The sequence below is a fragment of the Diospyros lotus genome, chromosome 1 (assembly GCF_014633365.1).
Source record: "Diospyros lotus cultivar Yz01 chromosome 1, ASM1463336v1, whole genome shotgun sequence".
NCBI classification, from domain to species: domain Eukaryota; kingdom Viridiplantae; phylum Streptophyta; class Magnoliopsida; order Ericales; family Ebenaceae; genus Diospyros; species Diospyros lotus.
In genome coordinates this window covers 10616517-10688605 of record NC_068338.1, presented here as the reverse complement: position 1 = coordinate 10688605, position 72089 = coordinate 10616517, and the positions used below count along the sequence as shown (strand labels likewise).

General features: G+C 37.8%; 1 protein-coding gene across 2 annotated transcripts; it reads left to right on the top strand.

The window, feature by feature from the left end:
* Window positions 1–17126: 17126 nt before the first annotated feature.
* Window positions 17127–64147, top strand: LOC127805547 (2-oxoisovalerate dehydrogenase subunit beta 1, mitochondrial). 2 transcript variants are annotated; one of them, XM_052342305.1, is made up of 14 exons: window positions 33075–33217; window positions 33560–33707; window positions 42726–42837; window positions 43211–43246; window positions 43400–43459; window positions 43568–43625; window positions 43705–43802; window positions 54884–54973; window positions 55061–55129; window positions 55199–55285; window positions 55456–55551; window positions 55636–55713; window positions 63458–63544; window positions 63884–64147. In XM_052342305.1, the coding sequence occupies exons 2-14, from the start codon at window positions 33562–33564 to the stop codon at window positions 63917–63919; spliced, it is 1053 nt and encodes a 350-aa protein (XP_052198265.1). In that variant the 5' UTR covers window positions 33075–33217; window positions 33560–33561; the 3' UTR covers window positions 63920–64147. The 2 variants fall into 2 exon arrangements, with proteins under 2 accessions (XP_052198263.1, XP_052198265.1); XM_052342303.1 differs by lacking the exons at window positions 33075–33217; window positions 33560–33707 and adding an exon at window positions 17127–17431.
* The last annotated feature ends 7942 nt before the right edge of the window (window positions 64148–72089 follow it).

Here is a 72089-nt window from a genome sequence, read left to right as displayed (position 1 = left end):
CGCAAGAGCACGAGATTCCTTGTAATGTCTCAACAACTAGCCACAGATACAAATACCGAGATGCATATAAAAATAGACAAGATATACTTAAAGCAATAAAACATGAGATCTAACCTCTCAGCCCCTTACATAGGCACGAGATATACTCCTCACTTGCCAGGCATAAACCCCTCGGCCCCCTTACACAAGCTCGAGGTAGCCCATTTACAACGGCCCACGTGGTCAACCCCCTTACACAGGCCCCTATGGTAGTTCACACACGACAAGCCACCAACTCACCACAGTCACCCAAATGACACGATGTATGATAAAGCAGAAGGAAGATGATATGCAAGCCACAAGCCACACACGAGAGCCATCTTGTTCAAACTTGATGCAACAAAATAGAAAGGATATGCTCGAACACATGGAACATAAGACGTGAGTAACAACCCATCCACAGATGAAACCAACAGTGATCAAGAGAAAGTAAAAGGCATGCATAAACCACTCACCTTTAAGGTTTACCTTGTTGGGACACTATTCACCGTCTTACGGGAATGGGTTTTCTTGCTGTTTTTCGGTAGTTTTGGTATGAACTCTAAACCTTCCGGCGAGGTTGTTTCTACTTTGATTCCGACAGAACCTCCCCCTCTTTTCCTTAGATAATTCCTCTAAAATCCTTACTCTCTCTCAATCCCACCAATATTTTCCCAAAGTTTCCCTCTTATTGAATGTCTCAAAGAATACTCCCAAAGGCCTTATATTTATAGACTTCTCGGGCCAATCACACGTCGCCACCTTGCAAGGTCATTATGAGACTTCAAATCCTATCTCCAAGTGGCCAATGAATGCTTACCACATGTCCTTAGGGATAAGGTTTGAAGACTTTAGCAAACTTGGAGGCTAAGTAAGCTTTTCCTTGGCCAATCACGCGATGCCACCTCAGGGGGTCATTATAAGCCATCATGTGACCTTATCTTATCTTCCAAGTGGCCAATGGTTGATTTCCATGTGTCATTGTGGATAAGGTTTGGAGACTTTGGAGGCTAAATAATCTTGGAGGCTAAGCAAACGACTTGGAAAATACTTAGCAAAGACTTGGAAAAGACTTTAACAAAGACTTAAAGAAGACTTACTTTAACAAAGACTTGGACTTGGACTTCAAAACAACCCAAAGCTACATTTGATTTGAGTTTGAAATCTAAGATATTTCGAAGAGATATTTTAAGGTTTCAACAAACGACGCTTCGGCCCAAATTTTTCACGTAACTGCACTTAGACCCTTTGCAACTTGGTCCCCGGGCCATTTTTAATTGCAGTTTTTGGTCCCCAAAAAATTGATAAATTACGCTAATAACCCAAGATTTTAGATAAATTACACTTTTACCCGACTTCAATATTTACGATTTTGCCACTGGTTCAGAAACTAAACCTTTGTCTCAAGGATTCTATAATATTTGAAATGACCTATTTCCTCAAATATTAGAACCTAATAATCTTAGGTTTCACCTCATATTTGAGTTTAAAAATCCGAGGTATTACAATAATAGTCAACAGATCAACACATAGTCGACAAATGCATGGCACATAGTCGACAGATTGAAGGAGATAGTCAACAGAATGAAAGAATGTAGTTGATAGATGGAAGGGTTAGTCGATAGTTTAAAGGCACTTAGTTGACAGATGAAGACTTAGAAGATACAATACATTACAACATATTTACATTTTCTTTAAATGTCCTCATTTTCTTTAATTTATATTTTACCTTCCATTTACTTTAATACATAAATGTAAATAAGAAAGTACCCCCCTATTTGGATTCAATAAGAATATCCAAAAAATCAAAATCCATAACCATAAGAAAATAGAATTTTGGTTTCAGTACAAACTTAGGATTTAATAAATTTGCCACTCTCTCAAAATACATACCTTCTATTTATTGAAAAATTCAATAAAAATCATTTTAACAACAAAGAATACTAGCTATCAAAATACCGGGAGATAGTTTTTCAAAATCAAAATATTTTCATATATATCTCCTTATAATGCACTAATCTTCCAGACTTAGAAAAATTATAATAAAGGTAAAAACATCCACTAACCAATTATTCAAAACCAATTTGGAAAACTATTTAGGAGATTCTTTTAAATCTTAATACATGTTTGTGCAAATCTCCATCTATAGAAACATATATATCATTTGGTTTTCATTTTCACAAAGATACGTGAAATTGATTTTTGTTTCCAAATCATATACCTTGATTTAGAGTATAAAACCATTTGATATTTTTCATCATCAAAATTAAACACAAGAGTGAAATATCAATCTCCCTCTTTTTGATGATGACAAAACTTAAAATCAATTTCAACAAATGCCTCTCCCCCTTTTTGTCATAAATCAAAAAGGTTTATTTTCAAAAATGGAAACTTAACACTCCCTAGAAATAGAATGAGTTTTAAAATGATTTTTAGATAACAAACAATATGAGCTTCAAAAATTTTTCCTTAAGCTAATATGATTAGGAATAAGTTATTGATGATATGAACATAATGTGCATTACTCCAAAGAATTCATGGAAGAGAAACACTCCCCCTTAAACCAATAGTTTAAAAAAATGAGTTTGAGGGATACTTACATTAAGTTTCTTTAGCACTAACTCCCCCTTAAGATAACATTAAGCTTCATGAAGGAATCAAAATTGATAAGATATTTAATAAGTGTACAATCCATAAACATGAGTCATTCATTAAGCATTCACATAAGAGGCTATAATAATCTCCAAATAATTCAAAACTTTTGATGCCATATCCCATACTCATGTTCTTATAAGACCAAAAAGATATCATTCCAAATAATTCACTCATATTTTTCTTGTTTGAAAATGTCAAAAGACCATATCAAATTCATATCCATTTATCATATAAGAGGCATATACATTACATGAGCAGTAGGAGTAAAATATATCATTCTAAGTAAAGAAATACTCCATTTGAAGATGAAAACTTCCCCTTAATATGACATGAATGAGTCATGTTACTTAAGATGTAAAGATCATCATTTGAAAGTCATAACATGTACTCAATTTCCTTATTTTTAAAGGGTGAGTTTTCATTCATCAAACAATGATACCAATTGATACGAATTGATAGACTCAAAAACATGATATTCAATCATATATTTAATGCCTTCATAAGAGATCAAGCCATGGGTACCATATCCTAAACTTAGGATTGTAATATAAGATCATTACATATAGAGATCTACAATAAGCAAGATGATCCTTTAATTTTTAAAGACAAATCATATATTAAAATAATTTCTTACTCAAGCAATACACAAGAGTAAATATTGATTAGCTCAATAAGCATACATGCATGTCTATTATAGCCAAAATGCAAAAACAAGATTTTGTATATCATACACAATTTGTAACATCCCGCATCGAGCGATAGGAAAGACCGGAACAACTTACCCTGATGGGCCTACACAAACTGCCCAGGGGGGTCACCCATCCTTGGATTACCCCAGGTCAAGTACGCTTAACTTGGGAGTTCTTTGCCAACATTCAACCCAAAAGGTATCCAGCTAGTGTTGTTTCCTTCCTTACTTATCCTCGATATATACTATTCTCCTATGGCCTCCCGGGGTATTACACAATTACTAAGCATATTCAATCAATCATGCATTTTTCACAAATGTCAAGATACAACTCTTTCTAGTTCACTTATCTTAGGATTGGATTGAAGTTTAGCACCTAGGTAAACACTAAATATAATGCTCAACCTATTAGCTATCAAATATAGCAATGATCCGATCATACTTCCATATAATTTGTTATTCATTATAACTTAACTTATCTCATCTTTGTTTAGGTATGATGCACTACTCATAGGAGTCGCTAATGATTTGCTTTCAAGAATATTGAATTCCTTAAGAAGACATTTATTTGTTGAACCAAAAAAAATGATGTCCATAAATTTGGACTCATAAAATATCCTTGTTTATATCTATTCAAAAGACACTTTTAACATTCATTTGAAATAGCTTAAAGTTCTTATGGCATGCAAATGCCAACAATATTCTTAAGGCTTCTAACCTAGCCACTAGGGAATAGGTTTTATTATAATCTATTCATTTTCCTTGATTATACCCTTGAGCTACTAATCTAACTTTAATTCTAATTTTGTTTGTAAGCACCCATTTGATTACTATGGTTGGGTGATCCTTAGGTCTTGGAACCAATTGCCACATTTCATTTATTTCAAATTGATTTAGCTCTTCATGGTAATGATCCAATTTTTATCATTCAAGGCTTCCTTAATGCTTTTTGACTCTACTAGAGATATAAGGGCATCATATTGACACTTATTTCTAGGAGATGATCATGTTCTAATTTCTCTAAAAAGATTTTCTATGATCTCATTATCTTCTATAGATTTTCGATGATTCTCTCTCTTCATGAGCCACATTTTCTTCGTTAAGCATTCAAGCATTTTATCATTTAATAGATTGGTTTCCTTTCTCTATATAACTCATGGGGGTTTTCTTTAAAATAGGCTTTATGGAACCCTAATCAACATGTAGGATGAGGCGTTAATGGCTTAGATCAAAAGATTTTTGTCACATAGCATAATTTTAGCCATTTATTCTACAGATCTATTTTTATTTTCAACTACCCCATTATGTTGAGGTGATCTAGCACTAGAAAATTATGATCAATGTCATTTTCCTCACAATAGTGCTTGAATTATTCATTTCAAAATCTCCCCATGATCACTTTCTAATTTTTGAAATACATATACTTTTATCTTTTGAAAATATTTCAAATTGGCTAAATGTTTCACTTTTAGATGCAAGAAATATTATCAAGTGAACCTAGAGTAATCATTCATAATAACTAGCACATATTATTTTTCACCTAAGTTTAGTGTTCTCATAGGACCAAAAATATCTAAATAAAGTGAAGTTAGATACCTAGGGGTTGTTACTTAATTTATTTACCTTTCATTCATACACTACAACTGTGGTCTTTTCCACATTTAAGCTTAGGCAATCTTTCAACACGATCACGTTGGATAGATAGTCAACAACATTCATACTCACATGACCTAGTCTCTAATGATATTGCCAAGTGTTTGAGAAATGGTGGATACTAGGCATTTTCTATACTAGATAAGTCTAAGTACAATTTCTATCCTATTTTATAAAATCTTTATTTCATTTGTTTTGAGACAAGATACTTCACATGATTTAGCATTAAAGCATACTCTATGTCCCTTATCACACAATTAACTTATGATAATTGGATTGTGCTTAAAAGCATCTACCAACACAACATTCTTTAGCGCATATCAACAAATTTTATTCTCCCCCTTATTCAATGCATATATCAAAACACTATAAATATCCCTTAATTTTGAGAAACCAATATATTTGACATTATGAATAGAAATTTTCAACAAAATCATAATGAAAAATTCATAGATCAAAATCATTAAAATTATAAAAACAGAGTTTAGGGAATATACCACTAAGGATGAAATTCAAATATCTCTTACTCTTGGTTGGTAAAGTGAGAGGTGATATTCTTCTTCACCTTCCTCTTCTCTTCATGCTTGATACATCCATACAAATTTCACTTTGAATTCCATTTGGATGTCAAGCAACTCTACCAAAAGAGATCATCCACAAGCCTTTGGTGCCCAAACCACCTTGGGATCACCATTGTTAGCATAAAGCTCCTCCTTAGGAACCCAAATTTCTTTAAACCTACGTGGATTACTTCTTTCAAAGCCTTTGTTTATAAAATGATACCAATAGCTAGGATGTGAAGCAAAGGATTTTTGTTTCCTTTTTATGACGATTGTTTGTTTCTTATCCTTATGCACATTTCTCTTAAAATGAGAGTTTTTAGGTATCAAAACATGCTTGGATCCTTGAGGATTAGAATGAGAAACATTTGAAGGCTTAGTTTCCTTAGGAATCCATTTCATTTTAGGTCCATAATATGATTTCCTTTTTAAAGGACAATTGTATGCAATGTGACCTAATTTACAACAATAAAAACATTTAATTTCATGATAGGTGTGTAAATGTGAGCTTTTGACTTTTGCTCTTGGACTATGAAAGATTTCAACACCTTTGTCATGATCATATGAATTTGTAATCTCCTCTTTTAAACTGGATTTCGCATTTAATGCATTACTTGAGGATTTCAATTCAAATTCTTCCAAACTTTTTCCTTTGAAAATTCTTTATTATAATCAAGCAAATATTCATTCTTTGATTTTAAAACTTCCAATTCATTTGAAAATAAATATAATTGCTTTTGAAGAGTTTTATTCTTTAAATAAAGTTTTTCAAAATTGACATATAATTCATTTAAGGCATCAACAACTTTTCATTCAAAAAAGCATTCTCACTATCGTCATTATCATCAATAACATAAATTGAAGTAGAGGTTACCTCCTCTTCTTCTAGATCTATGAAGCACAAGATAGGATTTGAGCTTTCTTTCTCCTCTCTTTATTGATGATTCAATTGATTTTCAACTTGTAAATTTTCATCAACATGCTCAGAACATTTCTTAGTTAGATAAATTGAATCAAGAGTATTCAAAATATCTTTAGCATTATTGCACTTAGAAATTTTTGCATAAACATTTTCATGCAAAGCATGATGCAAAATTTTCATGGCTTTGATATTTAAAAACAAAATGATTTTTATCATCTTCACTCCACATGGATTTTGGTTTTGAAACAAATCCTTTTTCTATAATATACCACAAATTAAAATCAATAGATTGCAAGAAAATACAAATCATTTTTCTCCAAAAATCATAGTAACAACCATCAAAGTACGGTGCCACATTTGTAGGATAACCTTCCTTAAGAGCCATGGATCTCTCCTTAGGTTGTTAGACCTTGAAATAAGGAGTTAGGCTCTGATACCATAATAATGGAGGGATGCACTCATGAAAGTGCCCCAAAATCCCTCCTTATTTTATTAGTTTGTAAGATAGTGATGGTGCATGATGCATGTGTACATACATGACAAAGTTTTGGAAATACATGGAAGTTGCATGATGCACGCAGCAGACAAGGTCTGTGGGATATATCCGTAGAGAAAGATTTAGCTTAGATGTGACGGTTATTATGCTAGAAGCTTGGTAGGTGAAAGCTTGACACGAGGATGGGCTTCGGCCCTAAGTTTATGTTCTTAATGGAATGTTTTGATTGGAAATGTGTATTTTTTTCCCAAACATTATTTTATATGAAAGGCATGGCGTGAGAATATCATGGTTCCACTTGAACATGTGAGTGTCTCTTTGTGTGTTGGGGGTTCATGTCAAGCTAGCATATCTAAGTATTCCAGTTTATCATGTATACCTTAATTTTGATCACCCATTTATTTCATCTTTACTTGCTGGGCCTTGCACCTCATACTTTGCTTTACATCATTTCAGGTAAGGAAAAGACCAGGACGGAAGGTGAGCCAAGTGAAATTGGGTCCGGTGGGTAAATGTGTATGGAGTTATCCTAATCAAAAAGTTTGAAGTGTCTAATTGCTACTCAGTAGTGAACTTAGAAGGTCACACGCATATCCGAGTGTGGTGGTTGACTAAGCGATTAAAGCTGAAATCGTCATTAAGAGTTAATGACATTACCATTAAGAGTTAATGGATCGGGTTCAATGATCAAATTAATAAGAAGCAAATGTCAAGAGTTGACAAGCATGCCATTAAGAGTTAACAGGAGCCTCAGTTTCATCATGGGATAGTAAAAGGGTCATTAAGTGTTAATGGCGGGCCTAAATGTAATTTATGGAAATTTAGTCGAATGGAAGAAAAATAGTCGACAACTTTTGAAGGCTGTAAACCGATTCTATCGACTTGTCAAGCAAAATGGTCAATAGTTCATTTAGAATTGTTGATCGGCTCTATCGACCCATCAAGCAAAACGGTCGACAATTCATTTGGAGCTGTCAACCATTACTGTTGTAGAGATTTGCGATTCCTTAATCCATTTGTCGTATTTGCAACAAAAAAAGGGACACATGGCGCAGGAGGATGATGAGAGGACGAGAAGGGCAACAACATGTGTTCTTCTTATCGCCCTTTGGTCCCCTCTCTCTCTCCTAATTGGTTTTAGCTTATTGGGTGGGTTTTGGGCATCTAAGGTTTATGTATTTCATATATAAGCTAAAGAGGAAAAAGAACAAGAGAGTTTCGATTTTTGCAAGTTTTTGCATCCTCTCTCTTGGCCTTTGCTTATTCTTCTCTTCTTGATTCAGAACCCTTGCCCTTCCTCCATTACTCCCCTATTTGATTTCTCCATTGCTATTATAGCAACCTAACCATATAGATAGTCTATATTGGTTTGGAGATTATCCTTTGAACCCATTTTCTGCTCAATCTCCCTCACTCTCTCTGCCTAGCACATAGGGTGAGTTGACTGATTCAATCATTCACTAGAGCATGGACTGACTAGGCCTCTCGTGTTTTCGGGAGTTAGTTTGGTTTAACCAAAAATTTGTTTGGGAGCAAGGCGTTGTTGTCCAGTGAGGATTCCAGCCTTTACATTGACCTTTTAAATGCTATGAGGTATATTTACTAAACCCCCTATGTAATGGTTTAGTTTCGATTTTAATATGGTCATTGGAAATGATCCTTGCAAGGTGTTTTTTATCTTTATTTCCACTGCCTTTTATGTGTTTTCAAAAAATGTTTTTGATACTCTAATAGTTGGCATTTCCCTTCACGTTGCCACACTGACTTGTAGATCTCGCACTTTTAGAGTAGCATTTTTGGAATAATCTGCATACTGCTTTAATGACTCGTGTAACCTCAGTCGAATGCTGGGTGAGTACATAAAATCTTTCTTTCCATGGAGCATTTGCAATGAGGGTCAATTAACCAAATTAGGAGTAATACATGGCCCACAGTCACGTTATACAACTTGTGTCGAACGCCATAGGATTTCTCCTCCTTCAATGTGTTAGCAATTATGAAAGTTCAAACATTGGCAGTAGTGGTTACTTAAGCAAATTGACAAGAATCGAGACCCTCCTATTACGTATCTCCTTGTAAGAGACTAATGCTTTCCCTTGTCCCAAAATTTCCTCTATGACTTTTAGAGGTTTTCAATTAGGCCAACCACGACGCCCTAGATGCAAATGATCATAAATTGAGGACTTAAGCTGGATTTTCACTTCTCCTTGAGGTCTTATTCTTAGCGAATTCTTCATGGCTATGTATTTTTCACGTCCCCTCAGTCTTTCTACTATCTCATCCTTAGTGGTATGCTCATAGGTAAACACTCGAATGATCCCAAGTGTTTTTCAGAGGCTCTACATAGACCACTTTAGGTAATAAGGATTTTAAGGAGGTGGATGTGACCCTTTTATTGGCAATGCCCGTTGGACTCATTTGGCTATTAAGCATCATGCTACGCTTTGAATGTGTCGTGCTCTTTCCTTGATCCATCATTTTTAGTGAGCATAACAGTTGTCAACAATTTACCTAGGACTTTGGTGTGCCCATCACTACTTAAGGATCTGCTTTTAGGGCTGTTAACGTTTCATGGAAATTTGCACATGACTTCTGACAACTCCATGCTAGAGGACCCCATCAACGAGCAAGCCCCCTAGCCCCCCAGATGGGATGTGTTGGTTGATGTTCCTTTTTGTATTGCCCAATTGATTTATGGCACGAACAGACTTGGTTGTTCTCACCGTTAAACTTAGCTTTTTGTTTGATTCCTACAGACGACGCCAAATTATTGTTGTCAAAATACAATAATTAAGATTTACCATGTAGAAATACTGTGGCCGCGGTGTAGGTGAACATCTGGCATGTGTCGGCTCATGGAAATATGCAGCAGATAGCTGAGCATATTTCTAGTAGAGGATTAGTCCATCCGAGAGTAGCTTCCAGTGTGTTCGGGGCATAACTGCGCTCATAAAAACAAGTTAGAAGGCACGCAATGATTCCTTATCCTCATTTGCCCTCCGATGCACAAGTTAATACGGGAAGGAAAATAGTTATCCCGAGGAACTCGTAAAGGTTCCGTTGAGTGCACAGAAAATAAAGGATGCAATTAATAAATATAAAATAGATACATTTCCCATTAAGAGAGGGGCCATTTATAGTGCTTTTTACTAAGTGTCGGGGACGTACCGGTATGCTTTGGGCTTGGGGACTGCGGTCCTTAGGTCAAATTTGGATGGGCTTAAGAGGAATCCCTCCCGAAGAACTTAATCGCCTAGAGAGTCCTCTGGGAGAAGGTGGGCCTTACGGCAAGCTGTCGTAACAAGTTGTTGATGTAACGTCCCGTTCGAGCGATATGAAGGACCGGAACAACTTACCCTGATGGGCCTACATGAACTTCCCAGGGGGGTCACCCATCCCTGGATTACCCTAGGTTAAGCACGCTTAACTTGGGAGTTCTTTGCCAACATTCAGCTCAAAAGGTATCCAGCTGGTGTTGTTTCTTTTTCTTACACTATCCTTGATATATACTAACTTCTCTGGGCTCTCGGGGTATTACATTATACTACCTGTAACATCCCGTTCGAGCGATAGGAAGATCTGGCACAACTTATCCTAATGGGCCTACACGAACTTCCCAGGGGGGTCACCCATCCCTGGATTACCCCAGGTCAAGCACGCTTAACTTGGAAGTTCTTTGCCAACATTCAGCCTAAAAGGTATCCAGCTGGTATTGTTTCCTTTCTTACACTATCCTCGATATATACTAACTTCTCTGGGCTCTCGGGGTATTACAATTGACCTCTAGGTGGCACGCTAAAGTGAAATCCCGAGTTATCGGAGAACGCCTTCAAGTGTTGTTTATTATTTAGATTTAGCATGATATTTTTGAAGGTGACGTTCTCGTTATGCAATGTATGGATTAATTCCTCTAAGAGGAGTTACAATGCAAGCAAATAAGGATATAACTTAATTAATTCTTTCCCTTTCATTTAATTAATTGCTCACATATTATACACTTGTTTAGCTATGACATATTATATATTTGTTTAATTATGCACATGTAATGTGTGTATGTTATATGTAGAAAGTAATTAGCACTTATATGGGACAAGCTAATGTGCGAGGCCCATAAGGCACCTTGTTTAAAGGGAATGGCTGGTAGGCCATTACATATGTATATTATATTAGTATATATGCATATTGTGTGTATATATATATATACACATAATGCTAGAATTGTATATGTATATTATGGAAGGTGGTGGCCCGAGAAGAAACACACTCCAGAAAGAATGCGAGTTCGGAGAGAACGTTCCCCCAAAAAGAAAAATATGCTCTCTCGGGAAGAGGCTCTCAGGAAAAAGGAGAAGAGTCTCCCGAGAAGAAGTTTCAGCATTCAAGAGAGAAGTTCCAACATTCCAAGGACACAATCCAGCTTCCGGGAAGAACTTCTAGCATTATGGGGAAACTTCCAACATTCCAAAAAGAAAATACAGCATTGGGGAAGAACGTCCATCATTTCGAGAAGAACTTCCAACATTCTGAAAAGAAAATACACTTCGGGAAGAAATCCAACAACATTTCGAGAAGAATTCAACAATGTTCCTAGAAGAAAATCAACAATATTTGAGAAATAAATTAATCAGCCTTATTTCAGGAAGAAAATTAGCCTTATTCTGGGAAGAAAACTAGTCATATCCAGGGAGAACGATGCCATTATTTCGGGAAGAAGTTGTCCAGGAAGAAAGTCTCTTCGGAAAGAATGTGAGTCTAGAGAGAATGAGAATCCGGGAAGAAGGTGCAATCTGGGAAGAATTTACAGCACTCCGGAAAAGAAGCTTGCTACTTCTGAAAGAAACGCTGTTGCTTTATTTCTGTTTTCCTTTGTTGTTCGCTGTCCCTTTCTTCTCCCCCCTCTACTATTTCCTTGCTTAAATGTCATTTATAGTATGGAAAATTCTATTTGCAACCACATTTTTTGCTCTTCACAACCCACTTTTAATATTCCTAAGATACCCTCAAATGAAAACTCATATTTGCCCTTTATTTAAATCTTTGACACTGAACCACCCACCATTACTTCTCAAGCGCGTGCACCTACTTTCTCACCCACCATTGCTACAACCACTCTACTCACCCACAACTGAACATTGCACAACCACTGTTATTCAACACCGAGCATTGTGCAGTCACTATTATTCAACATCGAACATTACTCAGCCCAGTTCTCCTCGCCATTGCCAATTACTAGTTACTGTCAGCCATGGAAGATTATTATACGCAAATGCTTACGCTAAAGTTTGAGGAAGAAGATAACAACTATTCATGTTCTAGCGAGAAACAACACAAATTGATTGAAGATTAAGTGTTTGACATATTTGAATTTTTTTTGTATCTTTAATTTTTTTTTTTTTATCTAATCACATTGATTCAACCAGCGAGACAGGTTGAGTGTCGGGGCATTTGAGTCACTCAACTCCTCGAGTTCAGGGGAATCATCATGTACTAAAGCCTTGGATTCAGGGGAGTCAATATGTCCTAAATCGTTGGATTCGGGGACTTCTTGAGCCTCCGAACTAAGAAATTCAAAATTTCGGGGATGCCTCAAATCCCCAAGTTCGGGGTTTTCTAAACCCCCTTAAATCCCAAGATTTGGGGGGGGGGGAGGGGTTCGAATTTGCTCGAACTCTGGGGTTCAGGCACACTTGGCTTTCCTGAACCTTAGGGTTCGGGCAATCCTAGGGTTCAAATTAATTCTCTCCCTCGCTTTCGATGCATATGCATGTCCGCTTTCTTTACACATATGCCACGTTGCAGCTGTTTGTGAACAGATGATTTTTCCATTCCTGCTCTTGTCACCATTCAGCACATTTACATTCATCATAACTACTAACTTCATATATATATATATCTGAATTCAATTCACTAAATGGTGATTAACTAACTAGTTATATATTATAGTTATAAACAACCATCATCACCACGCTCTTTCTTTTCCCTTTTCTAAATGTAAAATATATGCTCATTAACTTAAAACACATCACTAAATGTAAAATATATGCTCATTAACTAATTAAAACACATCATCAATTTATATTTTTTTAGTTTTAATTTTTGTAGTTTCATTTTTTCTTGAATTATTGTGGCTTTCGATGCCTCCGAACGCTGGTGGTTGAACGCCTTTGTCATTATCAAATTAAATTTTCAAATTTACTTACCTGGCTTATGCGATTTTGGAGAGAAAGTAAGAGACTCTAGGGGGATGACTAAAGACAAACCCTTGGGGGATGACTAAAGTGAGGGGCTCCTCGAACCCTGCGGTTCGGGGAACCCGTTACCCCCCGAAGGGTGACATTTAGGGAACCCCTTACCCCCTGAATCTCTTTGTTCGAGGGGTGAGGGTTTCCTCGAACTACCGGGTTCGGGAAACCCCTCACCCCTTGAACAACGAGATTCGAGGGGTAAGGGGTTCCTGAACCCTACGGTTCGAGAACCCTTTACCCCCCGAACGCCTAGGTTTGGGCGGTAAGTGTGAAGCCCTGTTCCCACTTACAGGTGCCACTCGTGAACAATTACCCGAATTATCCACCTGCCCGGCCTTTGGTGAAGGGCGGACCATGTTTCAAGACGAAACGCCCTAGGTGGGAACTAGGCTCGTCCTTCATTTCTCTCAACCTCAGGATTCACTAGCAGAATTGGGTTTTAACCATACCGCATTTGGTTGAAAAGAAAACTCATGAAGATACCCAACCGCCATTTTCTTATTTATATTTAATTCTTTTTCCATCCAATAATCTTACCGAGCTCCATAAAAATCACCATTTCAATCAATCCATTGATTGATTACCAATTTTGGAGGAAAAACTCATAATTTTCAATTTTTCAAAATTTCAGCATTATTCTGCAAAATGCCCGAAAAATCCCTTTATTTTAAAAATTCCTCCGGGGCCCAAAATCAATTAAGAATTGCCCCCAAATCCCCCCCAAATTCCAAATTTTTGAAAAAAAATGGCCGGCGGGGCCTGTTGGCACGCCCCGTAGTACCCTGGTCGCGCGGCTAGCAGCGGGCCGCTCGCGCGCAAGCCACGCCTGCCGCGCGCTGCCGCCAGCCCGCGCGCCCACGCCCACTTGCCTGCTGCTGCCCGCTGTGACCCCCTGCAAGCCACGCGCGGGCCCCGATAGCTGCTGCTGCTACCTCCACTACTTTTTCTTTTTTTTTTCTTTTTATTTGGGCTTCCTAACCCAAATTTTTCAGAAATTAAATTAAATAAATATACTTTACATTCATTCAATTTTTTGCCTCTATTTCTCCATAATTAAGGCTTAAACAATACTCTTGATGCTTCCACCACAACTCATACCAATTGTGAGATTTACAGCCATACTTAGGCCTCTTCAAGCCATAAGTCAATAACTCATTTTCAAAACCAAAATACACCTATGGACTTAATTTTTAACAAACCATAATCACAAAATAATTTACATCACATGAATCAAATGCAACATGGTAGGCTTCCCTAAGCCATATAATACACTTGAATCTTCATTTCCATGCTTCCACAAGCCATTCCACTTTGTCTTGATTTTTCCCATGCTTTCACAACCTATATGTGAGGGTAAAAACCTTATGAGCTATTAAGCTCAATAAGGGTGCAATGTAAAATAAATATGAACATAACAAGATTATATGATGCCAAATGCATGCAAGTGCGGTTAGGTCTCTTTGCCCTCACAACCCACCAAGATTAGAGGCATCAACCCACCATTTCAACCATGTTCCCAAACTACTCTATGGCCATAGGTCTCATGAACACAAAAGAACATGACAAATGCAACATATACATTTATGAACCATACTTACTACACATTGCAAGGCGACCATCCCATGAGGCCATCCCTTATCTTATTCTTCTCTTTGAAGCTTTAAATCCTCATCTCAAGAGAGCTCCCACCATCATCTTCTCCCATCTAAGATGATATTCCAACATGTCACTTACTTTGCATACAAGAACACTAAATAAAGAGAAGAATAATGAAACTTACCTTGATTTCTTCTTCATTTCTTCTCCATTCTTTCATCTTACCTCTTTCATTTTTTCTTTCTTTCCTCTTTGAGAGATTTTCCCTAAGTTTTGGTATCCCAAAACTCAAGAGCACATCCTAGCCCTTGATCTTTTTTTTTGAGGCTCCATCTCAACCCTTAGAAGAAAACACAATCCATGCCATGGTCTCTTTAATTCTCAACCATTGGATTATTTTGCCTTTTCAAGACTTAATCTCCACCATTAAAAGAAAGCACACTTCTAATATGCTGGCAATCCATGCCATTTCTTTTCTTTAAATCCCCACATTTGGATTCATTCTCTTTTCAAGAATGGATCTCATCTATTGGATTTTTGAAATTTTCATTTATTTATCATTTACTTAAATGAAACTATTTTCATACCCATTACATTTGAGAGACATAAATTCTTACTTTTGCATTTAAATAAATCCCATATTTTCTAAAGCATTAATGAGAGACTAATTTTCCATTTTATTTGGATTTATATAATTCACCATAATCATGCTCAACATTAAATGCTTAAAAGACTAATTAGCATTTCTTTTGCATTTAATTTAATCTCTCATTTAACTTGGACCACATTAAGCCATGTGTCATTCCAAGACACCACATTTATTCTCTAATATAGGGAAAATTATTTACTTTACCACATAATTGAATATCCACCATTTTTTCCATTTTCCATAATTAAATTCCTTTATGGAATTTGCTCCAAAGCTACCAAAATACATTTTATGAATTATTAATCCCATATATCTCCACATAAATACAAAATTAGGATTTAATTCACTTACATACCTAATTCTACATAGAAATTATTTTCAATTTACCAAAATACCCTTTTATTGGACTTCACTATCCAATTTACCAAAATGCCCCTCTCATAGGGCACCAATATTCTCAAGGATCTAACACATTCTCAAGGGAATTTTTTGAAGTTTTCTTACTTCTTTTCTCACCCTCATAACACTAGGATTACTGGGTGTTATAGTAAGGGAGTTTGGGGAACTCCAAGGAGGCGGCTGCGGCTCCGAATGTTGGCGGTTCCACCGCCTCTGTCATGAAATCAAATTAGATTAGGTTAAATGAAATTATTTCCTGGTTCTGCGATTTCGGGGGACTCCAACGAAGAGGGTGGGCAAGGCAAGCAAAGTGAGCAACGGCGAGAGGTCGACGGTGGTCTCTGACGAGTGGTCTGAAGAAGAAGAAGAAGAAGAAGAAGAAGAAAAAGAAGAAGAAGAACAGGGTTTGATGCGCGTGTGGTGTGTTTTTTGAGTATGGGTGTTTGGAGGGTATATTTGGAATATAAATGGTTGCACAAAATAATAAATGTGGCTGCAAATAGTAAAATTTAATATTTTAGTTGCAGTGATTGCAAAGAGAAAAACGTATGGTTGCGAAAAGAATTTCCCTTATAGTATATGCCTCGCCACTTTTCCTTTGTACAAATTTAGCCTTGCACTAATTTGCTATCATTATTAATTATATTCATTAATTATTATTTATTCATAACTATTATTGAAAAATTACGCCCACTTAGTTTTACTCATTAAAAACACGTTCACCTATATTTATTTATTAAAAATATCTCTCAATTCTGTGGCACAACAATAACCTCTACTTTTTGTTTCGATTTTTAAGTCGATTAGAAGAATATGCCATTCTCGTGTATCCATCTAGTTTTGATAGACAAACTAATTTTTTTTAGGATTTATAACTTTGTGCTAACACAAAAACGAGATCTTCTGCTAAAGTTGGTTTCATTACTTGTAAAGGTCATAAATATGTTGCAAAATGGAGACAAAGTTTTGGAGAAAAGAAAGCATTATTGTATTGGTAGTGGGCGACGGTAAATTAGGACATCTAATATATTATCGCTCTATATTTTTAAATATTTTTAATTATATAAAATAAAATTACTTTTAATTTGAACTGTACTTATTTTTCTTATAATTCGGATTCTTTATTTATACACATTTTATTAAAACACATTTAACATTTTTGATAATTCAAATTACAAAAAATAAATGCAATCCCAACAAAAATGGTGAACTCATATCTATATATATAATATCCGCTTCGTTTTGTTTTCCTTCTGGTCGGAGGTAGGATTGAGTGGTGGTTTGCTTGGAATTGAATGTATGGCAAGTCGGAGTTGCAGGAGATTTGGAAGGTCTTTTTCGATTTCTATTAAGGCCGCCTCCTCCTCCGCTACTGCTTGTAGTCGAACAAGGGCATTCTCCTCAGCGACGTCGTCCAGTGGCGGCTGCAACGGCGACCCTCAGATTAATGGTACTCTCCAGCATCAAACTGAGAGTGGGGGGGTGCCATCAATTAATCTATTCTCTGCAATTAATCAAGCCCTTCACATCGCCTTGGATACCGATCCTCGGTATATACATGTTATATGCGCTTTTCTCCCTTTTGGATTCATTTTATTCGTTCGCTCATTTTATTCATATTTTCACAAAAATCTTAGTTGGAGTATCGCTTGATGACTTGTTATCACTCTGCTCAATTAACAGAATAGTAGTAAATTATTCTTTGAGTGAATAATTCGTGTTTCTTTTGATCTTTAATAATGAATAAGTCATGTTGTGAATTGGAATTGGAATTCTTTTGATCTTAATAATGACATTTATTTTGATGCAGAATAAATTAATATTTCTTTTCATGAATGTTTGATAGGATTTTTTCCTTTTTTAGATGGAGGGCAGGGGACTGTGGTGGTGGTATTTCATTTGAGATGGTGCTTCTGCTTTTTAATCTGTACAAGATTCTCACAGCATCCTCATCATGTTTGAATGGTTGTATTGAAACAGAGAGTAAAAAATACCTCGAACATCTTATTGCAAAAGAGCTGTTCCCAGCTTAAATAATACAAGGCTCTGTTTCCTAACTAACTGTCCAACTAAAACGCTTAATTACATATCTGCCACTATCAACTAACAATGCAAGTAAAAGAACAATACAAATACAAGTAAGCACAATAAATCTGTTACTCCCCCTCAAGATGGACCATGAAGATTGAGAATGGCCATCTTGGACAATAGAGGAAACAGCGGGTTGCTGGTAGAGCTATAGTAAACACATTCGCCAATTGATCATGTGTTTGAATAGGAAGAAGTTTGATATGACTAGCAACCACCTTGTCCCGAACAAAATGACAATCAAGCTCTATATGCTTGATGTGTTCATGAAACACCGGATTAGTGGCAATATGGACAGCTGCTTGGTTATCACAGAAAAGTAGAGCAGGAACTGAGGAAGGAACCTGAAAGACTAGCAGGAGTTGATTAAGCCAAGTGAGCTCGTTGTTAGTGAAAGCGAGAGCATGATACTTAGCTTCAACTGAGGAACGAGACATAGTAGTTTGCTTCTTAGATCTCCAGGGAACTAAGGACTCGTCGAGAAATACACAAAAGCCAGTAATTGAGCAGCCAATATCCAAGCATGAACCCCAATCAACATTACAGAAAGCTTGGAGCTATAAAGATGAGGAGACAGAGAAGAACAACCCCTGACCAGGAGCAGCCTTGAGGTACTGCAATAGATGATGGACAACATCTAGATGAGGCTTTCTAGGGTGAGAAACAAACTGACCAAGTTTGTGAACCGCAAAGGTAATATATGGCCGAGAAATGGTTTGATAAAGCAACTGGCCAATAAGCCTTCTATAGAGAGAAGATTCTTCAAGTAAACCACCCTCATGAGAACTTAACTTAAGATTAGGAACCATAGGTAAAGAGGCAGGCTTGCTAGCTAGAAAACCGGTGTCCTCCAAAAGCTATAAGGTATAATTCCATTGAGAGAAGAAAATACCTTTTGCTGATTGAGCAATCTCTAAGCCAAGAAAGTACCTCAAACGGCCAAGGTCCTTGAGTTTAAACTAACTGTGAAGGAAGGTTTTGAGAGAGTTTATAGTTGCAAGATCAGGACCTGTGATGATCATATCATCCACATAAACGAGAAGAGCGACAAACGATGACCCATTACCCTCGGTAAATAGAGAATAATCAGATTTGGACTTCTGGAAACCAAATTGAACAAGAGTATGAGAAAATTTGGAAAACCACTGACGGGAAGCCTGTTTGAGACCCCATATAGACTTATGCAATCTACACACCAACTTCTCTCCCTGAGTAGTAACAGGAATTTGAGGCTTATATCCAAGAGGTAAATCCATATAAACTTCCTCAAAAAGATCTCCATTAAGGAGGGCATTATTAACATCTAACTGAACAAGGACCCATTTACGCATAGCAGCAAGAGCAAGCAATATCTTGACAATAACTAACTTGGCAAGTAGGAAAAATGTGTCAATAAAGTCCAACCCTTCCTGTTGGGTATATCCTTTAGCCACCAAGCGAGCTGTGTAGATGGAACTATCAGACTTATACTTAATCTTGTAAACCCATTTACACCCAATGGCATGCTTGTTAGGAGGAAGAGTTGTAGGCGTCCAGGTTTTGTTAAGATGCATAGCATCCAATTCAACATCCATAACACCCCTCCAGTGACCTTATTGGACTGCTTGGTGATAAAATTGAGGTTCAAAGTTGGAGGAGACATTAAGAAGAAAAGAACTGTGGGTAGGGGAAAGGTGAGAATAAGAAAGGTAATGTTGCAAAAGATATGAGGACTGAGTGGAGGGAATAGGTTTATGGGCTAACAAGTTGCAGTGGTATTCTTGAAGGTAGGCAGGTGGTCTAATGGATCTAGAGGACCTGTGAATGGGAACAAGAGAAGGCTCATCGGGGCAAGGATCAGCCTTAGCCAGGGCTTGAGAAGTAGAATGCAAGGGGGCAAAAGAAGAAAAGGACAAGTCATTCAGGGGGGGGGGGAAGCAGTACCAAGTCAGGAAAGGGATTAACTAGTTCATCAGAGTAGTGATAGAGTGAAAAGGAAACATGTGCTCATGAAAGATTGCCAAGGACTTTGGTGAGTAGGGATGTGACATTTAGCGAGGATTCTTTTTTAAAGGATGATAAGGTAGAGTTTCAAAAGGATAGGAAGGGAAAAACCAAGGCTGTTGAGATGGAACAAGAAGTCCATGATGCTGCCATGGATAATCCCATGGATTTGGCAGCAGATCAGCACACTGACTATGGACCAGCATGGTGCTGATTCTGATTCCCCTACCTTAGATAGCTTTCAGCAAAATGGCAGTGATGATCCCTCAAGTTCTGAGAGGTTCCAGCCTCTAGGTAGTGTTGGATCTTCAGGTTCGGATAATTCTCCTAGTTTAGGAAGGTAGCAAGGGATAGGCAAAGGAGGGAGGTTAGACCACCTATAAGGTATGGATATTTTGATTTAGTTTCCTATGTACTGTTAAGTGCGGAAGAGACAGTTGGAGATGAACCTCTTTCATATGAAGAGGCTATGAGATCAAAGGATTCCATGTTATGGCTGGAAGCCATGAAATCAGAAATGGAATCTCTAAATAAGAATAAGACTTGGATTTTGGTTGATAGACCCTTAAATAAAAGGGTGGTAGGTTGCAAGTGGCTTTTTAAGATTAAAGAAGGGGCAGGTGCGGAGCAAAAATCTAGGTATAAAGCTAGGTTGGTTGCAAGAGAATTCACCCAAGTTGCTGGGGTGGATTTTAATGAGGTTTTGTCATTGGTAGTGAGACATACCTTCATTAGAATCTTGCTTGCTATGACTGCCCATTTAGACTTAAGCCTAGAGTAGATGGATGTGACCACTACATTCCTTCATGGTGAGTTAGAAGAGGATATTCTAATGGATCAACCTAAGGGATTTGAGGTTAGGGGTAAGAAGGAGCAAGTATGCTTGCTAAAGAAGTCCTTATATGGACTTAAGCAGTCCCCTAGATAGCAGTATAGAAAAATTGATACATTCATGATCAACCAAGGCTTCAAGAGAAGTGCCTTTGATTGTTGTGACTATGTTAAACATATTTCATCTAAAATTTCTATCTCTCTCCTTTATGTAGATGACATGTTGATTGCTAGTCAATCAGATGAGGAAATCCATAGGTTAAACTGCAATTGAAATCAGCTTTGGAGATGAAGGAGTTAGGAGAAGTAAGGAAAATTTTAGGGATTGAAATAGTAAGGAATAGGCTGGAGAGGCTAATCTAGCTATCCCAAAAGGCATACATAGAGAAATTGATTAAGAGATTTCAAATGCATGATGCAAAGGAGGTAAATGTTCCCTTTGCCCAGCATTTTAAACTATCCCACAACCAATCACCTATTGATGAAGAGAGCATGAGAGAAATGAACAAGATACCCTACTCTAGTGCTGTAGGTAGCCTCATGTATTGCATGGTATGTACTAGGGCAGATTTAGCCCATGCTATGAGTGTTGCTAGCAGGTTCATGGCTAATTCGGGTAAGGAGTATTGGGTTGCTGTTAAGTGGATATTTAGGTACCTTAAATGATCAATAAATATGGCTTTAGTTTATGATAGAGCTAGTGTAAAAGATGAGCCTAATATACTAAGATTCATTGATGCTGACTATACAACAGATTTGGACAAAAGGAGATCATCTACTGGGCATGTATTTAAGCTATGGAATGCAACCTTAAGTTGGAAAACTAATTTGCAATCAGTAGTGGTTCTCTCAACCACTAAGGCTGAGTATATAGCTGTAACAAAAGCTATAAAGGAGGGCCTATGGTTGAGAGGTTTAGTAAGTGAACTCATAGGGAGAGATATTAAGGCAATCTTAAAGTGTGATAGCCAAAGTGCTATACATTTGGCTAAAAATCAAGTACACCATGAGAGAACTAAGCACATTGATGTTAGGTATCACTTTATCAGAGAAGTACTTGAAAGGAAGGAAATAGATTTGATAAAGGTAGCAGGAGAGGAAAATGCTGTGGATATGTTCACTAAAGCAGTACCTATGTCTAAGTTACATCATTATTTGAGGCTCTTACATATTTGTATTTGTGAATGATCAGTTTGTTTTGTAGGTCCTAAAGGAGAGCAATTGGTGGAGCCGGATTCTAGAAGTCACTCATGCAAAATGGTGGAGATTTGTTGGGTTTTGCATTGAGAAATCTGTCTAGAAGGTTAAAAGAGCAGAAGATCCCTCTAGTGAATGGAAGCGGCTGAATATTCTAAATTAGGAAGAGGCTAGCTTAGGCATTTTATTGTAAGGGGTGTTTGATGTAGGCTCACCTACAACGTACACGTTCGAGTACGGATTGCACTAAGAAAACGAATATTGTTCTTATTTCATAAGCAACCAAAAACCCTACAATGCGAATAAATGTCTTAAATAGGTGAAAACTGAAAACCTATTGGGCTAACAATCCCCTAATGGGTTGGACTTTACAAAACAAAATAAAGAAACATTTAAAATAATGAACTAAAAACACAAAAACACATTTTTTAACACTGTAAACGATCTCAAACGACCAAAATCCATGATACATCACTGTAAAGTGGTGTGTCTGATTCGTCTCATCGAGACCTTTCCAGAATAGGGTCGTGGGCCCAAAACGGACACCGTATGCGAAAGTTACCCCTATTTCTTTGAACATTGACCGTTGTAACGTTCTAGGAATGCAAGGGCTTGTTCTTCCACATTAGACACACGAACCTCATCATTCTCCCCGGGGTCAATGGGATTCGGCCTCGAATCTAAGTCGCTATCACTGTTCTCCATGTCGTACGAGGATCGATAACGAACTGTTATTTTGTTGATGGCTCTACTATCAACACACATCTGATAACTCCTATCTTTTTTTGGTACTAGAAGCGCGGGTACTGCGCACGGGCTGAGGCTCTCCCGGATATGACCCTTTTGTACTAACTCCTCCACTTGCCTTCTCAACTCCTCATGTTCAGCCAGGCCTATTCGATAATGGGGATGGTTAGGCAGCGATGTATCAGAATCAAATCAATATGGTGCTGAATATCCCGTAATGGAGGAAGACCTTGCAGCAGATTTGCTGGAAACACGTCTTAAAATTCAGACACCAAGACAACAACTTTGGGGTGAAGACCCGCCCCCTTGACTGTGCCAGGAACTGCTGACACTCCCGTCGCCTCAATCCCCACTAATAACAGCACAACACCCTCAGCCAACTTCTCACGCATAAACAAGGAATGGGAAAGTAGATTACTACTATTCCCTGCCGAAGAGTCACAATAAGTGTCCTTGGAGGGTAGTAGTACAATCTTCTTGCCCGAAAGGGTGAAGTTATACGCATTACGTCGTCCGTCATGACACACACTCCGGTTAAACTGCCATGGACGACCCAACAGCATATGACATGCGTCCATAGGCACCATATCACACCACACACTATCACGATACATATTACCAATAGAGAAAGACACCAATACACGTCGAGTGACGGAAATTTCATTACCTCTCTTCAACCATGCCAAACTGTAAGGAGCAGGATGGGGCTCTGTGGCTAAATTCAACTTTTGAACAGCGGCCTTTGACGTCACATTTTCACAACTACCCGAGTCAATGATAAATTTGCACACCTTCCCCTCAATGGTGCACATGGACTGAAAGATATGGTTTCGCTACAAGTTCTCAGATGACCCCTTAGGCTTAAGACACGCTCGCCGCACTACCAAAAGAGGCCTTATGTCACCTGTAAGCACCTCCTCATCTTCTGTCGCTTCTCCCCCATCATTGGCAGAGTTGACAACATTAGTTTGGCTCGCCTCTCCTATCGGCAGACCCGGACGTGACTGCCCTTGGGATGGACAATCCCTCCTCAAATGGCCAAAACCACCGCAATTAAAACACGGACCACCACTCCCTCGCCCACCAGGAGGAGCCTAGCCACCCGGAGTCGTGGCTGTAGGACCCACAAATCGAGTGGTCCGATCAGCGCCCCATGGAGGTTGGAACGGACCAGATGCGGGATTCGGGGTGACTTGTCGACCCCCACCTCCAAATGGACCACCAGAAATACTGACTCGCGAGTACCGCAATTGCTGATTTTTTGCCTGGAGTGTGTGTTGACGAGCCTCAGACACGGACACTGGTGAAAACATATTGAGAATGTCCTGCAAATTCAGCCTAAGTCCACCAATGTCGTGTGCCACCAATTGATCCTCTGATTCCCCCAAATCATTATGTGTTACTAATTGGTAGAATTTTGTGGAATAAACATCTACAGAACGATTTCCTGGCCTTAAATTCTGCAAATGCTAGTATAAGGTCCTCGTGTAATTGAAGGGTAGGAACGCTGCCTTCAACTGTTTCTTCATCTTCTCCCATGACTGAATCTTCGCCTTGCCTTGACGACTCTGATTCTGCTTAACTTGCTGCCACCAAGCGGCTGCCCGACCACGTAGCCTCGTAGCCACGAAGGGTACCCTTTTGTCATCGGGCACCTCCTTGTAATCCAAAATCTCCTCTACTGCCGATAACCAATCGAGAAATTCGTCAACCTCAATCCCACCATGAAACTCGGGGATATCCACCTTAATTCCGGCCTCCTAATGCTGGAAAGCATCTCGTTGCACCACCGGTTGTTGTCTGCCAACCTGTTCCCGAGGCTGCAGCACACGACCGCCCCGTAACTCCAACATGGTCTCCTCGTTCGTTGGCTCCTCTGAACCGTAACCATTCGCATCATCCCCATTGACCGTTGGCCCACGACGCGGTGGAAGAGAAGGGGTTCCGTGCTGCACAACCTCCGTCGCCCACGTCATAAACTGATCAAACCGGGTTATCAACGCCTCGATCTGATTCCGCAAATCTGCAACTTCGTCAACTCGGCCACCATGGCTTCCATGAACAACACGTCCTCTTCCACGAACCATGCTCTGATACCAACTGATGTAGGCTCACCTACAACGTACACGTTCGAGTACAGATTGCACTAAGAAATGAATATCGTTCTTATTTCATAAGCTGTCAGCAACTGATATGGAATGATTCAATCATTGATTGGTGATTGATTATATATGTTTCCTAGATTGATTGATTGTATATATTATTTCCTAAAAGAAAAATTATATCCTCTAGATTAGATTATGTTTCCTATCTTGGTTGTATCCTAAATTGTATAGATTCTAGGATTCTTTCCTAAAGTTAGTTGTTTCCTATTTTTGTAAAGAAGCTTGTATAAATCAAGCTTTTCTAGTGAATGAAAGGTTGAGACAGTAAGGTTATTTTTTTTCCAAAACTTAACATGGTATCAGAGCTCTAGGGATTGTTTTTGTTCTACAATTCTCTGGGATCTACAAAGCCTATCCTTACCAGTCTTCCCATCTTTCGTTTTTCATCTGAATCTTGGCCAAGAGATGTCTTCCGTCCAAGAACCTACATCAGATACAGCCAATTCCTGCCATACCTCAGAAGTTCCAATTGCTGGAACTCAAAATGGGACCTTGGGAGGAGAATTGCAGTCTCTCCAGGCAGCCTATCGTTTGAACGGGAAAAACTACTTAAAGTGGTCACAGTTGATCCGGACCTTTCTTAAAGGGAAGGGGAAGTTTAGCCACTTGTTAGGAACGGGCCCAAAAGAAGGTGATCCAGCGTTCGCAGCATGGGACGAGGAAGATTCCTTGGTAATGTCCTAGCTTTGGAATTCCATGGTTCCAAAGATTAGTGACACTGTCATGTTTTTGACCACAACCAAGGATATTTGGGAGGCCATAAACTTGACCTATTCCAAGGTGAAAGATGCAGCCCAAATCTATGAAATACGGGCAAGGGTGGCAGCAACCAAACAAGGCTCGAAAACCATCACGGAGTATGCAAATATGTTGCAAACTCTATGGCAAGAGCTAGATCACTACCAATGTTTGAAGATGAAATGTAGTGAGGATGCTGCACTCCATAAGAGATTTGTTGAAAAGGAGCGGATATATGACTTCTTGGCCGGCCTCAAAAGTGAATTTGATGCGGTTAGAGTGCAGATTCTTGGCAAAGAGGATTTACCTTCCTTGAATGAGGTGATCTCCTTAATAAGGGCAGAAGAAGGGAGAAGGGGTGTAATGCTAGAAGCTATCTCCGGTGAGAGTTCTGCCCTAGTGTCTTTAAAAACTTATAATCAAAACAAAGGCCCTAGGGATGAAAAGAAACCAGTGGATAGGGATTCTTTATGGTGTACCTTTGTAAGAAACCTAGACACACCATAGAGAAGTGCTGGAAGCTCCATGGAAAGCCATCTAGAGCGGGACCAGCAAGAAGTCAAGTGCATATAGCAGCAGCTAACAGTCAGCAATTGGAACCGAGAGGATTGGAGCATGGGGGACAGTCTCTTGAACTCAACAAGGCAGAAATTGAAAGACTAAAAAATTTTCTGGGATCTCTAGACAAAAAGGCAGAAAAAGGTAGCTCTCTTGCTCTCACAGGTATTGCTTCCTACACTTTTTCCCTACATGCTTCAGAAACTTTACAACAACATTGTTGGATCCTAGACTCGGGTGCTTCAGACCACATGACATCCCATCCACAACTGTTTACTTCCTATCAGCCTTGTCCTAGCTCTAGAAAAATTACAATGGCAGATGGCTCACTCATTACTGTTGCTGGTCAAGGAGATATTCTTCTCAATGATCACCTAACCCTCAAGAATGTCCTTCATGTCCCCAAATTATTTGCTAATCTTATATCTGTTCAAAAACTTATTGAGGATACTAATTGCAGTGTATCTTTTTATTCCAATGTCTGTGAGATACAGGAACAGGGCAAGAAGAGGATGATTGGGCTTGTTAGGGCTAAAGAGGGGCTTTATTACCTCGAGGAATCAGTAGGGCCAGACAAGAAGGAGTCTCTTCCTCTTATGTCATGCCTAGCTCAATCCAACGAGGATGAGATGTGGTTACAGCATTATAGAATGAGTCATCCCTCCTTTCTTACTCTCAAATTAATGTTTCCTAATTTAGCTAAAGGTCTGGATTTTAGTCACTTTCATTGTGCTGATTGTGAACTTGCCAAACATAAAAGAGTTTCTTTCTCTCTTTCTAATAAAAGGACTGATTTCTCATTCTCTTTAATCCATAGTGACATTTGGGGTCTATCAAGTGTTCCCAATATTTCTGGGACAAGATGGTTTGTCTTATTTGTTGATGATTGTACTAGAGTGGTGTGGTTATATTTGTTGAAAGCCAAGTCAGAAGTAAGCCATGTTTTCCCCAATTTTTACAACATGGTTAAGACTCAGTTTGGGGTAAATGTAAAGTCGTTTAGATCTGATAATGTTAGAGATTTCTTCAATCACACTCTATCCGCTTTCTTTCAACAAAAAGGTATTATTCATGAGTCTTCTTGTCCTTACACCCCTCAACAAAATGGGGTGGCCGAGAGGAAAAATGGTCATCTTCTAGCTGTTATTCGAGCACTTCTTTTTCACCATAATGTCCCTCAACATTATTGGGGAGAAGCAGCCCTAACTGCCACCACTTTTATCAACAGATTGCCATCTAAAACCCTAGAATCTCAAAGTCCTATTCAACTATTGATGAGTCATTTTCCTGACTTCCATGTGACTAGTAATTGGCAGCCCAAGATATTCGGGTGCACGGCCTATGTTCATATTCCAACAGCCAATAGAGGGAAACTAGATCCTCGTGCCTTAAAATGCGTATTTATTGGATATTCATCTACACAAAAAGGCTATCGATGCTATCATCCTCCCTCAAAGAAATATTTTGTATCTGCTGATGTTACCTTTGCTGAAAATGAGTCGTACTTCAGATCATCAACTATTTTAGAACAAAATCAGACCTTGATTAATAGGGATTCCTCCTTTCTTCCTGACCCTAATCTGCTATCCTTGAACCCATCTCCTAAACAGAAAGACTCGAAAAATATGACACCTGAGAAAGCTTCACCTTCTACTCCTCGGCCTATGCAGGTATACTCAAGGAGGAATAAAACCGAATCTAGTCCTATGCAAGCTCCTGCATCCTCTACAAGTCCTAGTCCTACGGTCTCTACAAGCAGGAATAACACTGACAATCCTGCCATTTCAGAGTCATCACCAGGTATTCATGCAACCAATTCTCTTGATATGACTCATATGAGCTCTACAAAATCTGCTGAAGCTATTGTCCAACCAGATACCTATGACCTTGATTGGCCCATTGCTCTAAGAAAAGGGAAAAGAACTTGTACCAAGCATCCATTACACCTATTTCTTTCCTTTTCTAAGTTGTCTCCTACCCATAAAGCCTTTCTTACTAGCCTACATACCATCCCTATTCCAAAAAGTTTTTCTGAAGCTATAGGGAATAAGAATTGGAAGGATGCCATGGAAGCTGAGATGACAGCCTTGGAAAAAAATTAGACCTGGGAAGTGGTAAAATTGCCTAAAGGAAAACATCCAGTGGGTTGTAAATGGGTCTATACTGTGAAATATAGGTCTGATGGATCTCTAGATCGGTACAAAGCAAGATTGGTTACCAAGGGATATACACAAGTGTATGGGATAGACTATTTGGACACTTTTGCACCGGTGGCTAAACTAAATACAGTTAGAGTCCTCCTTTCGTTAGCTGCTAATCTAGGTTGGCCATTGCATCAGTTTGACGTGAAAAATGCATTTTTACATGGTAACCTAGAGGAGGAGGTATATATGGAAATACTACCAAGTTATGAAATAGCCACACAAGGGCCGGTTGTATGCAAACTAAAAAAAGCCCTGTATGGACTGAAACAGTCCCCACGGGCTTGGTTTGGGAGATTCACGAGTGTTATGCTTGGCATGGGGTATAGACAAAGCCAAGGAGACCATACTTTTTATTCAACATTCGGCCACAGGGGGAGTAACTGTGTTAATTGTGTATGTAGATGATATTGTTGTTACTGGCAATGACAAAGAAGGGATGACTCAATTAAAGGAGTGCTTGTTAAAGGAGTTTGAAATCAAAGATTTGGGGAGATTAAAATATTTCTTGGGAATAGAGGTGGCTCATTCTAAAGATGGCATATTCATATCTCAGCAAAAATATGTGGTAGACCTTTTAAAGGAGACCGGATTGCTAGGCTGCAAAGCAAGTGACACACCCATTGACCCAAATCATAAGTTGGGAGAAGCTCTAGAAGGAGATAAGGTTGACAAGGGAGTTTACCAAAGGCTAGTTGGAAAGCTGATATATTTGGCCCATACTCGGCCAGATATAGCCTATGCTGTGGGGGTGGTTAGTCAATTCATGCATAACCCAAGGGAAGTCCATCTTAAAGCTGTGTATCGAATACTCCACTATCTAAAAGGAGCACCTGGAAGAGGCATTTTTTTCAAAAAGGGAGAAGCTATGACCCTTGAGGCCTACACAGATGTAGACTATGCAGGCTCTGTTGTAGATAGAAGATCTACTTCCGGATATTGTACTATGTTGGGAGGCAATTTGGTAACGTGGAGGAGCAAAAAACAAAATGTGATGGCTAGGTCAAGTGTTGAGCCGGAATTTCGTTCCATGGCTCTAGGTATGTGTGAATTATTGTGTCTAAAAATTCTTCTAAATGATCTCAAGATTGAGTGGACTACGCCTATGAAGCTCTACTGTGACAACAAATCGGCAATCTGTATCGCTCATAATCTTGTTCAACATGACAGGACAAAGCGCATTGAAGTAGATAGGCACTTTATCAAGGAGAAATTGGATAGTGGGCTGATATGCACACCATACATCTCATCCCAAGATCAGTTAGCAGACATGCTAACTAAGGGCCTGCCTGCACCAGTATTTAACAGGATGATAAGCAAGATTGGGATGCAAGATATACACGCTCAATCTTGAGGGGGAGTGTCAGCAGCTGATATGGAATGATTCAATCATTGATTGGTGATTGATTAATTGATGATTGATTGATTGATGATTTAATCATTGATTGGTGATTGATTGATTGATGATTCAATCATTGATTGGTGATTGATTAATTGACGATCGATTAGTGATTGATTGATTGATGATTCAATCATTGATTGGTGATTGATTGATTGATTGATGATTGATTGGTGATTGATTATATATGTTTCCTAGATTGATTGATTGTATATATTATTTCCTAAAAGAAAAATTGTATCCTCTAGATTAGATTATGTTTCCTATCTTGGTTGTATCCTAAATTGTATAGATTCTTGGATTCTTTCCTAAAGTTAGTTGTTTCCTATTTTTGTAAAGAAGCTTGTATAAATCAAGCTTTTCTAGTGAATGAAAGGTTGAGACAGTAAGGTTATTTTTTTTCCAAAACTTAACATAAGCAACCAAAAACCCTACAATGCGAATAAATGTCTTAAATAGGTGAAAACTGAAAACCTATTGGGCTAACAATCCCCTAACAGGTTGGGCTTTTCAAAACAAAATAAAGAAACATTTAAAATAATGAACTAAAAACACAAAAATGCATTTTTTAACATTGTAAACGATCTCAAACGGCCAAAATCCATGATACATCATAGCAAAGTGGTGTGTCTGATTCGTCTTGTCGAGACCTTTCCAGAATAGGGTCCTGGGCCCAAAACGGACACTGTATGCAAAAGTTACGCCTATTTCTTTGAACATCGACCGTTCTAATGTTCCAGGAATGCAAGGGTTTGTTCTTCCGCATTAGACACACGAACCTCATCAGTGTTTTAGTCTTTGTGTAGGCAAAATATAAAACCTTGTAATTACCGCCGCCAACACTCTATAAATAGATGGATAGGCAGACTGTTATGATCATCATGATAATTCATTTTACTTTCTGAATACGAGAGAATTTCCGTGAGAGGAAAGGCTTGACTAGAAGAAGTTCTTTGTAATCTCGGTGAAGGCAGTGTTCTCGTGTGATAGAGAGTGGAGAGGGTTTCTTGTGTACTGTTCAAAATTGAATTTCTAGTGGATTGCTCTTGGATCGAAGAGGCTGGATGTAGGATTGCTTTCAAGCAATCTGAGTCAGGATAAACTGCTTGTCTCTTGTGTGGTTTGGTTATCTCTTTCCTAATTTTCTTTACTGCTTTAAATTTCAGTTTTCATATTTCTGTTGCTGGTTTGATTTCGGGTGAGGAGTGTGAGAGATTGGCAGTAGAAAGCATTGATTGAGTTATCTAAAGCGCTTCTAATCTTAATAGAGGAATGCAAGAATCGACCGTTGCGATTCTTCGAAAAAGCAAGAAAGAAGCGACAAAGAAAGTCAACGAAGAAGAAGCAATCACTCTGATACCATATCGAAACAGAAAAAGTAAAAAATACCTCGAGAATCTTGCAAAAGAGCTGTTCCCAGCTTAAATAATACAAGGCTCTGTTTCCTAAATGTCCGACTAAAACACTTAATTACACATCTGCCACTATTATCAACTGATAATGCGAGTAAAAGAACAATACAAATACAAGTAAACACAATAATTCTGTTAGGTTGATTGGTTTCGTGCTGCTTAGGGACCCACCTACTAGCATGGTAAATGGTTGTGAATTTAATTTCGATTGCAATGCAAAATTGATATGTTATTATGTTGGCAATTGGATTTTATCAATTGATTTATTTCATTAATGTTTTATTAGTTGATTTATTTTATTAATGTTTGAGGAGTTGTAATCTAGTAGGGGTCCTAATTTATAAGAGAGTAATCAACTCGTATACAAGAATTGTTAGGAGATTGAATAGTCTTATAATTCTTCAAGGATTAGGAGTGTGTGTTATAAGTAAGATTGTATTCATTAGTTTTGTGATATGAAAAAAGATTAATTCTTGTTTCTTCACATGTTATCAGAGCCAGTTGTTTAGGGTTCTACAGCCTTTATTGCTGCTATCCTCAGTAGTGCCTCTAGGGTTTGTTTTTCCCCCTCCGGCCTTCATCATCGGCACTCTCCAACTGGGTTCTTCAGCCGCCCAGCCATAAGCTGCCTCTTCCTTGTCTTCCCTTCTCTATTACCGCCGTCGCCGGACCTACCTCCTATGAGCAAATCGGTCGCCGCGTGCCGCCTAGTGTTGTCGCGTCTCCTACCGCCTTCTTCTTCTCTCTCTGTTTCTACTGCAGTCACGTTGTTCTTTTCGCTGCCACTAGATTGGAAGCAGCAACTGCTGCCTCCATCCCCCTATCTTCAGCCTTGATTGTTGCTCCCTTGTTCATCCACTCTTCCTTAATTGCCGCCCCTATCTCCAGCCTTGATCGCTGCAAGTTGTCTCTAGCAAAGGAATGGCAGAAAACTCAGATTCCAGCAGGAACACTGGAGAAGTAGCCACTGAAAATTATGTAGCAGGTGTTAGTTCTAGAGCTGGTATCGGTTTTGGGGCAGGAGTAAATGAGCTTCCCGGAATGCTACTACCAAATTACCTCCAATGGGCACAGTTGGTTCAAACTTTCCTCAAAAGGTCAAGGAAAACTCAACCATCTTACTTCTCTTCCTCTGGCAGCAATTGATCCCAACTTTTAGGTATGGGATATAGAGGATTCTCTTATTATGTCGTGGGTATGGAATGGCATGCAACCTGATGTAAGTAGGAATTATGTGTTTCAAAGTATTGTTAGGGAAATCTGGGAAGTAGCTAAGCAAACCTACTCTAAAGTGCAAGATGTTATATATGAAGTTAAAACCAAGATAAGTAGTATTAAACAAGGGGGGATGACTGTTATGAAGTACTACAATAGCATAAATGGCTTGTGGTTAGAATTGGATCAATACCAAAAAAATTAAGATGGTGTGCAGTGCTGATGCTGCAACCCTTAATAAGATCATGGAAAGGGATGGAATTGTTGAATTTTTGGCTGGCCTTAACTCGGTTTTTGATCAAGTAAGGGTGTTGATTCTTGGCCGAGAGAAATTGCTCTCACTCAATGAGGTATTTGCAATGGTAAGAAGTGAGGAAAACAGGCGGGCAGTGATGCTGCAGGGGGCATTCACTGATGGATCAGCTTTAGTGTCAAAGAAAGGAGAAGGATCAAGGCAGAGATGTGGAAAATCAAGGGCACAAGGGTGGCCTAACAACAGAGAGGGACTTTGGTGTACATATTGCAAGAAACCTCAGCATACCCGAGATAATTGCTTCAAGCTCCACGAAAAGGAAGTAGTCCTAAGCAAAATGGGAGGGTTCCCCAGCACAGCTACTCGACCTAGCACTCAGTCCTATCTATCACAAAAAGGGACAAGAAGAGGATGGAACTATGGAAAAGCTGGAGGAAAATTTTTCAGATCTCACTCTTCTCAACAATGAGGAAATCAACAAATTGAAATCCTTTTTGAAGACTATACAAGATGATGGCAGCTGCTCCTTGGCTCATTGAGATCCTTCTGGTAAGCCCTCAAGTAAGTTTGCTTATTATGTAATTTTTCCAGCATCAAACACTGATAGAAATGATACTTAGATCTTGGATTCCGGAGCTACAGACCATATGACACCTAACTCCCATGTGTTTACTACCTATCAACCCCTTAAGACCACGAAACAAATCTGCATTGCTAATGGAAAAACAGTCCCTATAATCGGACGTGGCAATGTTTATCTAAGCCCAAACATAACCCTTAACCATATTCTTCATGTGCCCCAATTGTCAGCCAACCTCCTCTCTATTTCTCAACTCACAAGAAACTTACACTGCTATGCTGTTTTTTCTACTAATGTGTGTGAGTTTCAAGCAATGAAAACCGGGAGGAGGATTGGGGCTGCTAGGGAAACAAATGGGCTGTATTGCTTGACAAGGAAAGCAACAAAGAACCAGCAACTAGTGGTTTTCTCCTCTCAAATTACAACCCACTATCACCAAATATGGCTGCATCACTACCGGTTGGTTCACCCACCATTTTCTTTTTTAAAATCTATGTTTTCTACTTTATTTCTTTCTTTAGATCCTAGTACTCTTCATTGTGATGTATGTGTTATATCCAAACAACATTGTGTGTCTTACCCAATTAGCAATAAACTCCATTCTATTCCATTTGCATTAATTCATTCTGATGTATGGGGTCCTTGCAAAATTCCTACTTATTATGGGGCACATTGGTTTATCTCATTTATCGATGATTGTACTTGGATGACATGGGTTTTTTAGCTAAAAGACAAAGCCGCCATTCAAACAGTCTTACCAAGCTTCTGTAAAATGATAACGACTCAATTTGGAACTCCCATAAAGAAATTTTGACCCAACAATGCTTGAGATTATTTTAACTCTTATATGAACCATTTTTTCCTACAAGAAGGGATTGTCCATGAATCTTCCTATGTGGATACTCCACAACAAAATGGAGTAGCTGAATGGAAGATGAGACATCTCCTTAATGTAGCTCGAGCATTGCTTCACCGTCATACCGTTCCTAAAATCTTTTGGGGGGAGGAAAGGCCACATTTCTTATTAACCACATGCCTACCAAAGTTCTAAACCAACAAAGTCCTCTCTCTTGCCTCACTACTCATTTTCCTGACTCTAATTTCCGCACCACTCTTCCTCTTCGAGTATTTGGGTGTGTTTCCTTCGTTCATATTTCCAAATCCTCTCGGGATAAGCTTGATCCAAGAGCTGTGAAGTGTGTATTTCTTAGGTATTCCCCCACACAAAAAGGATATAAATGCTATCATCCTCCCACTCGCAAGCTCTCTGTCTCTAAGGATGTCACATTTGTCGAGACTACTCCATTCTTTGGCTCTACCCAAGCTGGTCACTAGGGGGAGACTTCCTATGGTGACTCGAGTGACATCTTCTTTCCTTTATCATCTTCCCAGTCCACTCTTCAGCTTAATGCTGATCCTCATTCGGCCTCCAATCAGCTTAGTCATGCCTCTAATCCTGACCCTATAGCCAATCCATCTCCTCAGCACTCAAACAACCTTAACCATGGTGATGATCAGGCCAAATTTGATGAACAAGAAGCCTGCCAGCAGCTGCAAGGAAGATACAAGGGGTCTCTCTATGTATATAAACGAAAACAGCCAAACCTAGAAGACCAACAAGCTCCAAACTCCTCTCCCATTCAAAGCCGGGATCACATGCAAACAATACCTTCAGCCTCTATCGGCCAAATCCTTGATGATATCGACCTTCCCATTAGCTCTTAGGAAGGGAGTTAGAAGCTGCACCACCCAACACCCAATGACCAATGACCAATTACCTATCCTATCATCTCCTCTCCCAAAACCATAAAAGCTTCCTAACATCTCTAGATTCAATTATCATTCCAAAATCAGTAACTGAGACTCTGAAAAATTAGAATTGGAAGCTTGCTATGCTTGAGGAAATGAGGCCTTTAAAAAGGAATCATACATGGGATATTGTGGACAGACCTAAGGGAGTTCATCCAGTGGGGTGTAGATGGGTTTTTAATATCAAGTATAAGGATGGGACACTTGAGAGGTATAAGGCAAGGCTGGTAGGTAAAGGCTACACTCATCATATGGGATTGACTACTTAGAGACATTTACACCAGTGGCAAAGATGACCACAGTTCGTGTTCTCTTGTCATTGGCAGCCTCATTTAGGTGGAATCTACAACAACTAGATGTTAAAAATGCGTTTCTTTATGGAGATTTAGAAGAGGAATTGTTTATGGATTTACCACCAGGATTTCATGAGGGACTCAGTGGGAAGGTATGTCGGCTAAATAAGGCCTTATATGGGCTCAAACAATCCCCTAGGGCTTGGTTTGGACGGTTATCTAAAGCCATGCATACTATCGATTACAGTCAAAGCAGAGGGGACCATACCTTATTCATCAAACACTCGATAGGAGGAAAGGTTACTGTGCTACTGGTATATGTGGATGACATGATAGTAACTGGCAATGATGAAGGAGAACAGGCAAAGCTTAGAGAAAGGCTGGCTAAGGAATTTGAAATCAAAGACCTGGGTGTGCTCAAGTATTTTTTGGGAATTGAAGTAGCTTATTCTAAGGTAGGTATTTTTCTCTCTCAAAGGAAATATGTGCTTGATTTATTGACTGAAACATGATTGATTAGAGGAAAAGGGGTAAAAATTCCTACTGAACCTAATTGCAAGCTATGGAACAACCCTACTAGCAAGTCTATAGACAAAGGAAGGTATCAGCGACTAGTTGGAAAATTGATATATCTCTCTCATACAAGACTAGATATTGCCTTTCCTATCAGCTTGGTAAGTCAATTCATGCACAGCCCAACTGAGGAGCATATGCTAGCGGTTAGAAAAATCTTGTGTTATCTCAAGGCTACTCCAGGTAAAGGGATCCTATTTAAAGCAGGAAATAAATTGAACATTCAAGGTTTTTCAGATGCAGATTATGCAGGGTCCATGACTGATAGAAGATCTACAAGTGGCTACTGTGTATTCCTAGAGAGAATCTGGTGTCCTGGAGAAGCAAGAAGCAAAGTGTTGTGGCAAGATCAAGTGCAATGGCAGAATTTAAGGTTATGGCCCTTGCTCTATGTGAAATTCTATGGCTACGAATTGTTCTTGATGATCTAAGAATTTCACTCCAAGACACAGTTAAGTTGTGGTGTGATAACTCGTTGAAATCCTGAATGATTTGAAGAGGATTTGGAGGAGATTGTGGTAAGAGATTGAGATTGAGGTCACAATATTTCGAAGGTTTAGGCTGATTTTTTGGGGCTGATTTCTTGGGTTTAATCTTATGTTTCCATTTTTCCTCTCTATGTACATGTTAAATAGGGACCAAGTATGTGAAGGATTATAAGACTAATTGAATAAAAAGTCTGATTCAATTTCTCATCATCTTCATGGTATCAGAGCTCAGGTCACTCTGAAAACCCTAGAAGCCATGGCCGCCAGCCATGAGTCTATCCAGTCGATAACTCAGGAGGGAGAATCAGAGATAATCCTTTCCATGGGTTCGATTGGTGGGTTTGAAAATTCTTTAATTTGTCTTACCGTAAAGAAGCTGAATGGGAAGAACTACTGAGAATGGGCCCAATCCATCAAGTTGGTCATCGACGGCAAAGGCAAACTGGGCTTCCTTACCGGCGAGATCAAACAACCATCTTCCAAGGAGGTAGTGGCCTTCCAAAAATGGCGGTTTGAGAATTCCCTCATCACCTCCTACTTGATCAACTCCATGCGACCAGCGATCGGCAAGATATACATGTTCCTGCCGATAGCGAAAGACGTGTGGGAAGCTGTTCGCGAAACCTACTCCGATGCCGAGAATGCCTTTCAAATCTTCGAGATAAAGACTTAGTTGTGGCAGATGAAGCAAGGAGAAAGAAAGGTGACGAAATACTACACGGAGATGCTGGGTTTATGGCAGGAACAGGACCTCAGTTGTGAGGAATCTTGGGAGTGCATGAGTGACAGTGTGCTATTCAAGAAGAGGATGGAGAACGAGAGGGTGTACGAGTTTCTGGCTGGGCTCAACAGAGAGCTCGACGATGTGAGGAGCCGAGTCTTGGGTCGTCGGCCATTACCTTCCATTCGAGAGGTATTCTCTGAAATTCAGCGTGAAGAAAGTAGGCGAAAGGTGATGTTGAAGGAGAAGATTGCATCTGGGCCTGAGGCTTCAGCCCTTGTAACTCGTGGGCCTTCCACAGCATCTGGGTTGAGACAAAACAAAAGGCTTTTTTGTGACCATTGCAAAAAAAGCAGGTCATTCCAAAGATACCTGCTGGGTTTTACATGGCAAGCCTGCTGATTGGAAGCCCAGACAGCCCAATAAATCTCATGGGTACCAAGTCTTGACTAAACAGCAAATAGAATCAGCCCATCATACTCAGTTTGCCCCTACTGGGGGTTTTAATTCCAAGCAACTTGAGAAGTTATATGCTCTTTTTTCGACCTTTCAAGCCTTGGGTCAGTCTTCTATGCCTCCTTCATCAAGTTCCTTAGCCCACAAAGGTACTTTTTTGACTGCTCTTAGTACTACTTTGCACTGTACTCCCTGGATTATTGATCCTGGCGCATCCGACCGTATGACTGATTCCCATCATTTATTTTCCACATACTCACCTTGTGCTGGTAACTTGAAAGTAAAAATTGCAGATGGTACTTTATCCCCGGTAGCTGGCAAGGGGAGTATCCGTATCTCTAAATTTATTACTTTGGAGTCTGTCCTTCATGTTCCTAATCTGTCTTGCAATCTGTTGTCTGTTAGTCAGCTAACCAACCAATCTCATTACTCAGCTACATTTTTGTCTTCCCATTGTGTCTTTCAGGATCTATCATCAGGGAAGATGATTGGTAGTGCTAAGGAATGCGAGGGACTCTATTACTTTGATGATGCTCACATGAGTAAACAGTGTCATCCTTCTATTTGTAATTCTGCATCTAGTCCTAGGGATAGTGACCTTTTTTTATGGCATAAACGAATGGGTCATCCAAGTTTTCAATATCTAAAACGTTTGTTTCCTTCACTTTGTTCGAATAAAACTCCTTTGGATTTACAATGTGAAGTCCGTGAACTTGCAAAACATCCTCGCACTACTTTTCCCTCTAGTTCTTATAAACCATCTCTGCCTTTTACTTTGATTCACAGTGACCTTTGGGGGCCTTCACGAGTTCCCAATAGGACCTACACAAAATGGTTTATTACCTTTATTGATGACCATTCTCGTCTTTGTTGGGTGTATTTACTACATGATAAATCTGAGGTTAGTTTTGTCTTCATGAACTTCTACACTATGATTTACATCCAATTTCACACAAAAATTCAAATTCTTCGTACTAATAATGGCATTGAGTACTTCAATAATTCTTTGGGCCCCTATCTTCAAGCCAAAGGTATTGTTCACCAGAGTTCTTGCGTTCACACCCCCCAAAAAAATGGGGTTGCTGAACGGAAAAACTGGCATATTCTTGAGGTAGCTCGTGCCCTATTGTTCACCTCTCACATGAAAAATAATTTTTGGGGTGATGCCATTCTGACTGCTGCATTCCTCATCAACCGAATGCCTAGTCAAATTCTCTCATTTGCAACCCCTCTCCAAAAATTCGAGGAGATCTTCCCTAATTCTCGGCTCAATTCATCTCTCCCGCTTCGTGTTTTTGGGTCCACCATGTTTATCCACATTCACGCCTCCCACCGTACTAAGTTGGATCCAAGAGCCCTCAAATGTGTCTTCCTTAGTTACTCTCCTACTCAGAAGGGTTACAAATGTTATAACCCTCTTTCACAGAAATTATATGTTAGTTTGGATGTCACATTTTTTGAGCATACTCCCTACTACTCGCTTTAGGGGGAGTCCTTGAGTGAAGCTCGTCCCTCAGACACCGACTTTGATGTTGCGATCTTTGAGTCTGCTCCTTATAATATACCATCTCCTTCTTGGTCCAACGCAGAAGGAATCTTGAACTCAAGGGGAGATGTGGGAAAACAAATAGACAGGGAGCCACTTATCTACTCAAGGAGACCTAAATCAAAGCCTGATGAGACTCTCGCATCCGAAGCATCAAAAGAGTTTGAACCGGTGATAGCTCCGACTACTCATGAGCCAAAACCCAATCCTGACCAGGTAAAAAATCTTGATGACTTACCCATTGCTCTTAGAAAACAACCTCGTTCATGTACTCTCCATCCTATCTCAAAATTTGTATCTTACAGTGCCCTTTCTGCCAAGTGTTGTGCTTTTACGTCTAACCTTGACAGAACCCAGATTCCTAAGAATATTCAAGAAGCCTTGGAGATTCCAAAATGGAGAGAAGTAGTGATGGAAGAAATAAGGGAATTAGAAAAAAATGGAACTTGGGAGGTGATGACGTTGCCAAGGGGGAAGAAACCAGTAGGCTGTAAGTGGGTGTTCACGGTGAAGTACAAGGCGGATGGCACAGTAGAGCGGTACAAAGCTTGCCTAGTTGCAAAGGGGTTCACCCAAACATATGGTATTGACTACACCGAGACATTTGCACTAGTAGCCAAGCTAAATACTATACGAGTTCTCTTGTCCTTGGCAGCAAACCTGGACTGGCCACTCCATCAGTTTGACATCAAGAATGCCTTTTTGAATGGTGAGCTAGAGGAAGAAGTATTCATGACATTACCACCAGGATTTTACAAGGAGGGAAAAGAAACCAGAGTATGTAGATTGAAGAAATCTCTATATGGGCTCAAGCAATCACCAAGAGCGTGGTTTGATAGATTTGCGAAGGTAATTAAGAATCAAGGATATCAACAGGGGCAATCAAATCATACTATGTTCTTCAAACTATCCAATGATGGTAGGAGGACCATTCTGATTGTGTATGTGGATGACATCATACTTACTGGAGATAACATAGGAGAGGTGGAGAGGTTGAAGAAGGTCTTAGCCACAGAGTTTGAAGTAAAAAACCTAGGTCAAATGTGATATTTTCTGGGAATGGAAGTCGCCAGATCAAAGAAGGGAATTAGTGTCTCTAAGAGAAATTATGTTCTTGACCTTTTGACTGAGACTGGTATGTTTGGTTGCAAGCCAAGCAATATCCCGATCGAGGCAGGGAAAAGAATGGAAGACGTTGGAAAGCCTGTGGATAGAGAAAGATATCAGAGGCTAGTAGGTAGATTGATCTACCTATCTCAAACTAGACTTGACATTGCTTTCGCTGCAAGTGTTGTCAGTCAGCATATGCATTCACCAAAAGAGAGTCACCTAGAAGCAGTGTATAAGATTCTCAGATATCTGAAAGGCTCACCAGGGCGGGGTCTATTCTTTAAGAAAGGAGATAGTAAGAAGATAGAGATCTATACAGATGCAGATTGGGCAGGCTCAGCAGAAGACAGAAGATCTACTACCGGCTACTGTACCTATGTTTGGGAAAATCTAGTAACATGGAGAAGTAAGAAGCAGAATGTGGTAGCCAGAAGTAGTGATGAAGCTGAATTCAGAGCTGTCGCTCAAGGGATGTGTGAAGGGCTATGGTTACAAAAGCTTTTGGAGGAACTGCATATCACAGTAGAGTTTCCCATCAAACTCTACTGCGACAACAAAACTGCTATCAGTATTTCCCATAATCCGGTCCAGCACGACAGGACTAAACATATAGAAGTTGACAGACATTTCATAAAGGAGAAAATTGAGAAAGGAACAATCTGCATGACCTATATTCCTACTAGAGAACAATTAGCAGATATATTCACTAAGGGGTTACAGAGATCTAGCTTTGAAGAGTTTATCTGCAAGTTGGACATGATCAACATCTATGATCCAACTTGAGGGGGAGTGTTGAAATCCTGAATGATTTGAAGAGGATTTGGAGGAGATTGTGGTAAGAGATTGAGATTGAGGTCACAATATTTGGAAGGTTTAGACTGATTATTTGGGGCTGATTTCTTGGGTTTAATCTTATGTTTCCATTTTTGTTCTCTATGTACATGTTAAATAGGGACCAAGTATGTGAAGGATTATAAGACTAATTGAATAAAAAGTCTGATTCAATTTCTCATCGTCTTCATAATCAGTTAGCAATCAGTATAATCGGACCAAGCATGTTAAGATAGACAGACACTTCATAAAAGAGAAGTTGGAAGTCGGACTCATTCACCTGCCATATGTTCCATCAGAGGAACAAGTTACTAATATATTGACAAAAGGGTTGTCAGTAAAAAGATTTGAAGATCTAGTAAGCAAGCTAGGAATGTGGGACATCCATTCTCCAGCTTGAGGAGGAGTGTTGGCAGTTGGATTTTATCAATTGATTTATTTCATTAATGTTTTATTAGTTTATTTATTTTATTAATGTTTGAGTTGTTGTAATCTAGTAGGGGTCCTAATTTATAGGAGAGTAATCAACTCCTATACAATAGGAGAATTGTTAGGAGATTGAATAGTCTTAGAATTCTTCAAGGATTAGGAGTGTGTGTTATAAGTAAGATTGTATTCATTAGTTTTGTGATATGAAAAAAGATTAATTCTTATTTCTTCACATATTATCTGCAGCAGCTAATTTGAATTTCTTAACTTCTGCAATTTTATTCAGTAGCTTTGCCTAAATGCTTAACATGGGCCTCCTAATGGATATGGTTAACCAAGTGTGTTTTCGCGTATTACTAGCGTACATGTGGTGCTCTCTTGTTCTTTTCCTCTGCGTACAATTTGCTTGTTTTTCCACCTATGCAACTTTCTTTTGCTTTTGCATTAACCAGAAAGGTATATAGTTAATTCAAGTATATTTTTGCTCATCTTTTGCTCAATGTTTCCAATCCTAAAGTAACTTTAGAGACAGAAGGGGTGGGCATGAAGAAATGCAAAGTGCAAATTGTTTATGATGGTTTCACATTACATGCTGAAGGGAAAACTAATGAAATATATACAAACACACCATTTGATGATTTGTTCGAAGTTTATTTTTTTTCAACTTTTTAAGTTGATTTTCCAGGTTTAGTTTTAGCAAAAATCAAATTCTGTCTGACAGCCTGGATTTTTCAGCAAAAATTAAATTTTGTTTTTAGCCCAAAAATTGAAAATTAGATGCCCCAAATGCCCAATTTTTGGCTTTCTCAAGAACAAAGAACGTCGAATGAATTTTGTTAGTTGCATAATCGTCTTTAAGGAATTATACAAGTTGATAAAAATACCACTAGGTAATTCAAATTTAAAAAAATGAAATCTCCAAGGAGCTTCCTAGACAGATCACCCGTGCCTATAAAGCTAAATGAGCTAGTGTCTCAGTGCCAAAACCCGACATTTGCTTTATGGGAATCAGACGAACCATATATATGATTTGCACCCAAGAATTTGAATTATTTTTTATAAAATATATAAACACTTAGTCTTGCTTAAGTATTGAAAATGCTATTTTTAGTCTTTGCCCTTCTTGTTTACTTCTGGAAATCTTGGCCTTCTTGTTGGATGAAAGTTTATCACAGCAAACACTTATTTCTATTAAACTCATTGACATTACTTTTGTCACAGTGCTTATGTATTTGGAGAAGATGTGAGTTTTGGTGGAGTCTTCCGATGTACAACAGGATTAGTCGATCAATTTGGCAAACACAGAGTTTTCAATACCCCTCTTTGTGAACAGGTGATCCTATCCCAAATGCTACCCTTGATGATTTCTAGATACAATTTCAAGAACTTAGGAAATATCCACTAAAGGTTCATCATCAATCTCCAAGTTGGAAACTGATTTTGTTATAATCTTAACTCAACAAAGGTTCTGCTTTGAACATAACTTCATTGTTCATCCTTTGATTGATCTATCAGAAGAGAATTGTAGCCTCCACTTGGTTGTTCTGGATCTTGTTCTCCAACATTTATCAATATTCCAATGCTTCTGTTTTTTGTACCCTCTTATATATGTAATATTTCCTTAAAACATTTTAAGGGGAAAAAAGAATATTATTCTGTAGAGTTTTGTGTTTCATAACTTCTAAACTGATGGTTATTGCACACAGGGCATTGTTGGGTTCGGGATTGGCCTGGCTGCAATGGTCAGCTCAAAACTTCAGTACTTTTGTGATGATATAGGAATTCATGTCAAGCTCCTTTATTGCAAATACTTCTGTTCTTTTCTATTTTTTTCTTCTCCTAACACTTCTCAATTTATTGATGCAACTCTTTTACTTTTTCAAATCACTTGCAAGGGAAATCGAGCTATTGCAGAAATTCAATTTGCAGATTACATCTATCCGGCCTTTGATCAGGCATGCATGCCTGGTGCTAATTTCTAGTGCATATTTTATTTATTTATTTTTAAGTTGTACTGGAGCTTAACATGTGAAATTTGACCAAACCAAATCTCCACTTCATAGATTGTCAATGAAGCTGCTAAATTCAGATATAGGAGTGGCAATCAATTTAATTGTGGAGGTAATTTTATGTAGAATTGTAGTATGACTTCAATTTCATTTGTTTTCAGTTGATGGATTGACTCTTAGTGATTTGCCAGGTTTAACAATAAGAGCACCCTATGGAGCCGTGGGTCATGGTGGGCATTATCATTCACAATCCCCTGAAGCATTTTTCTGTCATGTTCCTGGCATCAAGGTATAGATCCCTTCTCCTAAATGAGCAATGACCTGGAGCACCAAATTGTTTGTCAAGGGCTACAGAAATTACCATGGGAAAGAAAAATTATATTATGGGTTACAGTATAAAACAGAAAGAAAAACATGTTTCAATTCTTGCTTGACCAATGTATCAATGTTCTGTAATATCACCATCATTTGTCCTCACAGAGAGTAATAATATTACATTGCAAGAAGATGCAGGTAAGACTTACTAGTAACAACTTTGTTTTAAAACAGTAAGAAAAAAAAAAACGTTAAAGACTTTTGTATTTGTCTTTGTCCCTAGAAAAACTATACACATTTCAGTTTTGTATATGGAGGAATGGACCTTCTTCAACTTAGCCCAACTTTGTCAAGCAAAACTGCTAACCTGTAAGCGTCATGCCACTGGTTCATTTTATATTCAGCTTTACTTATCTTTGGCCAGAGATATTAGCTCTTTTTTAGGCATTACATAGAGGAAATTTGTGACCAGAGACCTAAGGCCCCCTCCGGCCTGCTCTCAGCGTGTATGGAGAATTAAGTACATATAATATATTTTGATCAATGAGTTGCAAGTTACCTTGCTCTATGTTTCCATATTGTACTTGTTGGTTTCACCATGTCAACTAAGTGATGGAACACAACTATATCAATTATCTTCATTCACCACCATCTCATGAAACTTCTCCATATGAAGATGGTGTTGAAACTTCATTTCATCATTACTCCGCCAGGGGATGTTATCCATTGTCGGTCCCAAACCCGGATAAAGGAGGAGGGTTGCTTTAGGTAGCCGACAGTCAGCATAAAACCTAGTCAAATCCAAATATGAATTCTAGACAAACTATCTGTTGGGGCGTAACCCACATAGAAGTTTAGAATTCATGTAGCTGACCCCACATAGTGGGATAAAAGCTGGATATGTTGTTGTTATTTTCTGTTATGAATATTTGTCCGGTAGCTAGAGGCAGTTATAATTTTGTGTGTATTGCACATGGGTGCATGTGGGTGGCTGGGAGGTTATATATTAAGCCACAGCTGTAGGATGGAGGTTGAGAAATGAATTGAATATTCTATATTCTCTCTTTCTCTCACTTTCTTTCGAATATTCTTCATCCTTCTTCTTGCTGTATCTCTCCCTCCCATCTGATCTCTCCCTCCAAATTCTTCTCTTAATCTTCCCAATTCCTTTTCCATACCCTAGTTCAACCCTAGGGTGTGACACAAACCCGAGGAGGAGAATCACTTCTCTCCTTCCCCCTTTCCTTCTTTACCCCTTGCCCCTTGCTATTGGAAGTAGATGAGATTTTCTGTTCTGAAAGATATAAATTGTTGGCACCTGTTCAGCTTCTGGCCTTATTTTGGTTCACTGAGACTCTTCCCAGTCAACTGGATGTTCCCTGTCCATTTTTCAAGTCATTCTGCCATCACTCAATTGACCGGACTTTCCCGTTTAGTCAGACAGTCAGTCCTTTGCCTTACTGTCCAGACCTGATCAACTATATTAACATCTCGGTCATTTGAGAAGAAGAAATAAGAGTTCTTATTTGAAACCCTTGATTTGCTCGTCTGATATATTATCTATGGAAAATGAAGGTTTTAAGCAAAGTAACAAGAATGCAGAAGAGTTCTGATGGTGGTTTGGCTATAACAATGCCCATGTCTACTCCTAGATCCCACTGGAGATTTTCACTATAAACCAACAAGAGGTTTTCGAAGGCACACCCCAAACCTTTACAACTGGTTTTCCTAAGGGTTGCCACTTCAACCTCTTACTGATGCAACTTTCTTAGCTCACCACACAACCAATGCAAACTAGACATAGCAAATTTGATACACATGTTTTAAGGGCATCTCAATACAAGCTCTGACCTCTTTACAGGTCTGAATGTAAAAATATTACCCCACAGATACAAACAAGCTATTGGGAAGATTTTAAAATGAGAAAACCAAAGAAATCTTTACAAAGATGTAAACAGTTAGTCTCTTTTGAAGGCTTGTAAAGCTTGTAGAATTTGATAGCTTGTGTGCTTGCTTGAAGATACTCAACCAACCCTTTGAAGCTACATTTGAGGTCCTTTATATTGGCAAAGGAATGGGTTTTACAAATTTGCTCGTTGTAGCTTATTTCCAAGATTTAGAAAAAAAAAAAAAAAAAAACTGTCTCGACAAACTTTTGAAACTTGTTAAGGTGCGATTTGAACATATAATTGAATGTTTCAAAACTTTGTATAGTGTGTTTCAAAACTTATCACCTGTTGGGATAAGTTTCATATTTGAGATTTAAGTGCATCAGAAACAGAATCATTCCCTTTTTCAATCCATATTTCAAATACAAGCATTCCACCAAAACAATTTTGCTCACAAATTGAAGGTTTTTAGAAAATCTGAAACAAAGTTATGACACCTACAAATGAGACGTAACATTATGCCAAAAAGTTATTATTGAAGTTTCGAAACAGTTAAACTGTATTAGCATTTTGTTAAAAAGTTGTGATTAAATGCTTTGAAACTTTGAATTTCCAAAAGCATTCTCCTTGAATGTTTCGAAACATGTTTCAAAACTTTTGTGTTTTCCAAGAAATGAGATGCATTTTGTCCAAATGTTTGGAAACAATGCAGAATGTGTTTTGAAACATTGTGAAAAGAGATATAGGAGTGAGGACCCAAGAGGGGGGGGGGGTGAATTGGGTGTTTCAAAATTTTTTCTGTTTGATGCAGATTTTATGCAAAAACTGTTTTATGCCTTTTTTTAGCTTTGAAAACAATGTTGTAAATGGAAATTGAAAGTGCTTGAAATGTGAAAATCACATGTAAGAAAGATAAAGTAGATAGCACTCAACCCCGCTTATTTCACTACCTTGGCTCCTCACCAAGGATTTTTAGAATCCACTAAGGATTTCATGTTTGGAGAGGTGACCTCTATAAAGGTAGCTTTTTAAAAGCTCATCCATAACCTTTGCAGTAGCTTTTTCAAGGCTAAGCTATAACCTTTATAGTAGTTTATGAGAGAAAAGTGTGGAGAAATGGCTCACAAGTAAAACAACTCTCAATGGAGTGTGGGGTAGAAGCTCACAAGATAAATACCCTCAAAAGAATATGAAACAAAGATCAAGAGGGATTTTAAGAGTACAATGGAGAGTATAAAGATAAGACAATAAAATTTTTTCACTCTCTTTCTCGGTATGAAGAACTTGAGAACAGTTGAACATCAAGAATGATGGCTTTCAACTTGACTATTTCTTTTTCTTTCTTATTCTTTTCAAGAGGATTTTTCCATTAGGCATGCTATGCTCAATTTTGTGCATGCCTGCCATGGGTATTTATGGGTTTAGCTTCTTCAATGCACTTGATGATTTATCCAAAGGATAAAAATATGTAACCTGCAAGATTATTCTATTTCTTTCCATTGCAATGGTTATAATATATCTTTGAAGTTCAAACATAGCTAACTTTCATGAAAGATTGTTCATACAACATTTAATGAAGAGTTGATTGTCTAGAACAAAAGACTGTGTGCATTTAATGCTGCCTGTAACGGCTATAATTTTGAATTTTCATATAGTATTAGCTGAGTAAAATATATGTTACTTGAGTGAGACACAAGGTTACTTGAGTGATCGTAGGAGTTAGTCAATTAAGCTTAGATATTACTTGACTACTGAGAATAATCTTATTCGATTAAGATTATCAGCTGCATTAGTCATTACTTGAGTAAAATATTTGTTACTCGATTACAAAATGATAATACTCGATTAAAAGCGTATCTTAGTCGATTAATATTTTAACTAAATGCAACTTCAAATCTATTACTCAATTAAACAATTTTGATACTAGACTAAAGAGTATCATTACTCGATTAACAATTTCTTTTAGTCGATTAATAATTTGAGTAAAGAGACTTGACATTTTGTCCAATAATTATTACTCGATTAAACTTTTTTGTTACTCAATTAAGTAAGATGTTACTCGATTAAGATTAACTTCTTAGTCGATTAAAAGTTTGAGCATAGAGACTTGTCATTTTGTCTCGTATTTATTACAATAACAACATATCAAGCCTTTATCCCACTATGTGGGGTCGGCTACATGAATTCTAGACTTCTATGTATTTCTGTCTTTTGTCATATCTTCATTTAGATCCATACACTTCATACCAAACTTTAATGTCTCTTCCAAAGTCTTCTTGGGTCTACCTCTACCTTTTTTTTTGACTAATTGTTCCATTTCATCAACTCTCATCACATGAGCGTCATTGGTCTCTTTCTTACATGACCAAACCATCTTAGTCTAGTCTCTCTCATCTTCTTCTCGATTGACACTACTCCTACCTTATTACGAATAACTTCATTTCTAATCTTATCCTTCCTTGTATGGCTGCACATCCATCTTAACATCCTCATCTCCGCTACACTCGTCTTTTGCTTATGCTGGTATTTGACTGCCCAACATTCTGAGCCATATAGCAAGATTGGTCTTATATCTGTCCTATAGAATTTTCTTTTCAGTTTTAATCGGATTTTACCATCACATAACACTCCCGATGCATTTCTCCATTTTAGCCAACCTGCCTTAATTCTATGTGCGACATCCTCGTGAATTTCTCCATCTTTTTGAATCACTGATCCCAAATATCGAAAATGGTCTTTTCTTTGTAAGATTTGGTCTTCCAATTTTATTATAACATCATCCACTCTTGCATTCTTACTAAATTTACATTCCATATATTCTGTTTTCTTTCTACTTAATTTAAATCCTTTAGATTCTAAATTGCTTCTCCACAACTCAAGCTTAGTGTTCACTCCTTCTTTTGTTTCATCCACCAACACTATGTCGTCTGCAAATAGCATACACCATGACACCTCTATCTGAATATCTTTAGTGAGTTCATCCATTACTAGAGCAAATAAGTATGGACTTAGTGCAGAACCTTGATGCAGTCCTATTGTAGTTGTAAACGGTTCAGTATCCCCTCCGCATGTTCTGACGCTTGTCTCTACACCGTGATACATGTCCTTAAGGGCTTGTATATAGGCTATTCTGACTCCTTTCTTCTCTAAAACCCTCCATAATACTTCTCTAGGGATCTTATCATAGGCCTTTTCTAGATCTATAAACACCATGTAGGTTCTTCTGATGATCCCGATACCTTTCCGTTAAGCGCCTCAGTAGGTATATAGTTTCTATTGTTGACCTACCAGGCATGAAACCAAACTGATTTTCCGAGACCTTTGTTTCTTTTCTGAGCCTCTGCTCTATTACTCTCTCCCAAAGTTTCATGGTATGACTCATTAGCTTAATTCCTCTGTAATTTTCACACTTTTGAACATCTCCTTTGTTCTTGTATATAGGAACCAAAGTACTCTTTCTCCACTCATCTGACATCTTTTTTGATTTAAGGATCGCGTTAAATAATTGCGTTAGCCAGGAGATGCCCTCTTCTCCCATGCATTTCCATGCTTCTATTGGTATATTATCTGGTCCCATTGCCTTATGATTTTTCATCTTTTTTAATGCTTGCCTTATTTTATTTGAACTTATGCGTCGATAAAATGTATAGCTCACGTTCCCTTCGGAGTTACTAAGATGTCCCAACCTAACTCTTGTGTCGCCACCATCATTGAATAATTTTGTGAAATACTCCTTCCATCTCTTCTTAATCGCTCCCTCATTCACTAATACATTTTGATTTTCATCTTTTATGCATTTCACTTGATTTAAATCCCGTGTTTTTCTTTCTCTTACTTTAGCTAATTTATATATATCCCTTTCTCCATCTTTTGTATCAAGTCATTTATATAGATTCTCATATGCTTTTGACCTTACTTCACTAACAGCTCTTTTTGCTGCCTTTTTTGCTTCTTTATAATTTTTTTGATTTTCTTCATTGTTGCATTGATATACAGCCTTATAGCAAGTTTTCTCATTTTTAATTTTCAATTGTACCTCTTATTCCACCACCAAGACTCCTTAAAGTTAGGGGCTCTACCATTTGTCTCTCCAATGACTACTTTTGTCGTGCTTCTCAGGACGTTAGCCACTTCTTTCCACATTTGGTTTGTCTGTCCTTCTCCATTCCATTCCCTTCTACCCCTTAATTTTTCTTTGAAGATTAGTTGTTTCTCCCCTTTTAAATCCCACCACCTGATTCTTGGATTTTGTTTTATGTGATTTTTTCTCTTCCAATTTCTTACTTGGATGTCAAGTACTAGAAGTCTATGTTGAGTAGTCAAACATTCTCCCGGTATCACCTTACAATCCCTACAATATAACCGATCCTCTTGTCTCATGAGGAAATAATCTATTTGGGTGCTTAATGTGATATTTTTATATGTAATTAAGTGTTCGTCCAGTTTTTTGAACCTAGTATTGGTTATGATGAGCCCATATGCCATAGCAAAATCTAGAATAGACTTACCCTCATTATTAATTTCCCCGAATCCAATACCCTCCATGTACCTCTCTATAGCCATTTTCGTCTCTACCCACGTGCCCATTTAAGTCACCTCCTATAATCACTTTCTCTCCTCTTGGTATCATTTGTATGAGTACCTCTAAGTCCTCCCAGAATTTTGCTTTTATCTCATCACCTAACCCCGCTTGTGGTACATATGTACTAAAGATATTCATAGTCATTCTTCCTAAACTAACCTTCACCATAATAATCCTATCCCCTATTCTCTTTACATCCACTATCTCATCTACTAAGCTTTTATCCATAATAATCCCCACTCCATTTTTCGCTCGATCATTTCCTGTGTACCATATTTTATATCCAGTTTCTGATAAAGTTTTTGCTTTTTTCCCTACCCATCTCGTCTCTTGAAGGCACATAATATTAATTTTTCTTCTAACCATCGCATCTACCACTTCCATAGCTTTGCCTGTTAATTTTCCTATGTTCCATGACCCAATCCATAATCTATGATTTTGTTTTTGGCCTTGACATTGAATTTGATTTTGTTTTTTATTTTTATTTTGATTTTGGTTTTGATTTTGATTTTGGACTAGCTTCTTTACCCACATCCGTCCAAGCAAATGCGGGAACCCTTGCTCATTTGTCACTACATCCGGGCGCCGATGCAGCGGCCCTCGCTCACTTGACACTACACAAGGGCAGTGTAGCGCGTCGCTATGAAGGGTTACGCCTACGCCCAAATGATTTTTCATAATTTGTCTAGAGTTCATGTTTTGGATCCGACTAAGTTTTACGTTGGCTGTCGGCTACCTAACACAACCCTCCTCATTTATCCGGGCTTGGGACCGACAGTGGATAACATCCCCAGGCGGAGTTTTTGTCTCGTATTTATTACTCGATTAAAATTTTTAGTTACTCGACAAAGGTAGATGTTACTCGATTAAAAATTACTTCTTAGTCAATTAAAAGTTTGAGTACAAAGACTTATCATTTTGACCAGGATTCATTACTCGATTACAATATATGTTACTCGACTAATATATCACGTAGTCGATTAACTCTTTGGTTACTCGATTAAAACTATTCCATTACTTATTCAAGTAATACAAGTGTATAATCGATTAATCCATATAATATTCTAGTCTTACTCAATTAAAAGAATAACTTAGTCGAATAAGTTCCTTGTTACTTGACTGAGATATTTCCTTACTTCATTAAACTTTAAACCTTAAAATATCTTACTCGATTAATAGTATTGAATACTCTAGTAATGTTTTAAAGTTAGTTAAAATTGACTTTCCCAAACATAATTGCTCGATTAATGTGAATTCTTACTCCAATAAAATGTATGTTAATTGATTAAGTTAGCCATATTACTCGCTTAACATCCTGATGATTTTTAATCTTAACAGCTTTGATTATTGATTTCAAAACTTGATTTCTTAACATTAAATACTCAATTGACAAGTTCCAAATCCTTCAAACACTTGAATGTTTTGCTTTTCAAGCAACAAGCACTTAATCTTTAAGTCCTTCAAGTGTTCTTCCAACATCATTAAATTTTAGTCTTAAGAAGCTTATGTATTTGATGCTTTCCCTTCTAAACATCAAATAGTCAATTTAAATGCTATGTTCCAGAACTCAAGTATCGTCACTTGAGTTTACATTCATTCACTCAAGGTCTTAATGTTTGTCACCTAAACATCAAGAATATACATGAAACATTTTTCCTTTAAACCTTGAGTAATGCTGTCTCCTAGAGTAATGTTTCTAATTTAAGCTTACTCTATGTGATACTCGATAAACACATGTTTGAAAAACTTAGAATATCATCTTAAGTTATTCGAGCATGTTCAAGTATACTTTAAGTATACTTAGTGTTGGGTGTGCAAACTAAAGTCCCACATTGGCTAGACATAGGGAGGATCAAGAACATATAAGTGTGGACAATATCTCCATTGGTATGAGATCTTTTGGGTAAAATCCAAAAGCAAATCCATGAGGGTTTAGGCCCAAAGTGGACAATATCATACCAATGTGGAGATTTGGGAGGTCTATAGTCCTAACAATGGTATCAAAGCCCAGGCCTCAGATTTAGCCAGGAGAATGTGTGGAGGAAATTCTCAGAATGCCATACAAAGGTGGTGGGCCCCAGTTAAGCTCACGATTGGATCCGTGGTTGGGATCTATTTAGAGCGGGCTCTTGAGGTAGGGGTACTTTGGAACTTCATGGATGTGTTGTTGGCCCATGGTGAAGATGAGTAATTAATCTCGATGGAGCAGACAGATGGATGATCGTTGGAGGGGAGGCCCATAAAAAAAATACCACAATGATGTGGTCTTTTGTTCAAGGGGCAGATTGTTGGGTGTGCAAACTAAAGTCCCACATTGGCTAGATATAGGGAGGATCAAGGACATATAAGTGTGGACAATATCTCCATTGGTATAAGGCTTTTTTGGTAAAATCCAAAAGCAAATCCATGAGGGCTTAGACCTAAAGTGGACAATATCATACCAATGTGGAGATTTGGGAGGTCCATAGTCCTAACACTCAGGATTTCACTTGTATGCTATGGACACTTAGTTTGATCCTCGAAATACCTAGAGTGACACATTAAGGTTAATCCTGGATTCTTATCATCAAAACATCTTAATGGAGAAAGTTCATTAAAGTTTTGCATTTAAATTCTCGTCATCAAAACATCCTCAAAATCAAACTTAACACATTGTAGTTTGTTTTGTAAATTTTGAAATGCTCAACACAAAAGACTTAGAAACCATCTAACAAGAATAATTTGAAACATGAATGTCAATAGATTTTCATACTTCAAAACAGTAGGCAAGTGATACTTCTAATTTATAAATTTTCAAAACAATTTTATGTGAAAGTTGTGTTACATGAGATCAAACAAGTACTACAAAGATACATATTACATGATGAGTAACACATTCATGCAACAATGCTCAATATGATACAGACAAAAGTGATCTTACCTTAGTCAGCAGAATGCTGAAGGGCTTAAGCTCCCCTTTATTTTCTCTCACCAGACTCCCTCTTCTCTCTCTGTCTATATATATATATATATATATCTACCTGTCTGTTAGCTTGCCAGCAAAGGAATGTTGAAAAATTCGTCCATCTACATTTCTAGCCCCTTTTTATGCTCAAGCTTAGCTCTTCTTGGGTAGATGGAGGGTCTCTCACACTCACTGGTGGCTGCCCTGAAGATGTACAGGAAAATCCATCATTAAAACTTGCATTACCACTGAAGCACACCTATTATAACCCCAATACTTCATCATTTCTCACTTCTTGCTTATCCTATGCAAGAGCTTTCTCTACCAACCCCTTTTCCTTCGCAATTCCATATCCACTCTCTCTTTGTTTCTCTTGGTCATATGGGTATGTGGATGACTATTGAATAAATTTTTCACCAAGGATTTGCCTCAAATAACCATTCTATCCTCTATAATGCTCCTATATCCATTCCCAAAGGACTTGGCACAACCTCTTAACCTCCAATGACCCTCTATATTCACTTAAGGCTGTTTCTTCCACTGCCAAAATTAGCTATGGCCATCTTACCAATGTTAACATTCTAAAATTTGGCAGAAAAATTATTAGTTCACTTTTGAAATCAACTTCAGATTGGTTCCCCAAATTTTCTTGATTATCAACATTTCAATCAACTGCTTTTTGTCCCTCAATTGACAGAATTCTTCCAGGTTCAAACACTTTCTTAGCTACCCAGGCTTCCATTGACCGTCTCTTCTAAGCAGTCAACTAAATGGGATCCTCCCTATCTTTTGTAAGATTTTGCCTGTTTTCAGCTGACTGAGCACCATCCCCCAATTGACTGAATTCACTTAGGCAAAAACTGGATTTTCCTTTCTGCCTTCTATCAGTCGGCAGGGTCCCCCAATCTAGTTGAATGATTCCCTTCTCCCTTTCACACCTCAGATATACTCACTCCTTTGATTGCTACCCTGGTTAATCAATCACATCAAAGCTTATGCTACTTTTCCGGACTAAAATTTATGGGTTGTTACATTTAGGTTTGTCACAACCCTAGGATATTAGAGGGGTAATACTGTAATTGGGCTGCATACTGTTGTAATTTAGTTAGATCATACTGTTGTAATTTGGTTAGATGCCTTGGCTGTTGCTGTGTTTGTTGAGCTTCAGTTACCATAACTGAAGATCAACCAGGTATGCCTATAAAAGGCTAGTGTAAGGGGACGGTGGGGGCATTCAGACAATTAAAGATTGAATCTTTCCCTCTTTCCTAATTTCTCTCTCATTCTCTCTCTCGATTCTCTTCCCAACTTTCTCTCTACTTCCAATTTCTCTTGAATGTTACCAAAATTACCACCGTCAGATCTGAGGATCTGACAAGGTTGAGCTTGGATTTTTCCTATTATATATTTCTTTCAGCAATAGATTTGTAATTAATGCCCATTGGAGTTAGTTCTATTGAATCAGTTTTGACCACGCATGTTTGCTATATATCAATCATGTGATGCACTAGAGTCTTTTGTGTTTATGACCAGGAGCCTGGGTTCTTTCATGTTAATGTTACTTTCATTTCATAACTAGTTGAGTGAACTAGATTTACTTCATTTTGTGCAAGTATCTCTCAAGTATATTTTGTTTGTAGGTAGTCATACCTCGAAGCCCAAGGCAAGCAAAGGGGTTGTTACTTTCATGCATTCGTGACCCTAACCCTGTTATCTTCTTTGAACCAAAGGTTAGTCTTCTACATTAATTTTTAAGTGTCACTTGATCAACCTTATTACATAAAAGTTTCAAACCTGTGATTAATCTGTCTTCACAGTGGCTTTATCGTTTGGCTGTTGAAGAGGTTCCTAAGCATGATTATGTGTTGCCTCTATCAGAGGCAGAGGTATGTTGATTTTAGCTCTTGATTGACAGTGAGTGCTATATCTGAGGAAATTGCATTACTCAAATTCAGGTGATTCGAGAAGGTTCTGACATCACACTGGTTGGGTGGGGAGCTCAGCTATCCATCATGGAACAGGCCTGTCTTGATGCTGAAAAGGTGAAAGTTTCTGTGCAGTTTCAATTAGCCTTACCCACATTGATTCTGGAATTAATGACCCCTCTCCCCTGCTGATGCACAAATTTTTTAATGGCGAGGTGCAAAACCCTTGTACGGTGGTATGCTTGTTTTGGGTTATAGGCACACATAATTGATGCTTCCATTTGCAGGATGGAATTTCTTGTGAACTAATAGACCTAAAAACTCTAATACCTTGGGACAAGGAAACAGTAGAGGCATCTGTTAGAAAGACTGGAAGGCTCCTTGTAAGAATTATGCTCAGTGCAGAATGTGCTTTCTAACACTTGGGGTTGCAACTCCTGTTGATACGTCTTGTTTCTTATTTGTAGATTAGTCATGAAGCTCCAATTACTGGTGGATTTGGTGCTGAAATTTCTGCCTCAATTGTTGAACGTTGCTTCTTAAGGGTAAATTGGCACGCTCCTTTTCTCAGTCATGGATACATTATTGGTTGTCATTGTTATTTTAGCTGTGATAGTATAATAATGTGGGACAGCCAGAAATTTGAGAAATATTTGAAGAAGAAGAGAAGAAGCTGGAGAAGGATTGGGGATTGAAAGATAGAAAGAGGGAGAATTCTCAGGAAAGGGATAATCAGAAAATTTGTATCCAATATCAATAAACAATAATCTGATTTTCTGATTACATCCTAAGCCTATTTATGGGCTAAAATCCAACTGAAAGGTAAATACCCTAACTAAAACTATCGCAACAAAAAGAAATAAAAATAAAAATTTAAAATCTATATAAATTAAAATAAACAAAACTAAATGTCTTATCAACATGTTCTCGTTGATTGAGTTTTCAAGGTATAGTAGTGTTCTGATACTACTAGCTGCAAGCCTACAACCATCATCTACCAAATTTCTATAGGAACATTCTAAGATTTACCCAACTTGGATTATAAGAAAACTTATTTTCTTATATTGCATACTTCGGAAGCGATTTTAATGGGAATATTACGACTTTAAGACACAAGTTTTATAGGATGACTATAAGACCAACTCTATTGAATGGCATAGCATGTTGGGAAGTTGAGCACCAATACATGCAAAAATATGAGTGTACTTGAAATGAAAATATTATTGATGGATGTCTTATCATACAAAAAAACACAGAATTAGAAATAAGATTATTTGTAATAAAGTTGAAATGGCATCTATTAAAACTGAAAATGTGCAAAACGCTAATAAGATGGTTTGGTTAAGCGAGAGGAAAACCAATAGATGTGTAGAAAATCATGTACAAGAAATAGAGAACAATTTTTCATTCATTATACATTTATTTATTTTCTAAGTGGTCAAGGTTGTTAAAATTGAGATTTTAAGTGGGATCGAAGAATGGTTTATAAAATCGAATCGTAAGCTCGGATTGTAAATTCGTAAGATTTTAAAGACAATTAAAAATACCCTTTAATGTATGTAAATATATATTTAGAATGACATAATTTTATAAAAAATTAATTAATATTGCTTAATAACATGATTATTACAATTTACAATCGTATTCTTTATTAATAAAATACATGTGTAACTATTTCAAAATAACATCATCTATTGATTTCAAAAATACTAAATAATATGAAATTTCTAAATATTAAGTCCATTTGTTATCATTCATCTATAATAAAAATTTCAAATATTAATTTATATATAATGTAAATTTCAAAGTTTACCGAGTTTACCAACCGAGTTTATGAGTTTATCACTGAGTTTATAGTATTGAATCGCGAGTCAACTCTGATTCTATGAAAATCCGAGTTTATAAGCAAGTTAACTCGTTTAAAACTACATGACTCATAAACTTGTATGAGTTGACTCGCGAGTTTGACAACAATGTAAGTGGTAGTTTTTTTTATGTATAACTGCCACCATATGAGCAATTACCATTTGTGTATAAATTTGTCCAATCCAAATAATAAAGTAAGGATTTTTCTGTCTAAAATCAGCATGGTATTAGAGCATTTTTTATTAGAAAATTCCTCCATCATACCAATGGCGTCCTTCACACGACAACCTCTTCTTCTTCCACTCAAGTACTTGCTGTCTCGAGTTCTAATGGACATTCGATTATGATGTTCATAAGCGGCAGAGGAAAAAATGATATCTTAATGGTGAAGCCCCTAAATCAAATTCAACAAATTCGAAGGACAAGACATGGAAAGCAGAAAACAATATGGTAATGTCATGGCTTGTCAATTCCATGACTAATGAAGTTGGAGTAAATTTCATTCTCTATAAGATGACGCAAGAGAATGCCACAAAGGAGAAGTATTTCGACCCTAAACACACATTAAATCGGAGTAAATTTCATCCTCTATGAGACGGCATAAGAAATTTGGGATGCCACAAAGGAGAAGTATTCCAATACTAAAGACACACTGGAGGCGTTGTCAAGTAGATCTCTCAAACACCCAATATTTTAGTTGTCTAACTAATGTATTGGCAGCAACTCGACATGTTCAAAGTGACCTAAATAGACAATCACTTTATAAAAAGAAAAATTAAAGGTGGATTTTCTACATACCAAAGATCTATCAAAGATTACCTACCGAAAACTCAATTCGAAGATGTAAAGATCCAAGCTAGGTTACCTTAATATTTATAACCCAGCTTGAGGGGCATGCAGAAAACCGTGTATAAGAAATAAAGACAGTTAGGTAGCTAGCCAAACTATAGGGACTGTTTTCATTCATTATGTATTTTTTTATTTTCTAAGTGATAGTTTTTTCTATGTGTAACTACCACCATGTGAGCAGTTACCATTTGTGTATAAATTTGTCTGATCCAAATAACAAAGTGAGGAGTTTTTATGTCTAAAATCAACAAGATGCAACTAATCAATGGAATGGAAAAAGGTTGTAGCAAAAACAGTAGAAGACTTAAAAACTTTGTGCAGAACTATTAAAAGAGACGTGGGAATGGCCTTGCAAAGATGTGATCATATCATATAGCCCACCAACCTAGGTGAATCAAGGCTTGGTTTGCTGTTTTTGTTTTATGTACTTGGGAACTAATAAGAGGGCCTACATTTCTAGCAACTTTAAGAAGCATGGCTACATCTAGAAATCTGTGATATTGTACACTGACACTCATTGGACAATCTAAATATATGTCAGTTCGTCACTTGTCAAATGGTGGCCTATTATTTTAATTTCTTTTTCCTACTGAACACTTGAGGACACTTTTGTCCATTGTGGGAATGTGTGTCCAAAACTTAAAAAAAAATCCTATTTAGACTAGAAACTTAAGAAATAATTTGAAAATCAACCATAAAATAAAAATAATGCAGATTTACATTTACTACTCCTCCCTTATCAATAATTTCCACTCTTGCTTATTTCTTAATATATACAATGTGAATTATTTATGTATTTATTTACATATAAGGTATAGAATTTATTATTTGATATGTTGTCATGTTATGCCCCAATTCTGAGAATTATGGTGTTATGCCTGTTTAACATGTCTGTATTTGTGTATGTGCTTGTTAGCTGAGGAACCAGCTCCATAGGATGAACTCCTATATACTAGTTTGAGGCAAAAATAAATAGAAACATTGTTCCAACAAAGGTTAAGACCTTTTATGTTTTCTAATATAATGTGATCAGTTTCTTTATGATTGTACCTGAATTTTAATACAATTTATCTGCTCCTATGTGGCTTCTTGTTGAGATTTGTGATATTTTTCTTTAATTAAAGTTGGTTTAATTTTCTGTTTTTTCATTTATGTCTCCATTATTATATTTTCTATTATATTTTCCATTTGTTTTTGAAGTTTGGCATTCATTTTTGGAATGCAAAACATCCTACATTTAAAGTTTTATTTATAGCTTTTTAGTTTTATTTGGTTAATGCTATATATTCAAGTCCTATATAAATAGGACTTCATTTCTATCCTTTGTTATAATGTGAGATTTAATGCAAGCTTTCATTTCAATTAGAAGAAGTTATCTTTCTTCAAGTACTGGTTTTCTTCTTTTATTATTTTTATATTTTAACAGTGGTATCAGAGCTTAAAGGGCTGTGATTTTGTTTGAGAGGAGAATTCTAGTTTTATACTTTACAGTAAGGGTGTCAATGGTTCGAATTGGTGCGGTTCTATAAGAATCCAGTAACCGAACCATTTTTAACGGTTCTGAAAAAATAAGAACCGTAGTCGAACCATTAAATATATAAAACCAAACCATGACCAATCCGTCGCATCGGACCAGTTTCGGTTCTATCCAATTAACATTTAGCTTCTAAATATTTTCGCAAAATATAAAATTAGAAACAAATTTGTTAATTAAAATAAACCCATAACTTCATTAATGCTTCAAATCTTGAAGTAAAAGTAGAACAAAATAATTCATAAACTACTTCATCAAATGAGATTACATCGACTATTTAGTATAACAATAACGCATAAAAGTCTAGAAATAAAAAAGTTCATGAATAATAATAACCAACTTCAAAAAGGAAATAAATAAAAACTAGAAGATTAAAATTGCAAGTAATAATATATTTATGCTTATGTATATATATACCCAAAAAATTATATTATATATACAAGTATAATATCGGTTCCAGTTCGGTTCAAACCACGGTTTGAAAAGAAAAACCAGTAACCAAACCAAATATATCGGTTCTTAATTTTTTAGAATTAGAACCTAACTGTTGAACCATAAAACTAATCCAAAAGGCACGGTTCGATTCGGTTTGGTCCGGTTCACCGGTTTTCGGATAGTTTTTGACACCCCTACTTTACAACATGTCTTCTAATTTTGGTGTTTCCACTCCTCCACAATTTAATGGTGACAACTACCAATTTTGGGTTGTTAAAATGCAATACTATCTCAAAGCACTTGGCCTTTGGGAATCTATTTTGAATGATGCTGATCCTCCACCATTGGGAGCAAATCCAACCTTGAATCAAATAAGACAGTATGAGGAGGAGAAGTAAAAGAAGCCCAAGGCTTTATCTTGTATTCATGTTGCTTTATCAGATCCCATTTTTGCAAGGATTATTGATTGTGACACGGCCAAGAAAGCTTGGGATAAGTTGAAAGAGGAGTTTGAAGGAAGCACAAGGGTGAAGGCTATTAAATTAATAACTCTCAAAAGAGAATTTGAGATGCTGAAGATGAAGGATTCAGACACTATGATGGAGTACACTACCAAAGTGATGACTATTGTGAACCAAATCAGATTAGCTGGTGAAGATTTTCCAGATCAAAGGGTTGTGGAAAAAATAATGGTAAATGTCCCTGACAAATTTGAGTCGAAGATCTCAGCCATAGAGGAGTCTTGTGACTTGACTACTCTCTTTATAGCTGAGTTAATTAGTAAATTACAAGCCCAAGAGTAAAGGGATGCAATCCGTAATGAGGAACATGTTGAAGGTGCCTTTAATGCCAAATTTAAAGGCAAGAAACCTGTTGCAAGGGATGATAGAAAGGCAACTGAAGATCAGGGGAGCAAAGGAAAAAAAAGGAGTATCAAGGAGGGGAAAATTTCCTCCTTGCCGTTTCTGCAAAAAGACCAATCATGCTGAGAAAAATTACTAGTACAAAAACAAGCAAGTCTACCATTGTGATTATTGTGATAAGAATGGTCATACTGAAAAGTTTTGTCGTGCCAAGCAAAACCAATCATCCCAACAGCCCCCACAACAAGCTAATCGTGCAGATTATCAAAAGCAAGAAACATCTTTCTTGTTTATGGCTTCTCATGTTGTTGAAACATATATAAACTCATGGCTTATTGACAGCGGCTACACCACCCACATGGCTAAAAATATCAGTCTTTTTAGCCAGATTGACAAATCTATAAGGACAAAGGTGGTCCTTGGACATGGAGAGACGGTACTAGCTTAAGGTAAAGGTAATGTCATCATGCATACTAAGCAAGGTGAAAAGAAAATCTCTAATGTTTTATTTGTTCCAGGATTATCTCAAAACTTGCTTAGTATTGCTCAGTTGATGCATAGCAAATTTTCTGTGTTTTTCAAAGATCGTGTTTGTACTATTTATGACCCACAAGGAGTGGAGATAGCAAGGGTCAATATGGTTGACAATGTATTCTTTTTGAATGGTGAGAAACTCTCCAATCCTACAATTTTTAGAAGTTTGGTTGGAAGTTTGCTATATTTGACAGTATCCAGGCCGGATTTAATGTTTGGTGCAAGTATGCTCTCAAGATATATGAATTCTCCTAGTGAAGTTCATTTTGGTATTGCTAAAAGGGTGCTTAGATACTTAAAGGGTACTCTTGATTTTGGAATTTGGTTTGAGTCCATTGGTGACTTGAAATTGATTGGATATGCTAAAAGTGATTGGGCCGGTTGTGTTGATGATTCTAAAAGCACTTCTAGTTATATTTTTTCTCTTGGCACTGGGGTTTTTTCTTGGAACTCAAAGAAACAAGAAGTTGTGGCTCAATCCACCGTTGAAGCTGAATGTATTTCATCAGCAAGTGCTTCAAATCAAGCAATATGGCTTCGCAAATTGCTTGGTGATTTAGGATATGAACAAAAGGAGCCCGCGGAATTGTTTTGTGATAACAAATCTACTATTGCTATCGCCTCCAATCCAGTACAACATGGTAAAACAAAACACATTAAAGTCAAGTTTCATTTGTTGAGGGAAGCAGAGAAAGAAGGCGAGATCAAGCTCACTCATTGCAATTCAGAATTTCAGCTTGCTGACATCCTCACAAAAGCTTTACCTTGTGGTCAATTTGAATTTTTATGCTACAAGTTAGAAATCTCAAGGAGGAGTGTTGAGATTTGTGATATTTTTCTTTAATTAAAGTTGGTTTAATTTTCTGTTTTTTCATTTATGTCTCCATTGTTATATTTTCTATTATATTTTCCATTTGTAACTGAAGTTTGGCATTCATTTTTGGAATGCAAAACATCCTGCATTTAAAGTTTTATTTATAGCTTTTCAGTTTTATTTGGTTAATGCTATGTATTCAAGTCTTATATAAATAGGACTTCATTTCTATCCTTTGTTATAGTGTGAGCTTTAATGCAAGCTTTCATTTCAATAAGAAGAAATTAGCTTTCTTCAAGTACTGGTTTTCTTCTTCTATTATTTTTATATTTTAACACTTCTTTTGAAAGGGCTTTTCTTCATCAGTGGAAATTTATCTAGAAAGTGAGGTAAAGATGAATCCAAACATAAAAGAGCTGGTCAAACTTTTGAGCATTCATATTCTCCTTCGCGATTGGCACAACTAAAGCAACCATGAGGATTTGCTTAGCTCCTTTTCGACACCTATTTTTTTTTTTTATAGTTTTTTTTTCAAAATTTATGACAAAAAACAGAAATACATGAAAGTTTAGAATTCATGTAGCCGACCCCACATAATAGGATAAAGGCTAGATATGTTGTTGTTATTGTTTAGTTTTTTTCAAAATTTAAGATACAAGGCAAACTGGGTTTTCTATCTCTTTTCTCTGGAGATCCTCAAATATGACTCAACTATTTGCATGACTTGACCATTCATTATCTTTTCTTAGGTTTTGTTCTTACCATAAGGAGATGCACACTTTCTAAGAGTTTAAGGGCAGGCTGAGGGGTCAAGGCCTTAGATACAGAGGTTTTGAAGTAAAGGTGACCCGAAAATGAAGTAAGAAATAGATTTAATCCCGAAGTTAGTGAGGACTAATCTCAATAACTTTTCCTTCAGGTTTCTTTACTCTTAAAGATGATTACCCATGTTTAAGACACTATTCTTTGAAAATTTTCTGGATTCCCATTTGATCTTATCAAATTTCATTATTTGAAGGAAAAAATAGTTTATTACAATTCCTAAAGAGTGTTCCTCTATATTGGTGAATGCTTGCATCTTGGTGGAACGAGATTGACAGTTGTGGTTGTGGAAGCAGGCCCTTTTGTTTTAACTGTAATTTGGCTTCAGTTTTTGGTAGGAAGAACCTTAAGAGTGTTGCCAGAGATTTGAATGGCACAAAAGAAAGCTTGAAGATTGCGAGACCAAAATCCAACATAAAAATGTAGTTGTGGCATATGAACTTTGTATATACCTTAAATGCTTGGATTGCGTTGGCTCTTACTTTAAATCCCACTGGTTGCCTTGAGACCATTTTCTGTTTTTTGTCTAATTAGATGATTTCCTTTTCCCTATTTTTAATGGGGTTCTGCAGTTAGAAGCTCCGGTGGCTAGAGTTTGCGGCCTGGACACACCTTTTCCTCTAGTTTTTGAGCCTTTCTACATGCCCACCAAGAACAAGGTTAGTGTAGTGCCTTTTCTTTTTCGTTTTTCACTATACATAATAAGATGGAAAATTTAGGCTGAAACGGTGGTGCTGTGTGTTGTTTGCAAGTGCAAAACCATCACATTCAGCCCACCATTTCGATTTAAAAATTTCCGGAACGCATTTTTTTAACACTTGAGAGACACTTTAATATTAATTTATTATATTATGTCATCAATCAATATATGAAGTGTCATCTCAAGTGTTAGATCAAATGTGCAAGTAGCATTTCCATATAATATATATATACATATATATATATGCGCTCTATGTTAATGTCACCAACAATTGGCTTCTTGAATGGGTTGGGTGCAGATATTGGATGGCATCAAATCCACTGTCAATTATTAGTTACTCAGCAACCCCGATCGCAATGTCATTATGCTCTTTTGTGTCTAGTTTTAGTTAAAGGTATCCATCCATCCTATTACGCAGAAATTAAAAACATAAATTCCGAACTGCTTTTGTTGCTAATTTCATCCTTTTTGTTCTGTATGATACTTCATCCATCCTTGTACTATTATCTCTGAACAAATTATTCTTAATTGTAATAAAAACATATTTCATTGTCCTTATCAACTATACTATTAGAAGCGGTTCTAGTTAGTTATACCAGTTTCTTGCTCTAGTATTATTATTATTTGATTATTATAATTCATGTATTATGTTGGTTTTATTTATATCATACTATAACGTTAATAATTGATACGTTCTATTAAAAGTATAATATTACTCCCTATGGCAGTAAATAGGTAACACAATATCATTTCAAAAGTATTATTTCTAGAATTAGTCAATGTTAATTTTACTTGTATTAATATTGTTATTGTCAAAATATAACAATAAATTTGTAACGTGCAAAAAGTGATCTTGATAGTCTTGTGCGATTATGATCAGGAGATCTAAGAGTCTCGTTGCAATGATCAGGAGCCCTAGTGAATGGGTGGCTTGTTGATGATCGAGTGCCCTAAAATGATCGAGTGTCCTCCAATGATAGAGTGGTCCTAGGTGACCAAGAGATCCTGAATGACTGACAGGCTTGCCTAAATGATCAAACGGTTAAGTGCGTGAGAGGATGTCCCTGTGCAAATCCTCCGAATTCTTAAATTAGTCGTTGAGTGATGGAGCACAAAAATAGAGCCTAAGTATAAGAGTTCCTGAGAAAAGAGGCGGTCCTCCTATTTATAAAGGAGAGAAAGGGGGACACGTGGCAGTCATCTCACGTTTTTAGGATGGAATATTCTTAACATATTATGTGAAATCTTAGCAAATTCTATAGAATCTTGAAATATTCTTGTGGGTCCTCAAGAGGGTCTTGGAAAGAGGCTATCGGGTTCGATTTGCTGAATGCCTCGGAAGGGTCTTTTGGCTACAAGAGACACTCCCAAGGGTGATGGATAGCATGGTTGAACTTGGGAAGCGATGTGATCATGGAGATGCCGCAACCTGGTTTGGTGAGACATGACCGAATGGGCACTTGGTCATGGCCGAGTTACTTAGCCTTGTCCTCTCTTTGTATTAAATTGATCTGATCAATAGTACTTTGCTTTGTTCATCACTTAATGGGCCGTTGTTTTTCGCACTATTCTTCTTGACCAAGTGGCCACTCCGTATTCGACCATTACTTTGTTTTCTCTTGCAACTTTCTCAATTAATTTGGCTTTTTGCTCTTGGTTTGTGGATTTCGGTCCATTTAGATATGTACTTGACCCTGATACCCACTCATAGATTTTAACTCGAATCTTCCACTTGGGCCTGTCCATATCTAAATTGTATGTTGTTTGTAGGGTATATCAATTGCTCCCTACTCTTTTGATTGGGAGTCCCGGGCAAAGTAGTATCTTGCCTCACAAATCTTGCACATGCCTTCATTTCACTTCTTTCTCTTGAAACTCTTCTCCAAGTGAGTGATTTTTGAGTCTCTAGATCATTTTCAGCTCCCAGGATCACTCATTCACTTTTGCATTTCAAACTCCCATAAGTGCTAATGGCTCTAGGATGATGAGGCAGGTGTCTTGAAAAACGTACATGGTGCTAAAGCTTCTACTTTTGTAGCAAAAATCTCAATGTTCAGTCTTCCATCCCTGAGAGCACAAACATGACTCCTTCGTGTGCTCCCTGTTCCTTAGGGGGTGAGGCCCTTCTTTTCCTTGACTCTGGTAATGTTTGCTAATGACTCAATGCTTCACAAGAAAAATCTTCAAATTCGTTTAAGAGTGTTAGACACAGACTCGATGACTAGGCCCAGTGTTAGCTGATATACACATCTATATTTCGCCGAGACGAGTGGGAACTTTCTTCGAATTGTGGATGTTTGTGATGATTGATGTTCCATTTCTCTATTGTTGGGTTACATACGGGACGACGAATGTGACGCCTCATCGTTATCGAGCTTATTGCGGGATAACAAATATTATGCATTCGGTCACCAGGCGAGGCGATGTAAGTCACCCACGGGGTAACAAATGTGACACCTCTTTGCTGTCAGGCTATTTGCGAGACGATGATCTTATACCTCCCCATTGCTGGTGTAACACCCCCTCTCTCCTAGAACTAACCGAGAAGAGGTGCTATGGAAATAAAATAAAACTAATTGATAAACTGAAATCTGATACCATATTAAATATCTCAATCAACTGAAATAAAAAACTCTAAGTCAACATCAACTGAAAATCATAAACTACATCTAAGGGAAAATCCCTAAACTGAAATATAGAATAAACCTAAACTGAAGGGAAAATCCCTGAACTGAAATATAGAATAAACCTAAACTGATAAGACACCAACTAATAAACTCCTAGACACCTTTGGTCTTGAGCGGCTCCACGTACACACACTACTAGACACTGCTGCTAGGCCCCACATCTGGTACTCCCCTGCTAGAACCTGGAATGATGAAGAGTACAAGGTGAGGTACAAAGCTTAGCAAGTAATAAACTGGAAAGAATAAGTGAAGCTAAATCAAAAAATATCGATACTGATAAAATATTTACTGAACTTGTACTGAGAGATATAATAATCACTGGATAGCATTTACAAGATGTAATGCACATAAACTGTAACTAAATGCAGGTATGCAACTTTGGCACGTAGGCCCACATAACTGTAATACATATTTAACTGATCTGAATCCTGCAAATATAAAAACTGTAAGCACATATTGTGGGCAATATACCCCTAGCTCCCTGGTCGACATCAGGTGAGCGACACACAAATTGAAATTGAAATTTGTGGGATCCCCGCAGACTAGTCGCTTGGCAAGCATAATGTAATGTTCACATACATGCTAGCACACAATATGTAGTGTTTTATAGAAAGTTATGCTCAATGCTCATACCAAGATTTATGCACATAAACTCACAAAATAATGCTGATCATGTTGAATTAAATGCTAAACATATAATCTGATATAATATTTTGGAATACAAAGATTTACTCGTGTTTTCCCTTGAATTGCAATATTTGTTGACATTTATTTAATTATTTAATGATTTAATTATTGCAACTTGAAGACTTCCCAAGGGGGGTCACCCATCATAGAATTACCCTCACTTGAGTATGCTTAATTTTGGGGTTATGAAGATATTGGAACCAAAATAGGAGAAAAAATAAAATTTCGGTGTGAGTGTTATACACCCTAGGCCCATTGGGATATGAATTTCACCCATCCAGATACAAGACACATGAGTTTGAATTGAATTGTGAGACACATCCGGATGAGTAAGGTCTCATCCGGATACAAGACACATAAGCTTTGGATAGGTTGTGAGAGACATCCGAATGAGTAAGGTCTCATCCGAATACATGACACAAACATCTAGGCCCATTGGGATATGAATTTCACCCATCCAGATACAAGACACATGAGTTTGAATTGAATTGTGAGGCACATCCGGATATAACACAAGGTATCCGGATATCACTTTCAAAAAGCCTTAGACGCATCCGGATATGACGCAAAGCATCCAAATATCACTCATAGATAACTTAAACACATCCGAACACGACTCAAAGCATCCAGATACTACTCACAATTACTGTTGGACACATCCGAATATGATAACGAAGCATCCGGATATCACTGGACCATCCGGATATGAACAAGAGCTATTCGGATGTCACTCGCATAAAACTTTTTAACCCATCCGGATAGCCTCTAACCTATTCGGATGTCTGCAACTTTTAAATCCAGAGACGAACGCTCACAAAGACTCTGCTCTTAAACAAATCTTAATAAAACTACACCATTCCGAATAAAATCTTGGGAAAACAAATCCCAATTGATTCCAAACAAACTTATGAATGATTCAACAATAATATTGATAAGAATCGCTGGAAGTAATCATGCATGGTCTGATATACATACTCACTGCTCGTGCATATATATATATATACACACTGATTGTAACATAAATCTGAAACTTAAACAAAGAGTTGTTGAAACTGATGATCGAATGCTAAATACGATCCTATAAGAAAGGTTTACAGGGAGAAGAACTTACCTTAATCCCTCTGATCGATTCAACCGATTGCAACGGAAGATCTAGACACTGTTGTAACTTGAAGACTCCACTGTTCTTGGCTTCTTACTTCTTCATGGCGTGAAGAAACTAAAACTATGACTACATATATATATACTCGCGAGAGAAGCAGCCCTAAAGCCCATTTCTTCTTCTCCTAACGCAACTAAGAGCCTATAAATCCAAAACCTTCTCACGCTCAGTTTCATCAAATCTCTTAATCATATTAATTCACATTAATTATGAAGGAAAATAAATTCTTAAATGACCCTTAAGTCCTTGCATTTAATTTCCCATAATATAAAAAGAATTAAATGCTATTTAAATACTATTCTCACTATTAAAAATCTAAATTACCACATTAAAAATTAAATGAAAAATTCTCTTAATTAATTACTTCTATAATTACTTAACTAATTCTAAATAAATACTAGGCCCTCTAACGGGTCGTTACAGCTGGGCTACTTGCTGGACAACAAGTCTTGTTTTTTGCTTGTTGTCGGGCTACATGGGAGATAACGATTTTGTTTTTCCTCCCTTGTTGGGCTATTCGCGAGACAATAGACTTGTTTTTCTCCTCGTTGCCGGGCTATGCGCGGGGCAACACGTTTCGTTTTCCCCTCATTACTAAGTTATGCATGGGGTAACGAGCTTTTTGTCCTCCATTATTGGGCGAAACGCGAGACAATGGGCTTTCTGTTTTTACCTCGTTGTCGGGCTATTAGCGGGACAATGGGACTTGGATTTTTCACATCGTTGCCAAGCTATAAGCAGGGCAATGAGCTTTTTGTTTTACCTCGTTGTTGGGCTGTTAGCAAGACAATAGACCTTGGATTTTTCACCTCGTTGCCTGACTATAAGTAGGGTAACAGGTCTTTCATTTTATCTCGTTGTTTGGTTGTTAGTGGGACAACGAATCTTAGATTTTTCACCTCGTTGCTGGATTATAAGTAGGGCAATAAGCCTTTTGTTTTACTTTGTTGTCGAGCTATTAACGGGATAACGGGTCTTGGATTTTTCTCTTCTTTGCCTGGCTATAAGCAAGGCAACAGGTCGTTTATTTTACCTCGTTATTGGGATAACAGACCTTGAATTTTTCACCTTGTTGTCGAGCTATAAGTAGGGCAACGAGCCTGTTGTTTTACCTCGTTGTCAAGCTGTTAGCGGGACAATGAGCCTTGAATTTTCACCTCGTTACCAAGTTATGCGCGGGGCAATGGGCCTTTCGTTTGAAAAGAACTTTTGATTGATCTTTTCTTTCATCTTGAGAAATGAAACAGGTATATTATAACGGACACAATAATGATAATGTATTACACAAAAGAATACAAGCAATTTTTTGATGTGGTTTAGCCAAATGTGCCTATGTCCACAGTCCCGCCTTGGGCTCACATTATTAGTAATTATTATGCATACAATTCATATAAGGGAAATAATACAACTTGGGATTTATGGGCGATTAGTCTTGCACAACTTGCTTGGTAATGGATAAAGTCTTTTCACTCTTCTTCCCTTGTGTGGATGACACATAACAAGTGTGTGCCTTTCGCTGATCCCCTCGGACTTGTCTCGCACCCCGAGGCTCAGGAAACTTCAGCAACAAATAGTAGGAGGAGACTACAACCCTCATGTCGTTGAGTAGAGGTGACCCAAAATCACATTGTATGCAGTTGAGGTGTCTTTAACCACCATAAAGTTAGCTTGACATGTTTTACTCTGAGGATCGAAACCCAGTGTGATTGGTAATTGAATTGAACCGGCCACCGGGACAGTCTCCCCGATGAAACTATATGAAAGAGAGGAGACATTTTTCAATCAGTCATGGGCAATTTGCATATGTTTGAAGCAGTTTTAATAAATAAGGTTGATTGAACTGCCACTGTTCACTAGAATTCTCTCGATGGGATGTTTTATAATGATAGTTGAAATTACCATTGGATCATCATTCCGGACGATTACATCTCCTCTGTCAATAAGTGTGAACATAATGGGCTCTTCATTTTCTCTAATCTCTATTATTGAATTGACCCGGTAGGCTAAACGGGCATAAGCCTTTCGAGAAGAAGAAATGTTACCAGCCAAAGTTTTACCACCTAAAATGACGTATATAGCTTGATGAGTTGGCTCATTATTGAGAGGTGGATTTTGTCTGTAGTCCCTTCCCCTCTCTTACTATCTTTGATTATGTCTGGCCTGTCCTTCAGGTCTCTCTTCCCTTCTTTATGGCTCCTTATCGTTGCCCTATTCTTCCCGTATATATCTTCGTAGGTGTCATTCTCAGATAAGTATTTCAATCTCATTTTTCAATTCTCGACATTGATTGCTGGAATGGTCACGAGTTTTATATTATCTGCAATACTCATCTTGATTCTTTCTTATAGGCCGATCAACCCTTTTCGGAAGTTTGATGAGGCCTGACTTCTCTATGGCTGCAAGTATGGTTGACCTTGATTGGATGAGTTGAGCATAGTGATTAAATTGGGGCCTGACAACATCCAGTCTTTGAGCCCTCTCCTGTTGCCAATTAATGTCTTCATCAACATCTCGCTCCTTTCTCTTTCGCTCCCTGTCTTCATCTATCACCACAGTCTTCATTACCTCCGTATGGGGTATGTATTTATTTATTTGTCTTGACAAACAAATTTGCCAAGGAGTTTGGTGGGTCTAAAGATAGTGATTCCTGTATAGAAGTTAACCGCGTCCCTTGTAACATGGCGGATATTGCCATTTCAATTGGTAAGTCATGAATTTCGAGGGTGGCATTATAGAACCTGTCCATGTACTAGCGAAGGGTCTATTTGCCTCCCTGTCGAATACTGAGGAGATATGTTGTGTTTTTCTTTTTTTAGCCATTAATGATGAATGTTTTGGTGAATTCTTCCCTTAGTTGCCCCCAAATGAAGAGATGGATGCTTCAAGTAAGCTGTTGAACCAAATTCGGGTGTGTCCTGTTAGAGTTAGTGAGAATGCTCAACACATAATTTCATCATCCCAACCATAAAGTGTCATGAGGGACTTGTAATTATGAATGTGATCGTCAAGATCATCTTTGTCGGTATAGGGAGTAATTTACGGCATCTTGAATTTTCTTAGCAATGGTTTCCCCAATATGTTCTCAATGAACGAGGACTTTCTTCTTGGTTGTTCTTCCACGACTGAGACCAATATCTTCTATTCGAGTACTTCTTTAACCACCATCTTCATGTCATCTCGCATACTTATTGTGGTGTGACTATTAGTCATTCTATTCCTTGGTGTTGAACCCCTAGTGGAGCCTTGCTTCCTCTCTATTGGCATGCTTGCCATAGCTTCCTGTTGTCTTCCTCTTCTCGGGCTTTGCCTATCACCTCCCTCTCTCCGGTAATTTTGCTCATTCTCTCGATTCTATTGTGGGGAGGCGATAGTGCCGCACAACGAGGGTTTTGGGCAATTTCCTTGATGGGGAAAGGATTGAGAGTGGGAGTCAGGCATAGCTTCTCCATAAGAACTGATTTCCTCATCTCCTTGTTGGGTTTTCTTTGGTGAGGCAGTCTCTAGTATAAATCTCCTGAATGTTGCGGGTAATGCCACATTAAGGGCCATATTTTGAAGCATCCCTGCCATGTGTTGTAATGTTTGCATTCTCTTAATATGTTGTTACCGTAGAGTTTCATATTCTGCCTAAGAGACTGTGGGAGTAACCTGTTGTGAAGTGTCGGGTTAATCGTAACGTCCTTACTGATTAACTTACAACATATGTTGAAAACCTGGTGGTTGAGCCCCCATCTATTATTGAGGGTCGAGGGGAGTTAGCTGAGTACTCCCTTGTTGTTGAGAGTCTTGCGGAGGCAAGTAGGCTTTTATTGGGTGTTGAGAGTCTCGCGGAGCTAGGTGAGTCTCCACACTTTGGGATAGAGTTTGTTGATTACTTATAGTGTTTGCCATCAATAGCGATTTTTGTTTGACTTTTTGGTTTACTTCCCACAAACAACGCCAATTGTTATTAGAAGAATACAACAATT

Excerpts from the sequence above, each read along its gene's own strand:
- LOC127805547 (XM_052342303.1), top strand. The coding sequence starts at position 17,181 with ATGGCAAGTCGGAGTTGCAGGAGATTTGGAAGGTCTTTTTCGATTTCT. Across the intron at positions 55,552-55,635 it reads GAAAGACTGGAAGGCTCCTT|ATTAGTCATGAAGCTCCAAT; the intron begins GTAAGAATTATG and ends TCTTATTTGTAG. Across the intron at positions 63,545-63,883 it reads ACATGCCCACCAAGAACAAG|ATATTGGATGGCATCAAATC; the intron begins GTTAGTGTAGTG and ends GGTTGGGTGCAG.